At 32.9% G+C, this 72,089-nt stretch overlaps 2 protein-coding genes and 1 pseudogene across 3 annotated transcripts; 1 reads left to right on the top strand and 2 right to left on the bottom strand.

The window, feature by feature from the left end:
- Nucleotides 1-37,283: 37,283 nt before the first annotated feature.
- LOC121242536 (RNA-binding KH domain-containing protein RCF3-like) lies at nt 37,284-47,117 on the top strand. Of its 2 annotated transcripts, none has more exons than XM_041140402.1 (10): nt 37,284-37,421; nt 38,277-38,989; nt 40,249-40,695; nt 40,817-41,071; nt 41,311-41,652; nt 42,248-42,327; nt 42,420-42,531; nt 45,207-45,363; nt 45,534-45,583; nt 46,741-47,117. In XM_041140402.1, exons 2-8 carry the CDS (start codon nt 38,291-38,293, stop codon nt 45,348-45,350), a joined length of 2,079 nt encoding a protein of 692 aa, XP_040996336.1. In that variant the 5' UTR covers nt 37,284-37,421; nt 38,277-38,290; the 3' UTR covers nt 45,351-45,363; nt 45,534-45,583; nt 46,741-47,117. The 2 variants fall into 2 exon arrangements, with proteins under 2 accessions (XP_040996336.1, XP_040996335.1); XM_041140401.1 differs by having other exon boundaries at nt 38,270-38,989.
- An 870-nt stretch (nt 47,118-47,987) lies between these two features.
- On the bottom strand, nt 47,988-54,923 carry LOC121242533 (amino acid permease 6-like). The gene is made up of 7 exons (XM_041140398.1): nt 54,459-54,923; nt 54,099-54,332; nt 53,813-53,906; nt 53,429-53,646; nt 53,163-53,308; nt 49,273-49,500; nt 47,988-48,715 (listed from the first exon to the last, which is right to left on the bottom strand). Exons 1-7 carry the CDS (start codon nt 54,571-54,573, stop codon nt 48,290-48,292), a joined length of 1,461 nt encoding a protein of 486 aa, XP_040996332.1. The 5' UTR covers nt 54,574-54,923; the 3' UTR covers nt 47,988-48,289.
- Nucleotides 54,924-69,971: 15,048 nt separating this feature from the next.
- Nucleotides 69,972-71,181, bottom strand: LOC121242429 (annotated as a pseudogene).
- Between the last annotated feature and the right edge of the window lie 908 nt (nt 71,182-72,089).

Below are 72,089 nucleotides of genomic sequence, written 5' to 3'. Positions count from 1 at the left end.
TCTCCAAGCTTCCTTTTAAGGCACGAAATATGAAATACTGGATAGATTTTTGCTTCGGGGTGTAGATCTAGTTCATATGCAACTAGACCCACTTTCTGAATCACCTTGAAGGGGCCATAATACCTTGGTGCGATCTTCAAGTTTCTTCGCAAGGCCACTGTCATCTGTCGATATGGCCTTAACCTGAGGTAAACCAAGTCTCCGATCTCAAACTCGACTCCTCCTTGTTTTGTCAGCGTAACGCTTCATCTTCGACTGGGCATCTTGCAGGTTCGCTTTGATGAGTTTAGCGATAAACTCGCGGGTTCGGAGCTCTTCGTCGACAGCTTGGACTTTCGTAGTTCCTGGCTCATATGGTAGCAGCCGGGGAGCTTGCTGACCATAAACAGTTTCGAAAGATGTTACTTTTGTGGATGTATGTACTGAGGTATTGTAGGAATACTCAGCAAGAGGTAACCACTTTTTCCAATCCTTTGGCCTGTCACTGCAAAAACATCGTAGGTAACATTCGAGCACCTTGTTCATGGCCTCTGTTTGGCCATCCGTTTGTGGATGATAAGCTGTGCTCAGTAACAAATCGGTTCCACATAATCTAAATAACTCATTCCAAAAATTGCTAGTGAACATAGGATCTCGATCACTAATAATTGTTTGTGGTAGCCCATGTAACTTAAAGATGTTATCCAAGAAAACCCTAGCCACTGTTATAGCTGTGTATGGATGATTAAGAGGCATAAAGTGTGAATACTTACTTAATCTGTCCACCACTACCAGGATCACAGTCTTTCCTCCTGAGAGAGGTATTCCTTCAATAAAATCCATGCTGATGTCTTCCCAATTTTTGCTGGGTATAAGTAAAGGCTGAAGCAACCCCAAGGGGTGGAGGGCTTCAACTTTACTTCTCTGGCACACATCACACTCTCTGATATGCGATCTGACATCATTCCTTAACCCAGGCCAGTGAAATTCTTTTTTTGATTCTGGAGTACGTTTTCAATACTCCTATGTGGCCCCCTAATGGACTGCTATGGAATTGGTGCAGGATCATCTGCTGGAATGGAACCAAGGACTCGAGATGTAGTCTACCCTTGTAAAAGAGTAGCTCATTTCGGAGTTGGTAACGGGAAAGGTCCAGGTCCCCGTGATGGTAGTGGCTTATTAGCTGCTGCAACATGGGGTCCTGTTGGTAAGGCTTTTTCAACTCCTCTATCCATTGAGCTTGCATTATGCTAATTGCTTGATTTTGGAGGATTGGGTTCATTTGGTGGGTCTGTATGAGTTCTGGATTTATGGGATTGTGTTTGGGATCTGGTTGGCTAGTGTTTGAGCTTAGTGTTTGGTCACTGGAGAAATTGGGAGGTTCTGAGTATCGCACTCGGGATAATGCATCTGCTGCTGCATTACTCTTCCCACTTTTATATTCCACTGTGAAAACAAATCCAAGTAATTTAGAGACCCATTTCTGCTGTGATGGGGTGCCTACCCTTTGTTCCAACAGGTATTTTAGTGCTTGTTGGTCAGTGCGTACTTTGAAGGATTGTCCCAATAGGTAGTGCCTCCATTTTCTTACGGCCATCACCAGTGCCAATAATTCTTTTTCATAGGTGGAAAGGTTTAGATTTCTTCCCTTCAGAGCCTGGCTGAAATAAGCTATTGGCTGCCCTTCTTGCATTGAAACGGCTCATAATGCTTCCCCTGATGCATCACATTCAACAACAAAAGTTTTAGTGAAATTAGGTAAGGTGAGCACGGGTGGCTTTACCATTGCCTCATTGAGGTTCTCAAATGCTTTTTATGCTTTGTCATTCCAAGAAAAAGAGTTTTTCCTTAGAAGAAATGTTAATGGGGCTGCTATTGCTCCATTTCCTTTGTCAAATTTCCTATAATATCCCGTGAATCCTAAAAAACCTCTTAGTGCCTTAAGGTTTTTAGGAGTTGGCCAATCTTACATTGCAGCCAACTTTTGAGGATCTGCTTTAACTCCCTCTCTTAAGATAATATGTCCCAAGTATTCCACCTCCGTACTGCAAAAAACACACTTTGACAGTTTTGCATAAAACTAGTTAGCTTGTAATACCTCCAAAACCCGAGTAAGATGTTGTGCATGTTCCTGCATAGACTTGCTATAAATTAAGATATCATTGAAGAACACTATCACAAACTTCCTTAAGTAAGGCCTGAAAACTTCATTCATCACCCCTTGAAATGTAGCTGGTGCGTTAGTAAGCCCGAAAGACATTACCAGGAATTCATAATGACCCTCATGCATACGAAAGGCAGTTTTAGGGATGTCATTAGGATTCATGCGTATCTGATGATATCCTGACCTTAAATCCAATTTAGAGAACACCTCAGCCCCTCCTAACTCGTCAAGTAATTCATCAATGTTGGGAATATGATACTTATCTTTTATGGTTTCCTTGTTGAGTGCACGATAATCTACACACATCCTCCAGCTCCCATCAGCCTTTCTAACCAATAATACAGGAGATGAGTAGGGACTTTGACTGCTTCTTATGCTTCCACTCTTCAGCAGTTCAGCTACCACCTCATCTATTTCTTCTTTTTGATAATAGGGATACCTGTAGGGTCTCACACAAACAGGTTTAGTACCTTCCAGCAATTCAATTTTGTGGTCGCAATTCCTTGGAGGTGGCAACCCAATAGGCTCGGTAAAGACTTCTTTAAAATTCTCCAAAATTTTCTGTACTTCTGCTGGTTGTTTTGCACTGCCTTTATCATGATTACCATCCATGATATGTAACCAAATTCCTCTCACCGCACCTTCTTTCAATTTCCCCTTAGGATCTTCCTCCACAACATTGCTCATTGGTATTTGAATTCCCTGCAGCTGAACAACTTGATTTCCTAATTGAAACTTCATAGATAAATCAGAGAAATTCCATAAAATAGATCCCAGACCACTTAACCAATCAACTCCCAACACTACATCACACCCTCCAAGTGTCAACATATATAAATTAGCCATAAATTCATGATCTTGTACCTTAACAGATACTGTCTTACATTGACCAAGGCAAGGAAGAGTGGCCCCATTGGCCACTTGAACTGTTAAGCGGCTTTCCTCCCTTGACAAATTGGCCTTTCTTGCTACATATGGATCTATAAAGCTATGAGTACTCCCTATATCAATCAAAACCAAAACTTTTTGATGATTAATTTCAGCAAACAACCTCATAGTTTTAGGGGCTACTAAACCAGCTATAGCATGTAGGGAAATTCCCAATAACTCCCCCACTTCTTCCTTCTCAAATTCCTCAACTTGAATCACAGCCAACTGACCTTCTTCTGTTTCCACTTTCTCACTCTCTTATTCCTCAACTCCCATCCCTTCAATAAGGAATATCCTGGGCATACTACACTTATGTCCTGGATGGTATTTTTCATCACAATAATAGCATAGTATCTTCTCTCTTCTTTCTTGCATTTGAATGGGTGTAATTCTTTTAATGGGAAAGTTGGGTTTTTTGGACATGGTGGGTAATGGATTTCTGGAATTTGGGTGGTTTGGTGGAGGTGGTAGTCTTAGTATGGGGGCTGGTGGTGGTAGTTTGAGTTGGGTATTCAAGGTGGGATTAGAGTAAGTCTGGTATTTGTTTGAATGACCTGTGGTACGCCTTACTACTTCTTCTTCTTACAATCTGGCTAATCCGAAGGCTGCTGATAAAGTAGATGGTTTGAACATTGTTACGATAATTCTGAGGTCATCTCTTAATCCACTCAAGAAGGTACTTATTCTAAACTCCTCTGTTACTCCCTTAACTTTGTTAGACAATTCTTCAAACTGAGTTTGGTATGCTTCTACTGCGTGGGTTTGTCGTAACTTAGTGAATTGCCCAACTGGATCCTCATAAGTTGAGGGCCCAAATCTCACCCTTAATGCTATGGTAAACTCATCCCAAGTATTAACTGGGCTGGAATCCATGAGCCATGAAAACCATGAGAGGGCTTTACCCTCCATGTAAAAGAAGGCTATTTGAATCCTTTGATAATTTTGGGTATTATAATAAGAGAAGAATTGTTCTGCCTTTAAAATCCATTCATTAGGTTCAATTCCATCAAACTTTGGAAAGTCTAGTCTAAGAGACCTTGCTTGAATACCCCCACTCTTCTCAAACAAAGGATTGTTACTAACCTGGTGATGCTGGTTGGAAGATCCCTCTCCCGAATTTTGATTGCCAATCATCCCTACAATCTGTTCATAACTTGAAGCCAAGTTATTTAACTGTTGTAGTACCACATCTAACACATCTTTTTGTTTCTCTTGTTCTTCTCGCAGGCGCAGACTCTCCCCTTTCAGAGATGCCATAGCCTCAGCCAATTGTGCTTGCCTAGTTCCCTCAGCCATGTCGCAGGAACGCGGCTCGTGATACCACTTGTTATGCGTTGAAATGCTAGTGTAATAGTAAGATTAGGAAAAGATATTTGATGGTAAATGCGAGGTTACCAGGCCTCTTGCTCAATGTATTTTCTGGATAAATTTTTTTGATGCTCCTTTCATTGAATTCAAAACATAAATAGGCCATGGACAATGACCACTACATAACGTGGGGCATAACCCACTACTTTAGAAACAAATAACTGACCCATGACAATACAGGCAGCTTGGACTAACTACCCACTACGAGCCCACAACGGCCCATTATAACTGACTCAGTAAAACTAGACTTTAAATAAAAACGACATCACTTCATCACTTAAAGATAGACATCGGGTTTTTAGGAGCCATAACCCTAATCTCATAACATTTTGTTTTGGTTTGATATACTCTATTATTATTTTCTTCATTAACTAATCATTTGTGGGACTCTTCTCTTGGCATATAAAATAATGTTTAGTCTAGTTGAATGAGTGGAGTGGGTTATATGTACACAAGCAAGACTGTTAGAAAATTTTAGATTTGTTTTATTCTCTTTCTTATTCTCAGAATCAAAGATCTTTCTTTTTTATATGGTTCTTGAAGAGTTCGCAATTCTGATTTTGTTTAATTGTGTTATGGTTTCATAAACATAGATGCATTGTGACTAATAGTACCCCGCTAAGTGCCCACCGACAGTATTCAATCACAATGGTGCTTGGGTTGAGATCAAAGAGTCGGAAAAGTGTTTCAGTTCAGATTGATTACTTTATCCACGTACAGGAGGTGAAGCCATGGCCACCATCAGAATCTTTGAAATCTTCTCTGTCATTGTTGATTCAGTGAGAAAATGGTGATTAGAATTCAGGGTCCTTTACTTGTGGTGTTGGGGATAGAAGAATTGGAATCAATAAGTCTTTCAGGCTTCTGGTTACTTTATATAGGGAAGTATCCAGAAAAGGCACAACCCATGAAAGATTTTTGAAGAACAACTTAGATTTTTACGTGTATGATACTTGAAAGGAAAATGCGGTCAAAGGTCAACTCTTGGCGATGACTGTGATAACCTTGCAGATTATGGAGGTATCAAAGAAACCATAACCATAAGTGCTCAAGTGAACTGCAAGCAGAGCTTCAAACACTAGATGGACGAGATCTACCACTTGTTCACTCGAAGAGGAGTAGAGATGGACGAGACACCCACATGAATATGACGATGCAAAGATCTTCCAGACCCAAAGACGATGAAGACAACGATCTCTTCTTTCTTCCAAACCAAAAATCGCATACTTTTCTTCCAAATCCAAATACGATATTTTCTTATTCTGAATTTTCTCTCCTTTTCGTTTCGTCTGTATTGTTTTTATCTTTATTTTTTTTATTGATATATCTGTTGACGTGGTTTCCCGATTCCCCCACGGTTTCATGGGGTGGTTGTCTAAAGCAAAACTGTATATATATATATATATATATATATATATATATATTTAAACTATATTTATCTTAGGTCATCATTTAATATTAGGAAAATGATATTGGATATCTGAAAATATCGAAATGAAAAATTTAAGCGGTATGTAGTATACACATTCAACGCGGTTAAAATATTGGATAGTGAGGTATTTAGTGAATGGTAGTGAAAAAATAATGAAAAATATTGAATAATAGTGAATAATAGATAAAAAAATAATAATAAAATAATGAATATTAATGAGTCATTCTCTAACCACCCAAACTAGACCTAAATCTAGATCAAATTGTGATGAGGCATTGTGACCACTGACCTATTAAAGTTGCTCATTTAAGTTTGAAGTTAAAAAAAAAAAAAAAAATCTACATTTTCTTAAACAAATTTGGTGGCAGAATAACTAAAAATATTTTAGTGATAAAATAGCTAAAAAAATTCCTCACCAAGTTTTGGGACTAAAAGAATATACCACCAAAGATTCAAATAAAAGTTCAAATGAATCTATTGTTTCGGTATTATAATTTATTGTGATTAAAAAAGCTTCTTCTTCTTCTTCTTCTTCTTCTTTGTAAAATAACGTAGAGTATGCAAATCGAGTGCAAATATTCTGAAAAATGTCAAATTCATAGATATGAAAAAATTGCAGTTTTTCATGTTGAATATCTAGCGTGACTTTTTTAACAGTTATGTTAATAATTCACGACCTTTAATATTTTACGTGAATAAAATCTAAAAAGAAAACTCATTAAAAGAGTCGAAGAGATATACTAAGAAGAAAAATATATATAATTTTGAGAAACAACAAATTCTATTTATAAGCTGGTATGAAATTTGAATAGTATACTTAGTAAATTATGTATATGGTATAATTTAATTTGAAAAAAATTATAAAATTTGAATTTTACAAATCAAATCTTACCATTTAAATAATACGGACAATGTGCTTTACAAATCAACTTTGTTAACGCCCAAAAATAGTACAGCCCGAAAGGGGAGAAAGATCCATTCCCAGACGCGCTGAGGTGGGCTGAGCCTCGATCGGTGAGGTATGGAGCCCCCGACAGTGATCTGGTGCAGTTGTATGGTATCCGTGCATACGTTCATGACAGTGAATAATATTTAAATGCAAAGAAATTAAGAAAAGATTGTTACATAAATTTTCGTAATTCAGCACTAGGCCGACGTCCACGGGAGTATGGGGAGGGAAGATTCTACTATAATATACTTGTTTATAGTCTCTCAAAGCCTCTCATTTTTTATTATACAATAGAAACTGGAGATCTACTTGCTGGAAAAAATGTTTTCCCGGAACTCTTTGTCTAGAGGATGAAGAAGAAGTTGAAGAAGAGCCTAGCCAAAAAGTCCCTAAAGTCGTATGTGTTCATCCCTTTTATCTGATTCTATTCATGCTTGTGTCTTGGCAGTGGTGAAGAATGTCTGCTTTGCTTGTCTGACCGCCTCTCCCTTTCCTACTTTCTCTTGACACCCCATTCCTCCTGACGCCCTCGTCCCCTTGTCCATTTTTTATTCCCTTTTTCTCTCTCTTCTTTTATCTTCTAGTGATAACCCCCTTAACTAGCTTAGTCTTGAGAATCATTTTTGATCTGATATATTTTACCCCTCACAAACTTGATAATAAAATAATTCTTAAGAAATTGTATCTCTCTTACAAAGAGACTTTCAAAATAACATAGATGTTTAATGTTTCTATCAAAGCCAAATAGACAATTGGGAGTTGACATTGATTATGTTTGTCGTTGATGATGTAAACAATGACATTTAACGGGAAAAAAAGTATCAAATTTATTTTTATTTTCTTAAATATTTTGATAAGAATAATACTATATATTATATTCTTATCTTAGTTTTATCTCATTATGTAATATATATAAGTAATATTTATTATTATTGACTGATAAATAATTATCTAATAATGATCGTTCAATACTGATTAATATGTTATATCTTATATAATGGAATGAAAATAAAATGATAGTGTAATGAATAAAATTTTCCATTTCATAATATGCATGCCACAATTTTATCAAATTTATAAAAATTAATCTTTTTCTTGTAGTAGCTAATACGTGGTGAAGACATGGAATATGGGAAAATAGAGTTTGAGTTTGCGCGGCATTGGCAAAGTGTCGGCTGTGTTAGGGTAATAAGATAATTTAAGATGATGAATAAATAATAGTAAACAAAAAAAAATATTAAATAATAATAAAAAATAATAAAAAGTAATGATAACGTATGTTTAATTAATAAACTCATCTCAATTTAATATTATAATTTTTTTAAATTTTAATATAAAATATAATAAATAATTTGATTTTTTAAATTTTAAAATAATAATAATATTAAAAAATAATATTTTAATAATATTTTAATTTTTTAATTTAACTCAACTTAATTCAGTTCAACATTCAAATTTAAAAATATAAATCAGATCACTTCACTGTCCAATCATAACCTTGTACAGCGATACACAATCCGACGAGATAAGCACTGACGGTTTTTAGGGTTGAAACCAGAGTTTTTCGACGAGATGGACGGCGAGTAGTTTGAGGTGGAGGAGAAGAATTATTAGCTCGGAGGATATTCGATCGGTGAAAACCTAAGATGGATGAGATCAAAGGTTTTGGCTTAAGTGCGTAGGCGAATACGTCGGAGTACTACACCGGGTATATATATAGGAAGTTTTTCGTGGTGTGTCTGTGTCAACCAAGAAAATTTTATTTTATTGTATACATTTTTTAATTAATTAATATGTTTTTGCACCTAATGCATGATTGACATAACAATTCTCCAATTGAATTCAATCCTGTCCTTAAATCGCACGCTCCATACACTAGTTTAGTTATCAAAAAATAAACAAGTAAAATATCAGGTATATTATATCTTTTAAAGAGTAATATTAGATACAATTTTATGATGTGTAACTATAAATTTTGTGTATTTTATTTGAAAAAAGTGACATCCACGAAAAAAAAATTAATTTTTTTCATATATTTTCTCTACATTTTTCAAAATAAGTGCAAGAGATAATCTACCCTTCTTTAAATTTAAATTTAAATTGATATTTATTAATTATTATATTAAATGTCGGGGTTTAATTTATTTATAAGAGTTTTCTCCCAACTATTAAGAAAATTAATTTCAGCTTATTAATTACCTCCCAAACCATTCAGTTTTGGAGTTTTTAAGCTTATTTATTTGTCATAAGGGTGACAATATGTGACATAATTTGTAAATTTAATATGAATACGACACTAAATTAGTGAGGTTGGATCTGATATAAATGAGTTCAGATCAAAATAGATTGACTCGTTAATACACGATTAATAATAACGGTCAACCCACTTAATCTGAAATCAATTCACAATAAGCCGTTTAAATTTTATTTCAAAATTATAACTCTATTATTGTTGGGTTATAATAATAGTATTTCTCAATATACTTATGTTTTTATTATTAGGATTGTAATTATAAACCTATGCTTATATTTGTTATTATTAAGTTTGACGCAAATGCCATTTAGAAGGGCAAAAATAACAAATCATATATTGATTAAGTGAAGGTACGTGGTATAAGATTTTCTTGTAGCATTTCTCTTTATAAAAAGGGTTAACTTATCATGCAGTGAGTCACTTATCGTCTTCTTAAATTATATATAATTAAAATTGAATTATTATATTTTCAAATCGGTAGAATACACTATTTACGTTACTTAAATGATAAGATTTAATTTATAATATTCAAAATTTAAAATTTATATTCTTCACACACTAATTTATGTCATGCAAATACTTTACTATTTGTATTCTCCGCACTGACTTATAAGTAGAATTTTTTATTAAAAAATATGCAATCGACAAAAAATAAAATGTAGCTAATTGTAATGGGTTTATTTGAGAGCTTTATTTAAAAGTAGTGTTATTTGAAGAGCTTTACACCACTCATTATCTATATTATATAATTTAATTGATAAGATTCAAATTTTAAAATATATATTTTAAATAAAATTATGCAACGTAGATTGTACTACTGTGATATTATAAAAACCTTAAAATAGGATTATATATTCTTCTTTTAAAGGTAGACCATGCACGATAGGTCTACGCTCACATCTATCGGATAAACATCAATTCTCTTCTTTACAATATTTTATATTTAAATATAAAGTAATATAAATTAGTAGTGGTACTGTTCACTATATATATATATATATTATTGTTATGTCTGAATGAAAATATTTAATGTGGATATCAACAGACAACTTTTGTTAGTATTCGTGCATATTGGTTCGGGGTAATTGTTTAAACCTTATCCTCCTCGTGTATATATAGTTAATTTAGGAGGATTCATCACTAACTCTCTGCTGCCAAATTGGCCGACCGATTACTTCAAATGCAAGAAATTCTGCGTACGGATAAATATACAGTACTACTGCATAATCAAGCTTTTGCAGGTATGTATATTATAGAAAAATTCTATACAGTACCACACTACCATCCGACTATATAAGATGTATCATATTTATCGATCACTATTGATTGATCATTTATATTTATTATCTAATAGTAATAAATATACCATATCTTATATAATAAGATGAAAGTAAGATAAGAGCGTGATGTATAATATTACTCTATATTATATGTCTAGACTGATCCTCTATATATATATATATATATCCTTCGAAAAAGGATAGAGTATAGTACCATATATAATACCATGGAAAATATGCTACAAAATTATAAGCTGCATAGTTAATTAATTAACATGTATATATGTATCATCATTTGAGATCATAAACATGCATGTATGGTGTGTGTGTATATATATATATATATATATATATATATGTCCAAAATGTGACCTATAGCTGTTTTGTTCAAGATATAAAATGATTTGTATAGTTCTAGGACAAGCAAGTGATCTCTTACATTTAAAAAAAAAAAAATGCAGGTAAATCCGAAACGCACGTAAAAAAGTTACTTTTTAACTGTGTGCTTAATTATTTTTCAAAGAAAGTGTGCGAAACTTACTCTGTAACTATATCTAATATTATTTTTTGTCGAATTGCATGCATGTATCTAGCTAGATATTAGAGAAACATATTCTATGATGATCGTGATTTCATTGAAAGAGTCTTGATTTGGCCGGTTCACTGATTGATAGAAGTTGATAGAACCAACACACACAAACACATGTATATTCAGTCACTGTCCTACCTAAAAACAGCTAGCATAACATTCTGCATGATAAAATGTCGTCAACTCCTGGGGAAATTTTACTGGAAAAGTTATATCTATATTCACATGCAAAGTGTACGTGTTTATATATATATACACGCTCTTTTTGATGGATCACTATGAACAGGGGCGGAACTATGCTGTAGGTAGCCCCTCAAAAATTTTAAAAACTAGTCATATATATTATATAATTATAATTTTAAGTAAATATTCTTAAAATATTTAACATTGCCCCCCAACACTCAAATATACAGTATATCACTCAAATATCTTTAAGTCTATTAACATAATAATCTTAATTTGACATCTCTATCTCTCTTTATTTGCCTTTGGTGTCCATTGTGCGGTTTGTTTAGTTTTTATATCAATGATATCATATAAGTTTTTCTTGTCGTTCTGAGCTTACATATATAGTTACACGATTCTTTTTTTTTTTTGTTCATTTGGGTCATTCTCGACTTCATTAAATTTCTTGCATATCACTTGTACATAATCTTCCTTTACAACCTTTGAGATGTTTTTAACCACATATTAATCAGTTAATTAGCTAGAAGTTTCAAGAGAGTTTATCTAATAGTTAAAACAAATCTGGAAGATTCTTGAATATGAGAGATAGCAAATTAATTATCTAGCTAGATGATTGATGAGACGTTTCTAGAGAGGTAGAGAGTATGTGAAGAATTTATTAGTTATTCACATGCCTTTTTTTTGTTCACTTATTAATAGTAATACAATTATACAATAAAAATCTAACGACTTTTATATTATTAGATATTTTTTTAGGTTTATTCTTAATATATAAATTTTTCTTAAAACTTAGAAAAATATGAGTAAATTGAGAAAAATTATATAATTTTATGACGTATGATTATTTTTTTATAAAGTCACATGCAAAAAATACATATTATTTATGCTGACACATACTGCACACTTTACCGATCGCCCCCTAGACAACAAATCCTAGTTCCGCCCCTAACTATGAATTGTTCTTGTTACTTTCTCGACTCGATCTCTCCCTTTCTTCATCAATACTTTCCATAAATTGTATCTGGGGAAGCTTTAGCTGATGCCAGTAAAGCAATCTAGCTAGCAACGATCTGCTCTACTTTCTTGTGATTATAATACGTACGTACGTACATACATACATATATATATATATATAACATATACATACATATATATATATATATATAATTTGTTCCTGTCCCTGGTGTGGTGCATGTGCTTGCATCATGTATATGATGCTACATTGTTTGGAAGTATACCTTCACCATTATTTGGCAAGTCATATTCACTAGCTAGCTATGTTCTGATTCTTCTGAAATTAGCGTATATATGTCGCATTATAGAAAAAGGCGGAGAAAAAGAAGCTGGTGAAAAGAAGATCAAGACAAAAAACTTAAAAAAAAAAGAAAAGAAGGATAAGCTAGATCAGCCTGTTTTATCTGCAACAATAAAGCCAACTTTGCCACCTGATGAATCCATTAACATGCATGGATCTGCATATATGCATGCATGCATGGCACAGCTGATCGTGTGCCCCATTTTTTTTTTATTGTTTTGTTTTGCTTTTATTTGTTTTACACTACAGAAACATATATTATGTCTAACAAAATTGAAGATCTTACCAATAAAGAAGCACACACTTTCTAGATAAGTTTGATATTCTTTTATAATTTGGTGGATTAGCTAGCTAGCTAGGGTTGGAAATAATTAAACTATTCGGGATGTGGGTGGAGACATATATATATTTAACTTCTCGAGCATATTATATTCCAATTTCCAACAGATATCTGATCTGCCAAAGCCATTTACTTAATTAATCTATTTGTCATTCAAGTGGAAGATATATATAACTGTGGAGTATGTAAATATCGTGTAATCGTTTTGAAAAAAAGTAGAATATGCTATTAAAAAATTAATTTTTTTCCTGTGAGTCACATGTTTTATTCACATTTTCTAAAGTGATTATGTTGAGGTTACATAATTCACGATTGTAAATATCTTTTCTCATACATACATACATACATACATATATATATATATATAGTTTAAAGTGTTGTGCATGACTCAAACGTGTGTTCTTTATTCTACTCAATACTCAAGTACTGGATAAGGCCGCACAAAGATGCATGGCAAAGTTTTCCATTGTTGTCTATCAATATTCTTCGAATCTCTGAAATTTTCTTTTGATAAAGGCAAATTATTCTACACGTTCTCAATAATTAAGCATGCTTGAACGAGAGTAGCAAGTGATTTTTTAGGAAGTAGTATTGGTTGTAATAGTACTTTGCTTTACTACTTTTTCTTTGGATTGAAAAGTGAAAGAAAAATTGCATGAGTGGAGCACAAAGAAAAAACTTTGATCATGCTTTTCACTCGGCCGGCATTCCTCTTTATGATCCATAGCTCTTGCAGCAGGCCGGGTACTGCAGTGGTGTAGTAGTACTACTTTCTACCGATGAGTATGACTCAAGTGAAAACCCACTACTCCTCCACAATGGCATACAGTTGGGATCCAAAAAAAGGAGAGCTTCCCATAGGACTAGAAATGGACAACTTTCCAACCTTTTGGAGTAATTGGTAATGACGAATATGCATTAATGATGGTGATTGAGGGGCCGGTCTGCATCCATCGGCCGTGGATCGATTTTGGTTCTTAGTGCACATGACTGCTCTCAGGTCATAAGGCTTAATGATGTCATGATTGACTACAACAAATTTGAGATTTTGGGATGAAAAAATTTCGTCCTTAAAAGTCATTTCTTGAGACAAAATTTAAATTTCATCCCAAAAAATTAATAACTTTACAAAACCGTTCGAACGTTACAATAACCATTCGAATATAATTTTCTGTGACGAATTAAATCGTCTCAAAAACTTTTTCCCGTTCGAAAATCAAAAAATACGTTCGAACAGTAAAATTTAGCGAAGAATTAATTTATTATGGCGGTTAAATTTCACAAACGTTCGAACGATTATTTGTTGCGTTCGAACGGAAAATATTTGGTGGCAAATCCTGGCGGGAAGGTTTCTAAACTGTTCGAACGGAATATATTTAGTTAGAACATATTCAAGCACCACATTTATACATTCGAAGGTATAATATTAATTTCGGTACGAAACTCAAAATATAAAAAATATATATCATATATGCAAATTTATTAATTAATTTTATGTAATTAATTTAAAAATATTTTAATGATTTCTTTTATGTTAAATAAGATTTTTTAGTTAAATAAATATTATCAACCATACACCACATAATATAAATCAATAATTACTCCAGAAAAGATTTTATATTTAATTTACAAATAAAATAAATTATCAAAACACCATATATATTGTTCATAACTATAATAAAAGAAAATATAAATAAAAAATAGAAACTACTATGATGCGAGGTCTCTACACACATCCTCGACTGCAGCTAATTATGTCTCTACTTGTGTCAGTCAAGTACTGAGCGTGACCTGAGTTACATTATTGGCATTAATCGATGTACGTAACTCATTAATCTTTGTACGTAATCCAGAGACAGCAGCCATAATCTTTGTACGCAACTCAGACATGGCAGTATACACTGCATCAATCACTGCTGATGTGTGTACGCCGAGCTCAACACGCAATATGTCAGCCATCTCCTCGCGAATAGATGTGTGTGATGCCTCAGCCTGTGTAGATGTCTCACCAACCGATACTCCAGTATCTCCCGGCTGTGCATCTCTCTGAATCTCAGCCCTGTCAGGAACAGCCCCACGAAAATGAAATCTCGAGTGTCCCATACTTCGTGACAAGGTGGTGTTGTTGATCGGTGCCATCGGAAATTGGGAACGCTCGGCAGGTTCGGACACGACCCCGGCATGTAGTAAAAAATAAGTGATGAGGATCCCAAATGGCAGTATATCTGTCGTAATGAACCATGCCTCTGATCGGATCCTCTCAAATATATAACCAACAAGGTCGATCGGGATGACACGAGCGACCCGTATCATAAATCTCGCTCGATCCATGCCGACCTCGGTCTTGTGCTGCCGTGGGTCAATATTGTTGGCAATGATCAAATTCATAATCTTGAAGAAAGAAGATAAATCTGCCTGCCTAATACTCTTCGTCCCATCGTACACTGGAGCATCTGGACCAACAATCAAGTCCCTGACCTCATGATCAGCAAGTGTATCGATCTCATCTGTGTAATCTGGTCCCTCGTCCTGAAACATAGCTGCATCACCTGAAGGATCAGACTCTTTAGGTGGCAGGTTTGGATAGGCATCAAGAAGCCTAGGAATACCCAGATATGCAGCGAGTCTATCCGCTGAAAATATAATAGGAGCTCCTCAGACACAGATCCTGTATGCCCCTCCATCGTCTGGGCTGGCAGCACCGAGCTCTTTATAGAACTGAGTAACGATATTAATGAAGGAAACGAGCTCCATTCCTTCTTCTTGCTGATCTAAGATTGGTGTCCAACCACGATCATTGAATACTGATGGGAGGGAATGACTCTCCCATATAAGAGCTACAAAATCAGACAGTTTTACCTGTCGCTCAAGTAAAACAGTTCTCTCTCAAACTGTTTGGATGGAAGGTTCTCCTGATTTACCACGTTTACGGCCCCGATAAGATATTATTATGAACTTGAAATTTTAAAAATAAAATATATATTCAACATTAGTGATAAAATATAATTACGACGAAAAGATTTACAAAATTATCTACTTTAATAAATTAATTGATAGAATAATTCAATAAAACGATTAAAACAATTTAATAATCTAATATAAACAAAATAGTTCGAATTTAATATAAAACGTTCGAACGAATATAATATATGGTCGAATGGAAACTGAACATCGTTCGAACGCTTAATATATGGTTCGAACGTAAAGGTTAAATCGTTCGAACACATTCGAACGGAAACCAGATCTAACTCGGCTATGGCTGAGTCAACTCAGCGGCCATGAAAACACCTAAAATAGCATCGATTCCTTAGTTTCTTCGACAAAATACGTAGTACAATTCATTTCTTTCTACAATAGATTTATGATGTTCTACGGTGACTATTGATGAAAAAATCTAATTTTTAAAAACAAAAACAAATAAATCCATAAAATTATAAAATAAAAGGTAAAATGAGTTTGAAAATGCACACCTTCACTTGGGAGGAAGAGTGTTTGACGTAGGTACTGATTAAGGCGGCAGACGGCGGCGATTGTAGTGCATTCAAACGTTTTCTCGCTTTTTCAAACAGTGGGGACGGCAGCGTGAGAGAAATCTCTACCCACGATAACTTATATGTGCATAACCGTTCGAACGTTAAATATTAGCGTTCAAACGGTAATATAAAAACTAATATTTTACGTTCGAACGGTAATATAAAACCATTCGACCGTGAATATTTCACGTTCGAACGTAATTTGTTTTAAGTTTAGTAAAAATTATATTAAATGTATATTATATTTATAATCCTATAAATTAATATAATATATATACTATTATAGTAGATTATATATACTGTAATATATATGTAATATTATAATATATTATAATATATATTATGATAGTAGAATACTTTAAATGAAAACATAATAACTTATATGTATTTTTTTATAGTATAATAGTAATATATCATAATACTTTACCATCAAAGTGTTATATATGAGATTGTAATATATATATATATATATATGATAGCATATAGAACTATATGGTATGAGTTTATATTTAACTAATATATATCATACTATATATTCTATTATACTTTACTATATAAGTTATATATGGTATTATACAGCATATATATATAGAGTATAGATTACTAATATACTATTATCTTATAAATTTCTTTATAATTTATTATGTGACCTTACTATATTTGAGGCTATATATATGTTCTCCGGATATATTACTAATACATATGATCTAATATTTTTCACTATACTTTAATATAGGATAATATATAATACGATATATATCATATATAGTATAGATTATTATATATCATATCGTAATCATTACTAATATATTTTCCTTTATACTAATTTAGTATAGTATAATATGTATTATAGTATATATTACTAATATATATCATAGTATATATTATTAATAGATATCATCTTATATGTTTATAGTATACTCTAGTATACTATACTATATCAGAAGATATTTAGTATAGATTACTATATATATGAAAGTATATATAACTAATAAATATGATCTTATAGTACTTTTAATTTAATGATGAAAAAAGTTATATTTAAACATAAAGGTGATGTGTTCGAACGGCACTCGTAAACCGTTCGAACACATATTTGGCGTTTGAACGTATAAAATAACATTCGAACGGATTATTGCTATGGTGGGAAAACATCCCGCCAATTAAAGACTGATGGACTACCGTTCGAACGTAATTTGTTATAGTTTGAACGGATTATTGCAATGGTGGGAACATATCCCGCTAATTAAACTATAGTATCATCTAATATGTCTATATATATTAATATTGTTCTTTTATTCAAAGGTATAATGAAAAAAAAAATATTAACAAACATTTACAATACTGTTCGAACAGTTAAAAATAAAAGTTCGAACGGATAATTTTTGAGCGGGAATGTTTCAATAACGTTCGAACATATTATTTATACGTTCGAACGTGAAAATCTAGGAGAGAATTTTCTCCCGCTAAATATTTCCACGTTCGAACGGTTAGTAAATAACCGTTCGAACATGAAATCTTTTGCAAAAACACGACAGAACCTCACAATATTGTCGCTCTCCTCCCATGTGCCCTTCTCAGTGTCGCCCGAAGTTTACCCCATTCGAGTACCAGAGGTATTCTTCCTCAAACTAGCCCCCAAACTCAAAAAAATTTCCATCTCACTCAATTATTCTCGGATTACTACTTGCAGTGGAGCTTATTCGCACGGCATATTACTATCTCCTTCCCTTTTTATCTTCAAAAATTCAGGTATACCTTTTATATTCTCATGCATGGTTTGAACTTAATACTTTGCAATGTTAGAAATTTGTATGCTTTAATATTGTTGTTTGTGTTGCTGTGAGTTTGTGATTAATGGGTTTTTGGCGTTGTTGAAGACGACTGAAAACTGGAATGAATACGTTCGAACGGTTTAGGATTACAGTTCGAACGTATTCATTATGTTCAAACATAGGTTAGAATTGTTCGAACGTAAGCATTACATCAATGTATTTACATTTAGAATATAAATATTTCCGAATAGTTGTAAATTATATGTACTACTAAATCTTTAAATTAAAATACAAATAGTTAAGATTTAATAATACTTAAATACTTAATTCTAAATTAATAAAATGAAGTTTGTAAATTAAAATACTACTAAATCTTTAAATTAAAATACAAATAGTTAAGATTTAATAATACTTAAATACTTAATTCTAAATTAATAAAACTAATATTTAAATTAAAATCTGAAATAAATCTTGAAATAATGCCTACTAGTTATATTTTTGTTGTATTGTTGTATAAATAATATATTGTTATTATTTGACATATGTTAACATATCTTGCATTGTTTGTTCATCAAAATAAACTTTAGACCCGTTCGAGAGTTATCAATCCTAATGAATGCTTGATTGATAACTCTTGAATTGTCCACAGTGGACAGTTTGAGATTGTAAGGCCATTCTCACAAACTATAGAACTATATCTGTTGTCATCCAACATTATGATTTTGGTAGATTCATCCATTATTCTCCGAATATGCAGTTTTGGTGATAGTGCAACGACGTGTTAATCGTCAGTGCACACAACCAAACTAGCATATTTGGAGAACTATGGGGAGATGCTGCCGAAATTTTGTTGGACGTGACAGATAATAGATCATAGGTTGGCGATTATGATCTTACAATCCCGAACGGGATATGACCAACTACCCGGTGAAATGTGGCATACTCATTGATTGGTACATGATACATGGTTGTTTGCTGATGCACATGTGATTGTTTGTAATGAATATAGTCGGCATGGATAAGAGTTGGATGAGAGTTAGCGATCGAATGGGTCAGAATTACAATGTATATGCTGAAGGTGTTAAGAAATTCTTGGAGTTTGCATTGGGTACATGTGATAGTGATGGGCGTATCAGATGCCCATGTAGAGAATGCAGGAATTTGCATTCTCATAAGATAGACTCGGTGAGAGAGCATCTGTTTGTCAAAGATATTGATAAGGGTTATACTGATTGAGTTTTACACAGCGAACCATATTCAATTTCATTTGAGGCTCCATATGAAGAATAAGAGATCAATGAAGATGTACAATCAGAGATTGTTGGTGATGAATACGATGAGGATATGGAGCAAATGTTAGGTGATATCGGTGCGGGAATGTTTATGGATGAAGGTGACACAGACACATCAAGCTCAAATGATGAGGCCATAACACTTTTGCACGCTTGTGGAATGATTCACAACGTGAGCTATATCCAGGATGTAGAAGACACAGTAAGTTGTCATTTACTGTAAGATTACTTAACATAAAATTAATGTGTCGATTATCTATTAAGGCAGTCAATATGTTACTTGAGCTGTTTAAAAAGGCACTGCCGATAGACAATACTTTATCTCGTAACTTCTATGAAGCAAAAAAATTGAAACGAGGACTCGGATTTGATTACAACATAATACATGCATGTAAGAATGACTGCATATTATTTTGGCGAGAGAATGAGCAGTTGAACGAGTGTCCTATATGCCACGAGTCAAGATGGATATCGGACAAGACAAATGTTCCACAAAAGGTCGTACGCCACTTTCCATTGATACTTAGATTACAACGATTATTTATGTCACGCGCAACAACTGTAGACATGACATGGCAGTCATTAGACAGAGTAAGGAACGATGATATTTTATCACATCCTGCTGACTACCAGGTGTGGAAGGAATTTAATCAGGAACACACATGGTTTGCTGAAGAATCGCGTAATGTAAGACTTGGGTTGGCAACAGATGTATTTAATCCGTTTGGAAACATGAGTACTAGTCGTAGTACTTGGCCAGTTGTACTTATGCCGTATAATCTACCACCTGGAAGTGTATGAAAGATCCATATTTCATGATGAGTTTGCTCATCCCAGGTCCGAGGTCACCGGGAAATGATATAGACATACACTTACAACCATTGATTGCAGAATTGAAAGATTTGTAAGAGAATGGGGTTGTCACATTTGATTCGTCAACAGGCAAGTCGTTCAAGATGCATGTTGTAGTGTTATGGACAATAAATGATTTTTCAGCTTATAGAAATTTGTCAGGTTGGAGTACTAAGGGGAAAATGGCATATCCAACTTGTAACAAACATACCAAATCTGAATGGCTTACGTACGGGAGGAAATTATATTTCATGGGTCATCGTCGATTTTTACCTGGTGACCATAGATGGCGTGGAAATTCTAGAATATTTGATGGAACTGTTGAATGGGGCCAACCTCCACCATATTTGTCTGGCGAAGATGTACTTGCACAATTTATAGATCTTGGATGTAATGAATTTGGTATAAAACAACGAAAGAGAAAACGAGCTACGAATGAGTTGAATTGGACAAAGAATAGTATATTTTTCGAACTCCTGTACTGGTCGAAGTTAAAATTGCGACATAGCCTTGATGTTATGCATATTGAAAAAAATATATGCGAATCCATATTGGGAACATTGATGTCAATTAAAGGAAAAACAAAGGATACAATAAACTCAATGAAGGATTTGAAGCGGTTGGGAATAAGACGGGAAATACAATTGCAAGAAAATGGTTCGTCTGTCTACATGCCAATTGGGTGGTATACATTGTCAAGGAATGAAAGGGTTATATTTTGTGAGTGGCTAATGAAGATAAAATTACCAGACGGTTATGCCTCGAATCTAACAAGGTGTGTGAGAACAAATGATTGGAAAATAACTGGATTAAAAAGTCATGATTGTCATGTTTTCTTACATCGTATCTTGCCTATTGGTATTCGTGGCTACTTGACCAGAGATGTGCGTGTAGCTTTGACTGAGTTAGGTACATTTTTTAAAGACTTATGTGCTAGAACGTTGAATGTAGAAGTTTTGGATCGAATGGAACGAGAAATTGCCATAATATTGTGTAAGCTAGAAAGTATTTACCCACCATCATTCTTCGACGTTATGGTTCACCTAACCGTTCATTTGCCACGTGAGACTCGACTTGCAGGACCAGTTCAATATAGATGGATGTATCCCATTAAACGATTTCTTGGAAAGTTGAAACGTACAGTGGATAACAAGGTCCGTCCAGAAGGATCAATTGCAGAAGCATATATTGACGATGAGTGGCATACCTTCTGTTCCAAATATTTCGACGGAGTTGACACTCGGTTTGATCGGCCAGAAAGAAACTTTGACGTTGACCGAGCAAGACAACGGAATGTGTTTTCTGTGTTTTCCCAACAAATTCATCCAATTGGTGCAGTGCGTGGTTATGACTTGTGCGGAAGAGAGTTCGAGAAAGCTCAGTGGTACGTGCTGAACAATTGTCCTGAAATAGAGAACTACTTGAAGTAAGTTTTAATTTTTTCTTAATTTAAATTCCCTCATTTACTTTTAAAAAAGTCTAAGAATATAAAAAATTTGTGGTGATAATCAATTTCAGTGATCATATTAACGTACTCAAGGAACTGAAATAAATGATATAAACCAGAAACATGAAGAGGAGTTTTCGAGATGGTTTGAAGAACGGGTAATGACATTACATATGTGTTACTCAATAACCAATAAAAAAATATTAATTTCAATTTTGATATAGTATATGCTTTACTCAATATGTAGGTTGTACAAATGCATGTGAATAATCCAAATGATATATCGGATGAATTGTATGCATTGGCGCATGGCCCATCGAGACGCGCTGCTCGATATTCTGCATGTATTTCTCGGAAAAGTAAGTATCATACAATGGATCGAGATTGTTATAGGAAAATCCAAAATAGTGGTGTCCTAGTCGAAGGAAGTCATGATGGAGAAAATATTGATTTCTATAGGGTTATTGTCGATATAATTGGAATGAAATATTTGGGAGAGATTGCGGTGTATCTGTTTAAGTGTGATTGGTGGGATTTAAGCAATCCTCGTATTGGAGTCTGTGATAATGAATATTTTTTGAGTGTTAATACATCAAAAAAATGGTATGAAGATGATCCTTTTATTTTAGCTTCTCAAGCATATCAGGTATTCTACTTAAATGACCCGAAGTTAGGAAATCAATGGCGAGTAGTACAAAAATATTCTCCAAGAAATCTATATAATGTTATCCCTCAGGCAGAAGGACAAGATGAAGAAGAATATGACTCATCTACTCAAGAAGCATACCAAGAGAGTCAACCCGCTTTAAATTTGTTTGTAGATTTGAGCCAGTATGAGATGATTCCATTAAATAGAGAAGATATTGAGGCTGAAATTGTTGATGCGACAGTTGAGGAAAATGTTGAATCATCTGAAGTATCTACAGATGATGAGAGCCAATTGTCAAATGAAACTAATACAGATTATGATTGACCAATTATGTGTTAACGTTACACTTGATGACAAATATTTTACTTATTTAATGTATCAGTAGTTTGAAATTATGTCGCCAAAGAGGAAGGAAGTTCGCAACTCATCTCCACCTGTTCCTAGCTCTCCTTCAAATTCACCATCAGAGATTGACTCTACAGAATAAGGTAAAAATCTAATACTCATAAAAGTTATTAATTAAAGTCCTATAATAGATATATAAATGAAATTGATTACAATGTTATTTTTTATAGAATCTACAGTACAATCTCGTCAAGGTCGAGGCACCACTAGATAGGTGACGTTGGAAAAATATCGGAAGGTGGGTAGGATCAAGGTTAACATTCCTGACGAACATACCGAGGGCGAAGGACAACCAGCAGCTTGGCTTGTATCGAATGTGGGTACTCTTACACGAACTTATGTGCCTTTGGCAACGACTTCATGGAAGAAAGTCCCCAAGATGTTAAAGAGCTTATTAAGAAACGTTGTTTGGTAATGTTTAAAACATTGATTTAGTAGAATAAATTTCTATATTTTACTTAAATTTAGAATATTATAAATGATAATGTATTTGTGACTATTTTTTTAAGAATGATTTCGAATTAAATTTTGGTCGGAGAGAGGAGCGTAAAACTGTGGAAGAACTTATGGATAATGCATTTCGCAAATATAAGGCGATGTGTTATGAGCATTATAATAAGTTTGAGAAGAAGGAAGATGTACCAATGTTTTGAATACTGTACCGGATGACGTACCGGTCAAGGCACTGAAACGAAATATTTCGGTACCGATACCGTTTCGTGTACCGTTTCGGGATAGTCGATATATGAATAAATTATATATATAAATATATATAACAATTATATTCTAAAATAATAGTTTATATATGAAAAAATTATATATAAATACATACATATATATAAATTATAAATAGTCTAGTCTAAATTGGGGGTCAAAAAATGAACTTGTAATTTGAAAAAATGGAAAAAAAAAAATGAAGGCCGAAATATCGGCCGGTACAAGCTGAAATTTAGGTCGGTACAGGCCGAAATTTAGGCCGAAACGGCCGGTATTTAAGCCGGTACGAAATACAAGTAGTATCTGTACCGGCCTAGTGGCCGGTACGGAAAATATCGGCCATACCGGCCAGTACAAAACGACTTTTAAAACTTTGAGATGTACGCCAACATCCTTTTCAAGATGTCCGACCTTCTGAGTGGGAAAAACTTTGTGACATGTTTGAGAATCCATTATATCAGGTATAATTAAATTTAATTATTTTACTTGTCCTATTTGTCATTTCGCTTCATAATATTTTCAATTTCTTTGCAGGAGCGAAGTTCTATAAACAAAACAAATAGATCAAAATTGAATATTAATCATCATGCAGGCTCAAGATCTTTCCATCGCTTTTCTAAGAAATTGATATTACTATTTTTTTTATTGGATATAGTTAATTATTTGGATAAATCATAATGACTTTATATCTTAACACATTTATTGTAGCAAGATTCAGATACTAATTATGATATGACAAAATTATATATTGTATCGCACACTGATTGTAATGGAGAGTGGACTCATCCTGATGCCTGTAAAAATTATGTAAGTATTATAACATGTTTTAATTAAATATATTAGAATATTTATGACGATATTAATTCTTTATCTTATATATGTCTAGGATAAAATAGTTGCCCTACGTGCTGAATCTGTATCAGATCAAAATTCATCAACAAGTGATAATTGATATTTTTACATAAGTCCTGGGTCAACGTTCAGGATATTTGAGGGGTTTGGGTCGCTGTGTAAAGCCTGGTCCCTCTTCCTCTTCTTCTGAGAATGCATTTATGACTTCTATAGGGCTAGAGAATGCGAATTCCAGAAACGAAGAATTGACTGCAAGGCAGCATGAGTTAGATGCTCAATTGACAAAACAAGCAGATATGGAGATGCGCCTCAAACAACATGAAGAACAACAAGAAGAGTTCAGAAGACAGATGCAACTCCAAATGCAGCAGCTTATGTAACAGTACAAGCCTCCAAACAACTATTGGCTTTTTACATACAGATTTTGAGATTATCTATTTATGTACGAACAATGCTCGTCTCGACTGTTATTTATTTAGTTTGCGCTTATTATAACACTTTTGTGAGTGTTAAACAGTTTCTAATATATTTTTTCAAATATTATGAATATCTATTTGGTTTTCTATTATTGATTTAAATTGAAGAGATTTCGTTTGTACGAACATAAAACGTTCGAACTCTATGTTCGAACGACAATAGCGTTCGAACGTTAACATAATGTTCGAACGAAATTTATGTTCGTAGAGTTTGAACGATCACATAACGTTCGAACGTCATTTATTTCAGTCGTCTTCGAACATAACCTATACCGTTCGAACCCATATACCGTTCGACCTGACCATTTAACGTTCGAACACAAAGATAAATTCATACCGTTCAAACGACTTCATGTTTGTTCGAACATATTTCGCAATCGTTCAAACACGTCACTACTGTTTGAACTTAAAATTGTTTCCGTTCGAATGATATTCTGGGATGAATTTCAACCGTGACAAAAAGAAATTACCGTTCGAACGGTTTCTTTCAATTTCGTCTCAAAAGATATTTTTTGGGACAAAATTGTGATTTTCGTCCCAAAATACCTTTTGGCACAGTGATGTTGAAACGACCTTGGAACGAATTTTTTTCGTCCCAAAAACTTTTTTGGGATGAAATTGGAGTCTTTTGGGATGAAAATTTTTGTCCCAAAAGATCCTTTCTGTTGTAGTGATTAATCTTATTTTTCAAGAAACATGGAAACATAATAAACCAAAACCTCTCAGCGAGTCAAAACTACCAGCTAAATACATATATGTGGACGACATTCACATTGGCAAATTGATCAGTGTTTGTTCTTTGTTTTTTCTCCTCATGATCATCTTCTTGTGAACCCTGGTACTGTTGTTTTTGCAGAACCATGCACCTAAGTAACTAGCGCTTGTGTTGCTGGACTTCCACTATCATTAAGAAATAAATAAAAAATCTCATACGTACGTACGTATATGGTCATGTAATGTATAAAGCTCATGAAATAATAGCTAAACAACAAGGCCGTCCGGTACTCATGTTAGCCTACCAGCTACCTCTTCACTCGGCTTTTCCAAGTAATGCCAATTTGTACTTGGGAGGACAAGCCAATGTAAATACAGTACTCTATATTTTTTATTGTACACTGTGACAAATTAACTTCCCCAGCAATATGTTTGGTGAGTCAATCTCTCTCTCCGTTAATTCCCACCTCCCATGTTATCAAACACATTGATCCAAGAATTGCCACGTCAATTATCTTATGGACTGAACACTCAGATCCGAGTTACCCAACACGTGTATCATTTAAATGGGAAGAGAGAGTCCGTTTAGATGTAAAAATATTTTTAATTTATTTTATTTTATTATTATAATTTTTTTAAATTTTCATATAAAATATAATAAATAATTTAACTTTTTCAAATTTTAAAATAATAATAATATTAAAAAATAATATTTTATTCAACTCATTTAAAACTATCTCATATCATCTCACTATCCAAACGAACTCTTAGAGTGTCACTAATTGATCTATGATGAAACAAAATTTCTTTCATCCTAAAAAGTCACTTTGAGACTATCTTATATCATCTCAACTCATTTTATTGCTTATTTGTGACTAGTTAGTTTCATCAAAATGACTATTAAAATTAGTTGCGAATAGTCTTTTGGTTGCAATAAATTAGTCTCAAAAATCTATTTTTCTTGTAATTAAAGTTCGTTTGAGAAAGTCCCCACAATTTGATTATCATTCGAACAAGAGATGTGACATTCGAACGAAAGAATTTGGGACGATAATATATCATCCCCAAATTGATTTACTGTAACGCCCCGATCCCGCAGAGATCAAAGAGTTACTCCCTGTAACTTAAAACTCACAATTCCTCAATACATTTACAGACTCCAAAAATATAAAATAATCTGAATACTACAAAAAATCTCTTAATAAATCCGCCGATTCTCAGAAATCCTCTATGAGTAATCCACTATGCTTAAATAATCATCTCACCGATGCTCCATAATCCTGATCCTTAGCTGAATTATTTAAAATCATCTGAAAAATATATGCAGATAAGGGGTGAGTTATCAACAACTCAGTAAGCAGATGGCAAATATTAGTGTGTAAACATGAATATTTTCACAGAGTTCAGAATGCAGAAACAAAACATTTCAGTATCAATATGAAAATCTCATAAAATATATATAATCAGAAAATCAGAGTGACTTTTCAAACATTTTATATTCAGAAACCAACTTTTCATATTCAAAGACTCATTTGGTACAACATGACTGAATTTCTTCATCTTATCATAACATATCAGAACATCATATCATAACAGAGACCATGTTTAACCCCCGTGGTAGGTTGTGCATCATGCGGAAAGCCAAGCAGAACATAAATCACCATGTTATCAAAGTAATTAAACTCAGAACAGAAAACCACTATTATATCTCGAGGTGGGCCAGAGGTCACTATTGTATCTCGTGACAGGGCCAGAGATCACTATTATCTCCCGTGACTGAGTCAGAGGTCACTATTGTATCCCGTGTCAGGACCAGACATCAGAGCAAAACAGAATCAGAATCACCATATCAGAATCAGAATCAGAATCAGAACAAAATCAGAAGGTAATGCCAAAGGTTTTTCAGAAATCACATCATATCAGAGTATAGAACATCTTCAGAACAAAACAGAATCAGATTACAAAATATAATTTACACAAAATTTCATGTTCGCTCTTTTTTTTTCAAAGTTTAGAAACAAAATGTCAAAAATAAGCTCATGTCTACACCAGTCATGCCAGAAAAATACCTTATTCTTATAAAGAATTTTCATGCATATGCAGAACAAATATCCGAGGTTGTTTTCAGATTTCTTTTCATAACACAACATGCACATTTTCTAAAAAGGACCTCAGTTCATTTTATTTTATGCAAAGTCTAGCATATGAACTCCGCTTACCTGGACTTCTTAACTTGTCAAAATTTTGCTCAAATCAATGTCGAGTCAACTATAAATCATCACCTATAAAATAATCATGTAATTCCATAAATTTCTAATCAATCACAAATTTACACCATTTAAGCCTAAGCTTTTACTATATCTATTTTAATTCTTCAATACCTAAAAATTCCATAACCTTAAAATATCATCATTCTCTAAATTTCCTTGATATCAATCAACATTTAAGATAAGTACTAGCGAAAATTTCATTAAATAATAAATAAAAAAAGCTTTAATCATAATTTAAATGTTCAAAATAAAATTACACTATAAAAAATAATTTGCTACCAATAGTACAAAATAAACATCCTATTTATTTCTGTAAAAATTTCTTATACTTCCCACAAAGACCATGTAAAAATAGATTTAATATAAATGTAATACCAAATTGAAACCATCCAATAATAAGGGTAATATTGTAATTTCATATCCAAAAATATGAAAAACTAACTTTACGTAAATTCTTGAGAAAACGTTGAATGAGTTTACGGTGTAACAGTCGGCGAGGCGGGGCGCGAGATACTCACCAAGAAGAGAACGAGAGACGCAACGACAATGTTGGGCGGAGGTCGAAGGTGGTCCACACGGTAGCAGAGCACTGAGATTAAGAGAGAGAGGGAGAGAGAGATGAGAGAGAGAGAGAGACGGAGAGTGAGAGAGCGAGAGAAAAAAAAAAGCATGTGAGGGACTCATCGTGAGGGCAGTGACGAAACGGAAACAAGGTGGCTGGGAGCGGCGACAGTGTCATCTTTTACAGCTGAGGCAAACGGCATGGGCGGTGGCTTAAGGGCTGTGGGTTGGTTGAGTCAAGATTACTCTGTTTCGGGTATTAAAAACAGGGGTCATTCAGTGGTAGTGAAGCAGCGTCTTCCGTCGTGCAGGGGGCTTGCCGTGTGGGTTGTGGGGTGAAAGAACTTCGGTGGTGGTTGTGAGGTTTGGGCAGGGAGGCTCTGTGTGGTGGACCTACGTGTGATTGGCTTTCATGGAGTGGCTCTCGGTGGGTGGGTCTCTTGCCTTGATCTTAGTACTCGTGGTCGAGTTTGACCTGTGCTGGCTGTGGGTGGTGCACTGCAGAAGTGCACGGTGCGGGGTGGAGGTCGATGTAGTTGTTGATGGCAGTGTGGAGTGCAGCTATGCATGGGTTGCTGCAGCACCTTCTTTAGAGAGAAAAACATGTATTTATAGAGTTGATTAAAACCCTAGATGCGAAGATCACGTACATGCATGAGATATGGAAGTGAAAACTACTTCTTGGTTGCGTCGGCTTGGGCTTACTGGTCCATTCCATGTATTTTGGCTCATGGGTAAGGTACGATAAATGGGTTGGGACCCAAAAGAAATTAAAAGACACTTAAACAAGCCCAGTTCGAAAAATAGAAAAGTCCAACAAAAGAAAAAGGCACAATAAAATAAATAAAGGCTAATTAAAAACACTACAACTCAATATTAATAAAATAAAATAATTAAAGTCCAAGAATAAAATTATTCATTAAAGCAAAGAGCAAATTTAAATGTAAACACTGATTAATATCAAGAAAGCACATCAAAGTAAATTTCACAACTTAAGAATTATAAAATAAATCCAACGAGAAATCTGATAAATTTAAGATAGGAGAACCAATATTTAAATTAATTAAAAATAATAATCTTTCACAAAAAATAAATACACTAAAAATACGGGGTATTACATTTACTGTTCAAAATGATGGAACACCGTTTGAACTTACATAAATTTCTATTCGAATGTATAATTGTAGTTCAAATGGACATTTTGGTTAGAGAATTATATATAGTTTGGGGTGAAGTATTGGACACTGTTGTAACTGAAATTTTTTCATTCGAACGTAAACAATGTTGGTCAAACGAAAACATTTTGTTCAAACTCACAATTCCCATTTGAACTTACGGCGTTTTAGTTTCTTTAAATATAAAAACAAATCATGTGTAAACATTTTTACATGATGCCCATTGTGTAAAATCATTAACTAGATAAAAAAACTATATTAAAATATTTAACATGTCACAAAACAAAAGTTATTGTCTAGTAATTAATTAGAGTGCTAACAATCGGCTCTATCTCCTTCAGGGTTCGCGTGCTAAAGAAAATTCACATTCGAATGGACAAGTCAGGGTTCGAATGCTTAAATCATATATCTGAACCTCTTATCCTCCTCGCCTCCTCCATTTTTAGAACATAAATACTGGAGAGAGAGAGAGAGAGAGAGAGAGAGAGAGAGAGAGAGAGAGAGAGAGAGAGAGAGAGAGAGAGAGAGAGAGATTCCAACGCCGCCCTTTGGATAGCAAATAGAGAGGGCTAAAGAGAGAGTGTGATATAGAGAAACATCAAGAGGGAGAGAGGCATGGTCTCTCTTAGAGAGAGAGAGAGAGACCGAGCGAGAGAGAGATATTAAGTTGTTCTACAACTTTTTGTTGGACATTCTCCAAAGAACCATCGTGCGATAGATCTAGATAGAGGTAAAAGCTTCTCTCTCACTTCTTCTATTTATTGTTGGTTTAATATGTAAATTTATGTGATATATGCTTGTAATAATTTGTTGGGTTTACTTTATTTGATTCTTTTAGAGTGAGAGTGAGATTTGCTTGGGAAAAAGATGGATATATAGGGAGAGAGAGAGTTCAATGACCTACTAGAGAGAGTAAGGGGTGAGAGAGAGAGATCTTAGGTGTGTGTTTGAATATCTTGTGCGTGTTTGTTGGGAATTAACGGATGTTGTGGATATACACTATAAATTGTGGATTTATTACTTTGTATTTAATATTGCATATTGGGATTTAATCTATGTTGGGATTAAATAATGGATGTTGAAATTAACAAGCATGTTGGGCTTTATAGTATATAATGTTGCCACTATATATGTCACTTGAGGTTTATTATATTATTTGTTAGAATAATTAAGTGTGTAAAGAACAAAAAATGTATATTTAGAATTCCACATCACATTAAAGTTAAAAAGAGAACATTAATTATAATTAGTCTGGTGATTAAAATACTAGTTATATCTCGCACAATTAGAATAAAATTAAAAAAAAAAAAAAAACAAATGTGGATGCCACGATAATAGTACTAAAAATTAATATTTTTATGATTATAACTAGAATACTATCTATAATTAACAAGACAAACAATACTAGTTAGAATAGTCAAGGAAATATAAATGTTATAAAAATTATAATTAGGCAATTGTCAACATAGTATAAGTGTTACTCTATCATATGATGCAATTGTACCAACTTCCTAATTTTCTCATAATTTAGAATATTAGTTAGTTATAATTAGTTAATCAAATAAATACTAGTTATACTTAGTCAAGGAAGTAATAACTAGTTACAAAAATTATAATTAGAATAAAATCAAAAGGATGCAATTGTTAGTCCATGATAAAAATAAATAAATACTGTAAAATACTATTTTGATCACTATAATTAAATTACTAGTTCTAATTAGTTAATAACATCAATTCACTAGTTTTAATTACTCGAGCAATTAGAAAATAATTGAAATAAGATATAAACAACACAAATATTAGTCAATAATAAAAAAAACCTTAGTCAGTTAAGTGTTATGTAATATGAGTTTGAATTTGCACTTAATTCAAATATTCTCAGTGATAGAGTTTTTATCATTTTCAGCACATATAAATTGTCTCTAATCAACAACATTGGTGTCTAGGGAATGGTCTAACAAGATAGTCAGATTCATCGTCTGCATGCATAATGATGTCAGATGAAAGTTCGACTCTATATGAGTTCAATTATAACTCTACAACGACTATCATCTTCCCTCATAATTCACTTAAAAGAATCAAACTAAACAATTATTTGCCAAGACTTTCGATCACGTTTAGAGGTTGGAGAGACTGTGTAATGCAGTAACAATGACAGCCCGATCAAATCTTCATGATAATTCTCCATTTATTTTCTACAAGATGGGAAGTTTATATAGACTTATTATCATCCGTGTTACAAGCTTGTATAGACCTATCATCAACCATTTTGTAAGCTTGTAACACGGATGATAATAGATCTATACAAGCTTACGATCTTGCAGAGAATAGATAGAGAATTATCTTGAAGAAGTAATGGGGTTTTCATTATTATTTCACTCCCCAGTCTTTTTGACTTTGATAAGTGAAGTAACAATGAAAGCCAGACATTTCTCAAGATCATTCCCCGTACCTCTGTAAGATTGGAAACTTATATAAACTTATTATTATCAGTCTTACAAGGTTACAAGACGACTAATAATAAGTCTATACCGACTTTCTGTCTTGCACAGGTTGTATCGTATGATGATTTTGAAGAAATGTCTTACTTTCATTGTTACTTTACTCCACAATCTCTCGGACCTAGACAAGTGAAGTAACAATGAAAACTACACATTTCTTTAGGATAATTCTCGATTCATTCTCAACAAGACTTGAATCTTGTATAAATTAATTATTATGTCTTACTCCATTATAAGATGACTAATAATAAGTCTATACCGGCTTCCTGTCTTGTAGACGTTCGAACGGAGAATTATCTTGAAGAAATATGTAGTTTTCATTATTATTTTATTACACAGTCTCTCAGATCTCAACAAATGTAGTAACAATGAGTGAAAAATATTTAAAATTCAAGAAGTGATGGCTTGTCAATTTTGGCATATGAATGTTTAGATCGATTTTTTAAATTTTTCAGGAAGAAATAGAAACATTATTTAAGAATAAATAAAATCTCACTAAACACAATTTTTTTCATTATATTGAAGAGCTGGTATACCAAGTAATGCATTATTCCATTATATTAATTCTATTTATTTTCCTTATTTGTTATACCATCAATCTAATTTTTCTTCTTATTGTAGGAGTCTTGTCAACAAAATAAATAGATAAAGTTTGAAGATCCACCATGGAGATGCGATTACAAATTCAATGCAAAGAAATGCAGATGATGTTCCAACATTTTATACCCTCAGATCCATTCCACATATTTTGTAATTTTTTTAATATTTTGTGCCATGATCCTAACTTAGAGTTTGATCCTAACTTAGAGTTTGATTGTAGTCTCATAAAATTTTCATGAAAAATTGTTAGATTATATATTATGTTTGAATTTCACGTTTACTACCTACTATTTGAACGAAACTTCATTTGTTCAAACATGTACAATATTTTATGTTTGAAACGACCTGATCGCTATTCGAATGGTATAACTTTAATATAGGATGTTCGAACAGTTACGATATTAGTTAGAACTAGAAGTCGCCATGCCTTTCGAACGTGTATATTTTTTATTTGGATGAACCCACTTCTATTCGAACGTAAATATTTTGACTAAAATGAAGTTTGAATTGTAACATAAATTGTTCGAATCACATACGACTCAATATTTGAATGGATCAAATCCATCTTTGAATTCTCATTCAAAGGGGTATAACAAAGCATTCAAATGATAATCACTCTTATTTGAACAGCAATAGTGTTACCCGATTATGTTCGAACGAAAAGGCAATACAACCGAACCATTTACGGTCACATCGTCTGAACGATTATAACCTTTATTTGAATGCCCTTCGAATTAGGAACTTTCTTATTCAAACAATTCGAATTACTACTTGAACTATAACTACACACCTTCGAACCATATACGATCTCGACATTGGAGCGAAAGTTAATCTTATTCAAACAGGCATGTCTTCAATATTTGAACAACCTCACATATTCTTTGAACACTTTTCAACCCATTCGAACGTGACTAAAATGTTAGAATACTAGCCTCATATCGTAATAGTAACAATATTCTATGTTCGAATGAAAGTTGGTCGTTTGAATGCTTTTTAGGGACGAAATGCTTTTGTCTCGTAACATTTTGCCCCTCAAATGAATTTTGAAGGGGTCGGAAAATTTTTATCCCAAAAGATATTTTCTAGGACGAAATTTTTTTTTTCATCCCAAAATGTCTTTTGTGACAAACCTTTTAGAACGAATTAGGGACAGTTTTTTCGTCTGGGGCGAAATCCCACTCTTCTTGAATGAAATCTCGAACGAGGGTTTCGATTATAGTGTATAGAGTTAGAATTTAAACTCAATATCTCTTATCTGATATCAAATGAAATTACTACTTGTTCTAAAAGTCCACCCAATTTTAAAAGTCCCAACGCCCACGCATATCCAAATGGTCTATTCATGATGAGATCCCAATATCCCAAATGGACCAAATAATGCAAACGTCATAGAGCAATTCCTCGCAAACGTGTGATGGAGAAATTGGACAAATGGGTCACATTGAGACGAGTAAGCAGAAGATTATTAAACAGTGACATAGACCCAGTTAGAAATATTGATCGTCGAGGGGCCTCCTTTTTCTTTTTTCCATGGACTTTTAATTAATGCAAAAATGACATGGAGGCACGTCTCTAGCATGCAGCTAGTGTGTGTGTGGTCCATTCTTACACCTCTCCATCGACATTAATGTGTATATTAACCTGATCTATCTCTGCTTGATTCCTCCTCCGCCTCTCATTGTCTCCAAGATTTTTTCTGAAAATTATGTTCTTCCAATGGCTGTGAGTTGAGCTTGGTATCTAAGAAAGTGACGCATCCATATCAGATATATATATATATATATATATATATATATATATATTCCACAACTCGACCCACCATCATGTGATTTAGTCCATATATTTCTGCCCCTAAACATATATATATATATATGTGTGTGTGTGTGTGTGTATGTTACATGTGCTTATTTTGTTCTTGTGTTGCGAAGCGGGGCCAGACTCCAAAGGGTAACATCCAGTACATGACTACATACTTTCCATTATTAATTCCCAAGTTAAATTATTCTTGTTTGACTTTAGGTTAATGCACCGTTGCTTTTGAGCCGTATATAGTTTTTTAATAAGAGTGACGAAATTTCTAATTTTATTGGCAACTCTTTCTCTTACGATGGAGGAATACATTTTACAAAACGGAAGGAATATTAGGGGTTGCATAAATCTCCGAAACCAAAGCCCCCTTAAAAACTATATATTCTAGGAAATTAATCCGTTTAGATACATAAATACTTTCAATTCATCTTATCTCAGCTCAACATTACATGTTTTCAAATTTTTATATAAAATATAATAAATAATTCAACCTTTTCAAATTCTAAAACAATAATAATATTAAAAATAATATTCTAACAATATTTTATTCAATTCATCCAAAACCATCTCATCTCATCTCGTCTCACTATTCAAATGAGATTTAGAAAGAAGCATTGATACTAACAACTCCTAAATTTGCTAAAATATCATTCAAGCAGACATGATTTTTTAATTAATATATTCTTGCAATTGATCTTTTCTTCTTGGGCGGGAGGAACAACAGGCAGTAAGAAGAGAATTGTTTATGGTGAAAATAATATTTAGCCAATCCCAGATTTGGCCAGTTTATAAATCTTGAGCTAAATTTACTATTCATTTTTTGAGTCTATTATAGTGAATTTTTATGCAACCTAACTAAACTTTAATCGAAATTTAGTTAAATTGAGTCCACGACTAGTGCTCTAACAACTCCTAAATTTGTTAAAATATCAGCCAAGTAGACATGATTTTTTAATTAATATATTCTTGTGATCGATCTAAAAGTGAAACAAAATGTCGAAGTAAAAGCTACCAAACATGATTTTTTTTCAAATAATCATTTAAGCAATACAAATTAAAAATCATATAAATTAAATTGGATAGCTCAAAAAATAAACAAAACGAAGCTAGTTTATTTTGGGTTTCAGGGAATAAAATCAACAAAAACTCTCATATATTTCTTCAGATTTATTTATTTTTTTAAAAATGGAGAAGGCCAGGTTGGAATTTTTTTTTATAAGATCTTGGGAGGCCAATAAAAGTATTTTCATGTTTTAAGAAAAAAAAAAATCCAAAACTTTTAAGGGAAGTCTCATTTGCTTTCAAAACCGTTCTTATCTCATCTAGTTATTACAACTTTATCAAATTCTTACATCAAATAAAATAAATAATTTAACTTTTTCAAATCTCAAAATAAAAATAATATTAAAAAATATTATAATAATATTTTATTCAATTTTTAACTTTTATCTCAACTCATCTCACTTCATCTGTGAAAACAAACGAGACCTAATGAACTAACAAGTTTTAGCTCTTGAGATTTTTTTTTTTTTTTTTTAATGATTGACATTTAACAGAAGAAGAACCTGCAACTATATGTTCTTGGTTGGCTTCTCCTGCAATTTTTATTTTATTATAGTTCATTTTTGGTGAGAGAAAGAAAGATAAATGGCTCTCATATGAATACTTGTATGGATTAATATAGACCAGACTCCAAAGGCAGAGCTCAATTCAATCCTTTGAAATTAAAGCCCGGCCCGTCTGGCTTAACCTTGCTCAGATCAACTTTCGTCTCCTGCTCGGCAACCCCAGCCATCTAAGTAGTGTTTGCAGAGCAATATCCATGGTATTGCCCAAAAACAAGCCCAGCCATCAGGGCCGCCACCCTTGCGAGCCTCCCATTGCAGCATCACCTCCGTGGCCGCCAGTTTCTAATGACCATCAAAACATTTAAAACCTAGCAAGAACTCCAAATAAAAAATTAAGTTTCGTCGGAGGAATACATGTATTCAACTTACTTAGCAAAAGAATGTTTTTTTTGTTGGGTAAAATGAAAGAGAAATAATATTTGTAATTTTAGAATGTGTAAATTTTGTATATTCTCTCTCTAAAAAAAGTGATTAAATGTGTGACTTATATATGAAAAAATTATTTTTTTAATAATCGATCGTCCTTTTGAAAAAAGGAGTGCACTATGTACCTAGGATTATATCTGGTATTACTCTAAACAAAATAGTGTAGTCATTTAGGCTTTTGTTTATATTTAATTACATGAGCTCTTCTACTAATCATTCATATATCACATACCAGACTTGTTCTTTTATTTATTTTTTGTTTTATTCTTACTAAATTAAAGAAATTCTTCTACGCAGCATTCATACATCACATATTTGATAAGAAAAAAATTAAAAAAAAATCATATTTAGTGTGTAGTATAAAGATGATGAATAGAATTTTTTTAATTACATTAATACGCAAATAATACAATGCAATTCATTGTTCTTTTAATCTTAAAACTTTTAACATGAATTGTAACACTTACTAATTAAAAATTATTTATTAATTTATGCTAATCTTCTAATAATGTGATATTATATTAAAACAACGAAAAAATATGAATAAAAAGATAATAAATAGTCATATTTATAAGGAGATTAAACATTAAAATTATATGATAAGAGTGTTTGGATCGAGAATGATAGTTATGCAAAATTAATTTTTATTTTTAATAGTGTCATATTTATATTTAAGATTATAAAATGTGTTGTAAGTGTATTATTATTTTATATAGATTTTCTTTAAACTGAAAATACTATTTGAAAAAAATAAGAACCGGGTCGAACTTGTCCGACCCGTATATCGATAAAATAACCTTAACACGTTAGGGATTTTCATTTCCCTGCCTTTTCTTCGTTGTGCAGAGCTATTCAATTTCCAAGCGACCAAAGAAGAAGACGCAGCCCAGAAGTTCCATCCACAAATACGAGAAACGGATTCTGTTTGATTCCTCGGAATCACATATACTCCTGTGAGTGACTTAGTTTTCTAGCTCCGGATATTGTCGTTCTTTTCCATTTTCTCTCTCTGTGTCTGTTCAAGTAGAAGTTCGTATCGGTTCTGTTGCTGATAAATAGAGAGAGAAAGAGGAGGAAATGGGGTTTTGAATGTATTGGATAATGCTGTCTTGGTTTGGGTAATAGTGGGAAGCTGACCCCACTGAAGCCTATGTCGAGGTTTATATCTCCTTGTGCTTCATTGATAGTTATAATAATCATAGTGATATCATTTTCTTGTGGAATGAGATTTCCACATTTTCCTCTATTTTCTTGGCAACCATACAGAGGTTTCGTGATTGTCTACTCATTCCTTTTTTTCCTAAGCAATTTACGAATTCTTTTTAATTGTTTTTGTCATTGCTTTCTTTATTTCATCTTCTTCCTAAGCTATTATCCGTTTCTGTTTAAAATGTGAGCAATAGTTAGAAAGTAAGCGTCGTAACTTAATTTATACAAGTAATTAACTAATTAGATTGTGAGATATACTGATAATTTTATTAGATTAAGTGTTTGGACATATCTTTGTAGGTTCATTTTGGGTATGCTGGCTCTTTTTCCGTACATTTCCCAAACGGGAAATAGTTTTCGTGTATTCCTATTCAGATGGCTGGTGAAATAATATTTTTCATTTAGAAGTAACATATTGCTGATTGATATATGGACTTCACGTTTTTTACTTATAATATATATATCTATATGGACTTCACGATATCTGCTTTGGAAAATCAATGTTTCTCGACTTTTTTTTTTGTTGGTTATCCTTTTATTTTTCTTTTCATTTGTTTTTCCGTTTATATTATTGATTGGCTACAAATTGCAGCGAACAGGTTTGATAGTAGATATGTCTGTTCCATTGACACCTTCTAAAAGACCGCATGATCGGAACCTTGCAGAGCCGAATGGAAAAGGAAAGTGGCAGAAGGTACAGAATCAACCCGTGAAATCCTATCTTGGAAGTGCTGTCTTCCGTTTGTTATGTCCTGCTTTCAAAACCGGTGGCGTTATTGGAAAGGGGGGCACCATCATATCTGAAATTCGACAACAAACTGGGGCAAAGGTCAGAGTTGAGGATACTGTACCTGGTTGTGATGAGAGGGTAGTTTTTATCTCAGGTTCTGATAAAGAGACTGAGGTGGCTACTGACCTGAGCCAGGAGGATGGTGGTGAAGAGACAAACAAGGATAAAGAGAAAAATGATGAGATGGAACAGAGTCAGAACAATGAAGATAAAGAGTCTGATACTGTGGGAGATTCTAAATCTGATAAGGGAACTTCATCCGTGCAAAAGGCCCTTTTACTTGTTTTTGAGAGAATAATAGAAGGAGAAACAGAGGCAGGTGGAGGGGAGGAAGACACTCAAGACAGCAGTAAGTCTTCAATTGTTTTGAGGTTACTCGTGTTTTCCAGTCAAGTAGGCTGCCTTTTGGGAAAGGGTGGCAGTGTAATCAAGCAGATGTCATCTGAAAGCGGGGCACAAATACGGATCCTTCCCAGAGACAAACTTCCTCTGTGTGCATCAGTTACTGATGAATTAGTTCAGGTAGTTTTGGATAACATTATTGTTATTTAGTATATTTTTTTTGGGCTATGCCTAATTACTTGTTCTACTAAAATTTTATTTTACTTATTAAAAATAAATTTAGTATATTTTAATGGGTGACCAGGGGTATTTAACTTTCTCATCTACATTTTATAAGTTTAGTTAATTCTACTTTTAATTGGTTTTTTGCTATTTGCTTTTATGATTGGTAGTTTTCTGCTATTTGTCAATTCAACTTTATATTATTATGCTGCCTCTGGGCTTTTACCTGAAGTTGGTGAGGTTTTCATGATGCCCTACAGTTTTTTTTTATCGTTTTGTTTAGTTGACAGAACGGACATGTTAGGCCTTTAAGCTCCATTGGTGATTTACTGTAATATATATCTTCTTGAAGCCCTAGTTTTGCCTAAAATTTGACAAACTCAAATAAATAGTGGAGAGCTGACAATCTTGTTCAGAAAATCTTTTGGCCTTTGGGAGGTTAAGCAGTAATATAAATCCAATATGTAATACTATCTGTCCTGTTAAATCCTTGGTTATTTTTTGCTGACTGCAGGCGCTTTTTGGCTGTAGCTGAAGAGTTTGCAGCTTTATTTGCATTTGTCTGCTTGAAAAGCATATCCAACTTTATCAGTACCAAAAATAACAGCTATGATTTCCAGATTACATATATTCTTATATTGGAAATACTTTAGCCACAAAGGGATTATACAATAATAAACCCACAAACTGACGTGGCTTGATGTGGTACGTCAGATTGTAAAGTTACTTTTATTGTTGAGTAGATATAATGAATCCCATAAAGCCAATTCAGTTTGTGAGTTTACTTTTGTGTAATTTCTTTGTGTCAATAGTTGTTCTCTTCTTAAATGTGGGAAGGGGACATATCTCATGGCCAGATCTATATGGTAAACCAACAGGAAGGACAGCCTTGAAATAAAAACTGAAAATCACATTCTTTAAGAAGTAGTTGTCAACTCTGTAGATTTGTTCTAATTGTTCAGTCATCCCTTTATGAGTAGCAAACCATCATTGACACCTTGCATCTTCATTACTTTTTTGTCTAATTCCTAAATACTGCTTAGTGAATTTGAAGGACTTCTAGAAATCCAAGTTTAACAGTAGCAGCCATGGATACTGCCTTGGTTCTTGGAAATAAGTCCACATTTGGGATTTATTTCTAGGCAATTTTGTCTTGTTTGAATGTAATTGATGCTTGAGATCTTATTTGTCCCATGTATTCTCTAAACTCATTGCAGATAAGTGGGGAAGCTGATGCAGTTAGGAAAGCTCTTCAATCTGTTTCTCAGCAGCTTTTGGAGAATCCGCCTAAGGATCATGACCCTTCCCCTGTCAGCTCTTCAGGGCCTCCAGCACATTCATTTGGCCATCAACCTCCAAGGCCTGATGTACATCCACCACCTAACCGATCTTTTGCTTCTGGACCACGCGATGTTTCTGACTATCATTCTGCTGTTCCCCCTCTGTTTGCTAAATATCATGAAAGTGGTATCCCTGGTCGAATGAAACCTTCACAGGATATGCTAACCTTCCGATTAATGTGCCATAATGAAAGAGTAGGAGGCGTGATTGGAAAGGGAGGAGCAATCATAAAGACACTTAAGCAGGAGACAGGGTGTGAGATCAAAGTAATGGAAGCTGTGTCTGATTCAGAGGATCGTGTTATTGTCATATCTGGTCCAGTGGTATGGTTAAGCCTGATAATATATCATAACATTTTATATCTTTATTTCCTCTTGCTGAATCTTTCCTCTTATCACTTCATGGACAAAGTTTTAGCAGTGCTGACCACAGAAACTATTGCAGCACCCGGATGATAGGATATCTGCCGTGCAAGATGCTGTTCTTCGAGTTCAGACAAGAATAGTGAGGGCTATTCCGGATGATAAGGATCAGGGTGTTTTGGCGAGGCTTCTTGTTTCCTCAAATCAAATTGGCTGTCTCCTTGGCAAGGGTGGTTCCATCATTGCCGAAATGAGGAAGTTATCCCGGGCACATATTCGCATATTGGGGAAGGAACAGATTCCGAAGTGTGCCTCAGAAGATGAAGAAGTAGTTCAGGTGTGTTTGTGTGTATTCCATTGAGCGAGGTTGGACCCTTGAAAACCTATCAAGATGTTTTGTTATGGCACATCATTCATTTGAAATTTATCATAATTTGTTTTTTGACGTATGATCAATTACACGGAGATGTTGATAAAGTATTTAAACTTTCCAAAGGGCATTCTAAGAACCTATTGTTTTTCTGGTTATTTTTGCGCTTATCATGGTCATTGCTCATGCTGTTTTTGCTTTGACAGATAAATGGAGAATTTGAAGCAGTTCAAGAGGCTCTTTTGCAAATAACAACTAGGTTGCGCCATCATTTTTTTCGTGATGCCTTTCCATCTATTAATTATTCTTCAAATCCTGCATTTGTGGATCAAGTATCTCCTTTCCCTTCATATATGGGAAGGAGGGAACTCTCGCCTCCAGGAATGTATTCTAATCTAGGCCCATCATTCCACAAGTTTGATGCTGTTGGTGGTGCACCTCCACATGGTGGTTTTCATCTCCATGATGATCGTTCTCCCTTCATGCACAATATGCATCGGCTTGGTGGCCCCCCTTATATATCTGAACGAACGCCATGGGGTCCTCAGGTATTGAACTACTATGATAGTGTTTTTTTTGAAAGAATTGCTTACAAGTTTTTTCTGGCTGTAAATTTGAATTTTTTTTTTTTTTTGTTGTGATAAGTAAATTTCTATAACTCGCTTCTGGTACTGTTTCTTAAAGTTCGGCAGCATAAGCTTTTACACTTCTTGCGTATGAAGCGAAGCACTATGCTTTAGTTAAAAGAGCAATAGATACTAAAGAATCTTGCCACCCGTGTACTAACCAACCAACCAAAACAAAAAGCAGCTCTATTCTAACGATCCAAGGAAATCAAAAGCCACATCTGTGCTTACACCCCAAAAGGATTAGTCAATGTTACAATTGGAGCATGCATAGGTGATGCTTTTGTATATGTCCCATGTTCTAGGACTCTTGCCTATTCTTATGATTAATAGAATTTTATTTACTGATAAAAAAAATGTTATAATTGGAGTACTTTGGAATCATTATAAAGGGTTTGAACTTCTCATTCCCAAACAATGTAGGATCTCCTTCACCCCCTTTCTTTACACAATCACATAGTCTGAGACTTCTATGTAAGTTGATAATTCCTTATTCTATTCCTTAACTGGCTTGTAGGGACTAATTGAAGGTGGTGGCCCCATGGGCTTTCCAGAATTTGCTGGAGGCCCCCAAAAAAGATTTATGGGTTTTGGCGGGTATGTACATTGTACCCTTTTTTCCGATTTGTTTTAATTACTGTCTTAGATTTTAGTTTTTGGTTTCTTATTGCATTTGTTTATCAATTTAGAGGAAGCCAACCAGCTATTATAACAAGCACAACTCTTGAAGTTGTTGTTCCTAGTTCTCTTGTTCCAACAATTTATGGAGAAGACGGTGAATGTTTGAGGCAAATTCGTCAGGTCCATTCTTTTGTCTGATGATTATTTCTAGATTAGATTTATGTGATCAAACTTTATGCTTCTTGGTGACACATTTTTTTTTATATATAAGTAAGAGCTAAATTTTATTGATACGAATGAAATAGGCATAGCCCGTGTACACAAGAAGTATACAAAAGAACACCTAAATACATTCTAGGATCGATAGATTAAAGACAGGAAAACGTGAGCATTGTTTCCATTAAGCACAATGGCTGAAAACCAAAGCAATAAAGTGTGTATAAAAAAATTCTGAAGCTTTGTCGTTGTGCGTTCTCTATCTGCAAAGCATCGCTCATTCCTTTTTGACCAAATACACCACATAATGTACAACGGAATCATCTTCCACACTACTGCCACTTGAGGACAGCCTTGAATCTCCTTCCCAAAAGCCAAGAGATCAACCACTCTCAATGGCATTAACCACGCGACATCAACTCTTCTAAAGATCTTATTCCACAACATCCCTGTCACCTTACAATGCAATAATAGATGATCCACTGATTCTCCCTGCTTTTTAGACAAATAACACCAATCCATCCCAATGAGCCCCTTCTTCCTCAAATTGTCCGTAGATCCTCTCAAGAGTAGCAGGCCATACAAAGAAAGCTACTTTAGAAGGCACTTGGGACCTCCAAATATTCTTCCAAGGGAAGGGAACACTACCTTGTGGTGCCAATATTTTATAATACGCCTGACTGTACACTTCTTGCTGCCATTGGATCTCCACTGCATCCTATCCCCCTGTGCTATAGTGTTTCCCATGGAGTATATCAACCTGAAAAATTCTGAACAGTGTGCAAATTTCTAATCATGAATATCCCTGTTAAATAGGACATTCCAATGGTGAGAACAATGGGGAAATACCGGCAAATCCACCACAGTAGCCTCCATGTTAGCTGCAATACGATAGAGAGCTGGAAATACCCCATCAAGAGCGTGATCTCCACACCAAACGTCATGCCAAAACTTGATTCTAGTATCCTCTCTAGCCACAAAACGGATATGATTTTCGAAACTCTGCTATCCTCTCCTATTAAATTTCCATAAGCCCACGCCATACCCCCTCCCTTCTCTCTCTCATTAGAACACTAGCCCCCCAAGCACTTCTGTATCTAAAGTCAATAATTTCCTTCCACAGCGAATTCCCCTCCAAGTGGTACCTCCATAACCATTTCCCTAACAAAACTTTATTGAAAATCCTCAAGATGCACTCCCTGGCCACCATTAGTAATTGGGGAACAAACTTTATTCTAGTTAACAAGATGAAATTTTGTTTCCTCCCCCACTCCCCCCACATAAAAGCCCGAAAGAATTTCTCAATTCTATTCACCACCCCTGCATGCAAAGGAAATAGAGATAAAAAATAGGTGGGGAGGTTAGTTAATGAGCTCTTAATCAATGTGAGTCGGCCCCCTTTTGATAAATACAACTGTTTCCAACCGGTCAACCTTTCATCTACATTCTCCACAACCACATCCCACATAGCTCTAACCTTGAAAGTCGCCCCCAACGGAGGCCCAAATATTTCATAGGCAAATAAGACACTTTACAATCTAGAGGGCTCACCAGGTTGTTGGTGAAACACATTTATGATGTAGAATTCCCTTTATGCAGGTGAGTAGGAACCCCGCTAAGGGTGCAAATCAGTCGGTCCGGTGATGGACCATCATTTTCTAGGACCGAACACCCATAGGGACTGGACCGGACCGGACCGGACCCGAGTGGTAGCTATCGGTTCGTTCGGTCTGGTCTAATTATTTTTTTATTTTTATTTTTTTAAATCAATTAATAAAAAAATTTATTTAAAATACTAAATTAAAATTAAGTGACCTATTAATGTGGATTATGTAACTAACTCAATAAAAAAACATTTTATATGGTCAATGATAATAAATTAGATGAAAATTACATTATTAATTTATATAATTACTATATAATTAGCTAAGTTAATTGATATTATATATTAGTTAATTTATAGAATATTAACAAGTGTTAATAACATATTTAAAATTTTATATTGTTAATGGTGATAGGTTAGATGAAAATTACATAATAAATTGTACAATTATTATATAAATAATATATATAAAATATATTTTTTATTTTTATTTTTCATTCGGTCTGGTCCGGTCCGGATCGGACGGAAACTTTTCAGTCATCTAAAACATGGACCGAGACCGACCAATCTCAGTCTCGATCCAGATTGAAACGACTGGTCTGGTCTGGACCGACCGTTTATCACCCCCAAACCCCCGCTAATATGTACGGAAAAAATCATGTCATTTAGCATGTTCTATTAATTTTGGATGTATTTTGTGTCCCAATTGTACCAATCCACTAGCCGTGATTAATTTACTTGCCTTTAAACAACTTGCACACACATGATGTAACAGGGTAATGATTATGATACACTTACAACTATTTTACAACCCATTTTATAATCAACCAATGCAATCATGCCACTTCACTAAAAATGAATTTCAATTTTACAAAACTGTCCTTCATTTCATATAGAGTTGTAAGATAGTTGTAAAATAGTTTTTTTTTATATAAGTAAGATAGTTGTAAAATAGTTGTAAGTTGATCATTTTCCTAACAATAATAGTTGTCTATTAATAGCTTTATCATATTCAATATGGCCATCACTGTTTCAGATCTCTGATGCCAAAATCACAATTACGGATCCAAAGCATGGAGCAGTGGAAACCATGATTATAATCTCTGGAACACCCGAACAAACCCATGCAGCACAGAGTCTTATTCAAGCATTTGTAATGAGTGAGACTGAGACCAGTTGATCTCTTCATTCAGGTAGGAATGCTGATGAGCATAGATGAGCTATCCATATGCTCATCAGCAGACTATGTAGCACATATGATGTAAAAGCACTTTTTAAAATTTCTTCTGCTTTTTTATAATTCGCTGAAAAGCTCTGATGCATGGCAGTTAACATATGTTAATTCAACATGATGGTAATGCAGTTAGAGGATCTTGAAGATTGGAGTAGCCAGAGTTCTAATATAGCTGTTCTGTGAGTATACTGAAACTTCGATGAACTTAACAAGAAACATATGAATCTTTGCAGACCCATTACTCTCTGTTGAAATCATGCTTTTTTAATCTCACCTTAAGGTATTTACTTATGTGAAAAGCATACCTTCTCTATCTCACTGGAAGATATAATGAGCCATTTGAATTGTACCTTTGATGTCCATGCTAGTTGGGTATATCCTTTTGTGCACTTACTTGTGTACTAAGGTTGTCCTCTGTGCTTCTAATAATGTTGCATTTCTTTTATATATGTGTGTGTGTGTGTGTGTGTGTATAACGAATAGTCTAGATGAAGCAAATGCTTTTTATTGTGTATTTGCTGTTGTAAGTTAGGCAACTGTGTGCCATGCGCATTTGTAATATTGGCAACACAATTTTTCCTACGTATTTCAGATAAATTCTTCACTGGGATGTTAATTATATTATCTTTTAAGGTTCCTGATGCAATTTGGTAAAATTAAAAATCGTATAATTTGTTTAAATGATATTTGTTTTACTCTTTTTCCCCCTAACGCAGTTGCAGTCCTTAATGGTTATTACTGAAAAACAAAGGCCCTTCTCTCTCTCTCTCTCTCATGAAGGCTATTTTTTTTTTTTGTTTATATGTAGTCGTGCAGTTACATTTGGTTGTGCAGAGCATGCAACTAGGGCTGCCCTGTATTTTGTGAGAATGTTTTGTATGTTTAATTTGTTTGTATAATAGTTTTCCATATACAATGACAATTAAAAACATCTATTCATGAATTTGCTATCGGTAGTGGCAGAAAATCTGTATCAACTCTATTTTTGGTGATATTTTTTATTATAAACAGAATTGGAGGGGGTAATCTTTATTACTGATGATGGGTTCTTCTCTGTTTTGGATGTACGCGATTGTCAAACCTAGTAAATTCTTGTGGGCTTCCTGTCTTTTATTCTTAATACGTGATTTTCATAATAGGTTAACTTTGCCAATTATAAAAATCTATAGAATTTCTAATGCTCACATTCAATTTGTTCATAATTTTCTTTTGGAGTCGCCGATCATTAAAAAAATTCTCTTTTGGGTTTTCCTCATTCCTTCCATTTGTATCCCTTCTCTTCACGCTCATGGTATTTCGATGACTGTAGTTAGTGAAAAGCTGCTTCTACATGCAGGTACATGGTACCTTTTATTTGATTTTTTCTTTTATGATTCCGGATGGATGATGGATCCATTACAATATGGTTGCTGATTGCAAATATATGTGCTGGGGAACCATTTAGGTCATGATTATCTTGCAAATGTAAAAGCAAACATGCAGCAGCAAAGTGAACATGTAATCTTCGGAAGATACGGTACTCCTTTTTGCAAGTGAAGATATGCTAGTTTGTAGCAAAATTCTTCCGCTTTTGGAATGTATTATTCTTGAACTGCATGAAGTTTTCTCTCTCGATGGTGTGGATTAGTAGATTCATGTGAACTCTGATGAGTTATGTAGGCTAGTTTCTAGTGGAATCGATGATTATTAATCTTTTCATCGTTTATGATTGCACTGAGGGTTATGATATCTCTCTTGAAAATCAACCTAAATCGTTTGCTTGTTGTCTACACTCCTAACCGAAAGCAGCGGCAACGTGGTGACGGTGTTTCAGATTGGGGGTCGAGTACTCGAGTCTCCTTGGGTGTGTGAATAAATTTATTAAGATAGCAATGTTCTTACAGGCACAAAAATTCATGTACATGTTTTACAATATTAAAAGAAAAATACCCACTTCACCTCTTGAGTAAAATGCTAGCCTGGGCTCGATTGTAGCTGAGCACACAAAAATTACCATTTAAAGAAGAGCAATGCTAAACAATCTCTCCGCACCATATTTTTAAAATTTTTTTAATATATATATCTTTTTTTTTTTGTTTATTCTTTTTAAACTAATTCAATTTTTCTATTTATTATTCATATATTAAATATTTGATAAAATAAAATAAAATTAAAAATTAAAAAAAGTGTGGTGTGTGGAGGTTGTGTGAATAGTAGAAGGTTGTGTAGATTTTTTCTTTAAAGAAAGTGTTAAACCTGGTTTCAAATTGCTGCATACCTTATCTTAAGAGTAATGTTTGGCACAAGTCCAAAATAGACAAGCTTCACAAATCTTTTGTAAAAAAAGTGGGTCTCACAAATAAAGAATAGTTTTTTTTCACACTTTTTTAAGGTGGTCTATTTTTTTACAAGGGCTTGCATCGGGCTTGGATAAATCATTTCTCTTATCTTAATGATGTATTTAGATCCGGTTTGAATAATGAGTTGAGATGAAATATGAAGAAAGTTGAATAAATATTATTAAAATATAATATTTTAATATAATTTTTATTTTGAGATTTGAAAAAATTGTATTTTGTTTTGAAATTTAATAAAATTATAATAATTAGATGAGATGAAGTGATTTTACTAAACAAACCAAACTTTAGTTGTACACTTGTAGGCCTGTGTTACAGGCAGCAATCATTGCTTTTTATGTGAAGATACAAGTAGGCTTGTAACATCCTTTTGTTTTTGCTAAAAAAGAAAAAAGAAGCCCCAATCCAATCCAGTATAGTACCTTGGAGCAGTTTGATATATGGAGCACAGAGTCATATAAGGTACAGACTAGCTGCTAATTCTGATTGAAGTTGGAAAATTATATATGGTTATAAATATTGCTTGGAATCAGGATCTTGGAACAGAATCTATTGCTGAGATTGGAAGGGTTTGTACTTCTTGAGATCCTGAGCCAGCCCCTGAACAGATCCAGCAGCAGCAACAATTGATACTATCAAACAAGCCCAGCTCAATATCTTCAGCCACATCCAAGTGAAGGAAAACTTCTGCAATTTGGACTGAGCAATGTACATCTCAATGGGGAAATACACTGTCAATGGCCAAAAGGAGGCTGCTCCAAGCAGACCCAAGAAGTCATTGAAGAATGGAAATGTCATGGCTATCACTGCTGTGACTATAACATATGCTGTTCTCCACACCAGCCTGAAGGAGTTGACAAAATATGCACCACAGAATGGAATTTCGATTGCATACTCACTGGTTATGAACTTGTTTTCAGGCCACTGTTTGTGGCTCCACCTCTCTACGAACCCAAATATGGGCTGACAGAAAACCTGTGCATGAATATGGTTTTGAGAGTGCGAGAAATAGACCTCAAACTATCAAACAACATAAATTATTGAGTTCTTTTACTCATCATTCCTACATCATACTTATTAAGGGAAAAACATATAAAAAGAAAAAAAAAATAAAAGCAGAGATATGGTGCAGGGATGAAGAGTAAAATTTTTCTAAATTATTTAAGTTATTGGAAAATAATACGGGATAAAAAAAGTTATTGTTAATTATTTGAAAAATGCATAACCAATAATATATATATATATATATATATATTAGTAGTCCAATTAGGTCTTGAAAAGGAACAATATATATATATATATATATATTGTTCCTTTTCAAGACCTAATTGGACTACTAATATATATATAGGGGGTCCATTCCACTATCTATGTGGTCTATTAAGGAGGTCAGTCCTTTCACTGTATATGTGGACTATTGAATTAGCTTGGTCCCTCCAACTGAATGGATGGATATATATAAAAAAATAATAATAATAATAAATGGGTTAAAAAAAGTATTAATTAATGATGTGTGAATAAATTAAGGTTACCTGGTAAGCACCAATGAGATGGACAGCAATGCAAACATTAGCCAAGTCGATTAGCCAAAAAGGTTCGTAGAATCCAAAGCCAGTGAGGAAATTCCCAGGTGCATCATTTCCAAATGCTGCATAACCAACGCACCCACATAGGACATAGAACACTGTGGTGGTTGATACACCAACACAAGTTGCCCTCTTCATGGCTTTGTTCTCTGGTGGGCTTGATCTCAGTGTGTCCTGTAAGTTTTTTGGGTTTCAATCGTAAGTTGAAAATACAACTTTTTGAAGAAAATTTCTATTTGTGAGCTTATTTGTCGAGAATTAAACAAGTAAAAACCTACGAGATCAACTAGCTAGTATAATGAAAAATATTCAAGTCAGAAATATTTTGATAAGTGCTACAGTTATAAAGGGATTTTACAAAAGTAAAACCACAAACTGATGATATATATGGCTTCATATGATCCGTTAAATTTATTTTATAATAAAAAGTAATTTTATAATCTAATGTACTATATCAAACCATACCAGTTTCTAAATTTACTTTTGTGTGATTTTTAATTTAAGCATGACCTGAAAAGAACTATAATGATTCTTAACAATTATGTCAATAGTTATCAATAATTTAGAGAGATATAATCTAACTTTTGAAACCTAGCTTTAACATTTAAAGTACTCACTAAATTTAAAAAGAAAAAAAGAAGTTAATTGGATTAGAGAATATATAGAAAAGATTTTCATTTTGTCGAACAGTAGCATGCACTGAAGATATATAATTTGTGGTTGTTTATGGTTGGTAGGGCTAAAGTTGAAAGGCTTTAAGAAGTGATAAACCATACACTATATCACAAAGGATGTGACAATTATAATTACATATATATATATTCATGAAAAACGAACATTAATTAGTCATGTTGATCGAACAGGAGATTAATTAAAAACTGAAAAGGCACTACAAAAAGGGATGGAGGAGAAGGAAAGATATTGAGAGATAGAGACATAAAGTTCTATTTCTGGTTCACCCATCAATGGTCCACTGGGAATCTTTGCCTCTTTTCAAGTTATCACCTTTTCTTTTCTACAAATAATCCCAAGCCATTAAAAAAAAACATTCTTTTTCTGAGAATATATTTACCCATCAAAGCAGACACATGGAATCTTCATATCTATCTCATGCCTAAGATAATAATTATTGCTTATATTATTGCCTAACACTCAAGCATAAACTTTGAAAACCTTTTAAAAATATATAAATTTTGCATACATACGCGTTACAAGAAAATTACTTATTTGTATATAGTTAGTTTTTTTTTGAAAAAATGACTATTTTCGCTTAAAAGTAATATGCTTTCGTCGTAAATAGTCATTATCGTTGTAAATAATTTATCACAAATACTTATTTTTCTTGTAATTATATATACGTAAACTAGGGTTCTGAAATCTCAAGACTTGTATAATTATAATCTTGAATAATACTACTCTTTTATCTTGAATTTATTATTAATTGATATGATATTATATAATTTAAGTATTTAGTTCAAAAGAAAAAATAAGTCTAATATGTAAAACCAGATCATGTTGTACGCAAGTTTTTCTTCTTCTTCTTCTTCTTTTTTTTTTTTTTTTTTGTTTTGTTTTTTTTTTTTTGGGATGCATGCGTCATCTCTAAAGTCTAGCTAAAGTCCTTATCACAACATTTAAGACAAAACAAAAAGTCGCTATCAATTGACAATGCGAGTGGACCCAGATCACCTAGAAAGGAATAAGCAACTTGGCCACCTTTCTGCAGCCCTCCAAGTTTAATACATATCCCGACTCCCCAATTTCTAAAATCTTTCATAAATCATGCTCACCTTAAATATATGATTAGATTTATTCATTCAATGTGTTTGAATTTTAAAATAATTGATTTTTCATGTATTGTGTTTATCTATCTTTCTCTTAATTAACTTACTATTTAGGACAAGTTATTTATGATAAATATGACTATTTATGACAAGAATAGACTCATTTTTATAAAAAATAACTGATAGTAAATAAATAATTTTCTTGCAGTGAATTTGTTTCTTAATTGATCAACACATGGCTCCACAAAATTCGTGATTTAATAATAGTGTTAATAATAATGTAATAAAAAAGACACATGCACTATATATATATATATAAATATATATATATATATATATATATATTTATAAGATGACTTGTGTGAACCATGTTTTTGTTGTTTAAATTTGTTTTTGGTTTTTGAATTACGAAACTTAATTTTATTTTTCTATATGTTGTTTAAAAAAAAATCTTTTCAGGGTATTTATATTCATAAAAGATCAGTTCCTCTTTATTTTAGCAAGAGGAGAGAATGAATTAATCGAAAAAAAAAAAGAAAGAAAGAGAGAAAGAGGAGAGAATGAAAGAGCAAAACTTAATGCAACTTTTAACCAAGTTAAAACAATTTATATTCATGGACAGAAACTTTAACAAAGTAGATCGAAAAAGTTTTTCTACAACGTTATAAAGATCATGATCAGTACTACTCTTACGTTATATTTTAGAGGAATACTATACATCAGTCACTATTTATTTTCACCTTTCACACTTATAATTTTTTTTTTTATAGGATGTGAAAGTGTTTTACATAAAATGTGGGATGTGGGATAGTAAATAGTAGTTTATAAGAAGAATAATTCAATAATTATTTATTTATAATAAATTAGGAAATTATCTAAAAAAACTTCTTTTTTAATTAAGTACTGTCGTCTTTGTTATTGGATGCCTTCTTCAAAAAGGCCGCTTCTCATGAGTCACTTTTTGTTAATTTCTTGTTTATAAGGTATAAGCAGTTGTGACGATCATGCATGTGAAACCTTAATTATAAATGCTTGGTAGCATGCATATTATATATATATATATATGTATGTATATATATGCATGACTTCCCTATGCCTGCGGACATTTATTCAGGCCAGCACGCATTTCAATTTCCAAGCATGAATCACATTATAATAATATGCTAAAGATTTTCATGTTTCCGACATATAAGATATATTATCTATGTTAATTTCCGACATGTGCATGTTTGTCTAGCTGGAGCTCGCATGCATGATCGCGATGCCAGAGATGCACGCAGTACCTGATTAGGGCTGACAATAATTTACTATGTCTGTAGAATACGTACAGCTAGATGCAGCAATAATTCCAATATATATATATAATATATATATAAAATCTATTCATCATCTCAATTCTTATCATTCTCTCGTCATTTTATGATGTGGCATTAGATAATAAATTTACAAATAAAATAATAAATAATTTTCAATCACTTAGGGGTGGTTTGTATTCGGAAGTCATTTCAAGTCATCTCACTACTAGTTATTACTATTCATCAACTTTAACTCACAAATTTTACTACTATTCACAACTCATCTTATTACTATTCACAACTCATCTCAACTCATCTCAACTCATCTTCGAATCCAAACGACACCTTAATGTCACATCATAAGATGATAAAAAAATTATAAAAATTAAGATGATGAATAACATTACTCATATATATATATTTATATGCTTGGATCATGTACACCCATTCAAATTTACTCCTAAATCATCAATACTATTCAGATTATTACTTACAAATCACTTTTACTTGCTACTGATCATCATCTTATAATTGGTACTTATAAATCACTCTCTAACTTTTACGGCACGTTGACGTGACGTCTTACTTTCTGATACGGTTTCTCGTAAAAAATTATTCACTTATGCCATAAAAATTCTGAAGAATCATACCTTATGATCATACATGCATACATATATACATATATATATATATATGAAGATGATCATACATGCATGCATGCTTCATTTCATGAAATATAGCATTCACGAGTACTTGCCTGTATCTCGATGAGAACGGTGGAGTAAGCATATGCGAAAGCTATGTCACCGATGGCTTGGAAGGTCCTCCAAACTTTCTCTTGTCCTGATGACACGTCAACCCCAACCGTGACTCCTGTTAAGGTTGTCCGGACATGTTCCCCACCTATATATATATATATATATATATATATAGTTTCAATTATATACGGATCACCCTCTTATATGTCAGGAGATAGTTTAGTGTTGAGTAATTAATATATGGTGAGAGATTTTTTTTTTTTACCAGATGCAGCTTTTGCAACGGAGAGGCCAAGGCCTATGGAGGAATAGGCGAAGGACATTATGGCTGCAAGGATTGAGAGCCATGAGAGCTTGTGAAAGTTTGGTATTTGGCTGAGCACTATTTGTATGCAGGCAAAGATGATCATGAAAGGGTAGTTTGATGTATGGCACTTCACATCGTGCCCATTTTTGTGAAAACAATTCGACCTCCTGACAGCCCTGATATTCATTCCAACACAGAAGGAGATTATTTATATATATATATATATATATATATATATATATATAAGCAGCTTATCCGCTCTCTCTCTCTCTCTCTCTCTCTCTATATATATATATATATATATATAATACAGAGTTAAGTCATGTGTTGATCAAAACTTACACCATGCTGATAGATGCAGTGATCGTGTAACCGATGGTAACCCCTATAAGATTAACATACTGAGCCAACCCGCACAGCTGAACCTTTCTACCTCCTGCCAGAACAAAAGCCAAACCCATAAATTAATAATATTACATATATAGGCTTTTCGCTAGTTTGGCAAGTGACTTTTTGCTTTGAGCGATGTGTTCTTTGGAACACTCACTTTCAATTTAAAATTAATGTTTAGTCTTAGTCAGAAGAAGTAAAGATTGTTGGTGGTGATTATCAAATAATAGAGTTTTACCTAAATTTGCTCTCACAACATCCATGTAGGTGTAGTTTCTCTTTCCGGTGACGGGGTCCGGAGACCTGTAACAGTCGGCCAGAAGGGTGGAAGTGAAATAGGTGATGAAGGAGAAAGTCATGAGAACAGCCGGTCCGGCAACCCAACCCAATTGTGCTATTGCCCATGCCAAAGATAGCACTCCCGACCCAATTACAGCAGTAATGATATGGGCACTTGCGGTGAGCCATGTCCCTTTTATCACAAAACAGACCCAAATTATGTCAGGAAAGGGAAAAAGAAAAGAGAGTATTCGAGACTGTAAACGATAAAAAGCTCATGTACTTGTAATTAATATAAGCTATATATTCAAATACGTACCAGTTCTTTTGGCTCGGCCATCATCGTCAAGGTTCTTCCGAATATCACCGTTGTCATGATATGATTCTGGCTCATGTTCTATGAACATGCTGTTCTTCTGCATCTCCCTAGCCATGATCTATCTTTATCTCTGATCTTTGTGATAGAGTGCGTGCGTGTGTGTGTGTTTTGAGGCTTGAGCTTATACTTTGGTTGTGGAAACGAGTACGTTTAACGACTATAGAACATTTGCATGAGAAAAACAGTCAAATGGCAGTCGCAGAGAGAACTAGCTAGCTAGCTAGAGAGACTGAATTGTATAAGTATCAGTGTACTCTAGTAGATCGAGTAGGTTAGGTAAGGGTTCGGTTTCTGCTATCTGAGCTTTATAATGGGACTAAACAATACGAAAGAGATTAAAAAAATGGAGAAAAACAGCAGTAATGGAGGGTTTTTGACTTGGAGAATAGCTTTGTTGGAAGTGGAATTCTAGACAGAAACTTGAACCATCAATGGTGGTGAGTTCTGGTCTGCTCGGGCCCCCACCCCCTTCCAAAGGGTCCCCCACACTTGTGTTCCAGGGTTTGGTCCATACACTTGGAGAATTTTAATGGTACCCAATATTGATTATTAATCTTGAAAGTAGGGACAGAAATCATCTAATTAAATGTGCAGCTGTCTGTGGTGATCCCTTGCATGTATGCACAGTACTTTCTCATGGGCGGCTCCTTTTTGGTCTTGGGTAGGTCTCAAAATCTCAACCAGTCAACTCTCATGCATGCTTTGAATTGATATACATAATTAGCATGTAACATTGTTATAATTAATATGGCTAATTTTTGGACCTACAATATTAATTTGTCTTAATAGTCAATTTCTATAAAATTTAGGCCTAGTTTGAGTGCTAAGATTAATGGTATATATTCTCACAATATTTCATTACTATTCATTATTTTATTATTACTACTTAATTTTTACTAATATTCAATATTCTATCATTAAATTTTTATTACTTTTTCACTACTATTTATAGAATACTTAAGAATAACTCACTACACAAACGTAACATTAATTGAAGAGAGATGAATACAATATAAATAAAAACCTAGACATGCATTCCTATCAAATAGAGTAATTAATGCCAGATATATACAAGTTTAAAATATGCAAGTCTTGCGCGATCCTTCATATAAAAAAAAAAAAAAAAAATCCTATTGGAAAGAGTAGTACTTTTTTTACACTTTCTCGTAGCAGAGTCTCCGGCTCTTTTATAAAGAAATTACGCACGATTTGTATAATTAGGTAGTACAAATTAATACATGTAAACATTAATATCATGCATGCTAATTGCATGCCTGCCTAGAATGTTGTTGAGATATTGCATGCATGTTATTATTTATTATAATTTCCTTAGAATATTATATGGAATCAACATGATGAATTAATTCTTGTCCAACCAAATTAGCAAGAGGTTAGAGATATATAGATCATAGCTAGCTAGCCAGCCAGATAGCGTTATTTAATTAACATGAATATCATGATCCAGGCCAGGCGGGAAAATGACAGCCTAGCTGATCATCGTCACATGCATTAATAATTAATTCTAACCGCTAATTTATGCTGAGTTGCGATCACTACTGATCACTTCTCTTGACCTATATATATATCGTTTAGCGATCAGAAATTCTATCAAAGATGTCAATTAACATATATCACAGATGTCAATTAATTGACATCTGTCTACTACGCCATATGTCTCGATCGAATCGTAGCCGCGGCCTCCTCATCATCGATTCATGATCAGTACTACTGATATCATTTGAAGTTTATATATATATAATAGTTAATATATATGGTATATTTATGAAGAAAAGTGCTATAAATACAAAATTATTTATCAAAAATAAATTTATAAACTGATCTATGACTTGATATGATACGTTAGATCTGTTTTACAATAAAATAAACTTTATAATTTAATGTATTACATCAAATCATATAATTTATAAATTTATTTTTGTGAAGAATTAATTCAACCTAACACATGGCTTCGGCCTCATGTGTGGGTTGGCTTCATTTTTTTTTTCTGTACCCAATTAATTAATTATTGGAATGATGCAAAGCTCTATATTATATATATATACGGATCATGTACTGCATTTGGCCAAAACTATATTATTGAGTCAAAATCAATAGTACTACTTTTGACATTGTTAATATTGTATACTGGTTTATATATATTATCTTATATTAATTAACACAAGTACTAGTGCTGGCCGGGGATAGTCAAGCAGCATGCAGCAGCTCTCAGCTTTTGACTATATATTAAATTGGGTGAGATTGCCTTTTTATTAATTCCATCATGCATGACATCATGAGGACGCAGCGGCCAGTACCATATTATATATCAGAACCGTGCATGGTACTACTGCTAGCTACACTACTTCACACAACTTGCATGTGGTCTACTGTGCATGTCCTTTCTGCAGAATTATACTTGAAATTACCCCATGCAGCAGCTTGCTTCTCATGTTAGATCCAGCTTTCTGACCCGTACGTTCATAGCTAGCTTGACACAGCTAAGTGTGAAGATCATTCATATGATGATCATGATATCCATCAGGATGCATGCATGGGTTTTAAAACCCATGCAAAAGATCGGTCCGGTGAATCATGTGGTCCGGACCGGAATATCTATCTAAACTAAGCTCCCATTAATAACGGTGGGAATGCTAGCTAGCTAGTTGTGTGATCCTTGTCGTGTTCCGGCTCTGTTTACTTATAAAAATGCTGTCGATTCTACGATGTCATTAATTTTTGCAACTGATCTTTGATTGCAAGGATCATTGGACGCACATAATTGGAGACATTTTTTAATTAAGAGAGAGGAATATGTAAGCATGAGAATAGAGCTGCCTCATGCATGCTAAAAAAGGAGGACTGCAGATTAGATATATCTATGATATTTTTGTATGAAAAACGATACACAAAGTTGAGATCGATCGAGAGATCGAGAAGCTAATTAAGCTAGGAGACACGGCAATGGGGGGTCCTGGCTCTTAAACGGGTGATGCCTCTGACTGCAACATCTGAGGCCACGGCTCACGAGTTCACCTCGAGCCCCATGCGTGCAGCGTTAATCTTAGCGCCCTCCATGTCCAAACAAAACCAATTATTATAAGCAGTATATATATATGCATGCATGGGACAAAGTCGTTCATTTTTTTCTTCTGCAGTACTGGACTGTTACCTTTTTCATAATTTTCTTCTCCCAGGGACCACGTTTGTTGCTACGTGCCAATCCAGTTTCTGGATGTTTTGCCTGTGTTTTCATCTGCTTTATGTCACCCTTTATATATATTCCATTCTAATCGTTTTTCACGTACGTAGTCGTAAAGAACGTCAACCGCGTCAATGGATATGCATGAATTAAGCCAATAATTAATATATATAAAATAGAAAAATTCTTTAAACTATATTACTATTCTATTTTCATATATTTATCATCATTGATAATAAATCTGTCACATCTTATATAGTAAGATAAAAATAGAATGGAAGTGTGGTGTATAGCATTATTCTATCATTACTCATTATCTTCTACATGTATCGGCAATGAAATCGACCTTGACATGTACGTAAATGATTAAAATGTAATTAAAATAATTATATATATATCTATATACATGTCCTTTGTTTGTGGTCAGTTACATGATATCAAAATATTATTTCTTATTAAATGAGTTAATTATTGCTACAAATAATTATTCTGATAGCAGATAGATGAAAATATTTTTATTTTAATCATTTACAATATAAAATTGTTTTCTTTTTTAAATTATTTAAAGGCATAGCTGCATGCAGTTTCATAAAGGTTTTTTGGAATTTGCCAAGACATGAAAAAGCTTGATCTATAGAGATCATAAAAGATGGTGACGGGAGATTAATATAAAAGCCAATCTAAAATCTTGGGAATCGGCTTGGAATTATGCTGAAGTAGTCAATGTAAAGATAAAGAACATATATTCCTTTTTCCTTGTCGATTTCAACTTTAGGCATCTTCACTTTCCCTCCACCTTATAAAATATTATTAGCTTCTTCTTCTTTGTAAAGAAGAAACTTTGGAGTTTTACTGTCGGTTGGGCGTCAACATGACCGTTTAGTACTTTAAGGTTATGTTTTGATGTCAATATCTTCTCACCATCTTAAACCGATTATTGATAGGATATATTATTTTTTCAACTCTCTATAAAAAGTTAAACTCATCTTAATCTATTTCATATATTTAAACACATATCTCAACTTATTTATATTCAAATGCATCTCAATGAGATCTATAAAACACTTATATTCATAGATCGACTCAAATCATCTAAGATCATATCAACATCCAAACATAGCCTAAGCAATTCAAATCCTAATTTTGATCATGGGTTTGAGATGCCATTTTTGACTTCAATGTTCGAGATCATGCAGTTTGTAGACCTCACGTTTAGATGTATCTTTCACTACAAGAAAGATGTTTATTTGTGACTAGTTATTTGTTATGAAATTGAACTTGCATTTTCTACTAAAAAAAATCGATCTATACTTGTCGTAAATAATTATTCTCGTCACAAATATTCATTTTTCTTGTAGTGTTTTCAAACGTTAAATATAATACATACTCTAGAAAATACTATATATGTATATATGCATAAAAGTTGTATGTATATATATATATATATATTTATATATAGAATCAACATACGAATAAAACACAATACTCTAGACATACTATATATTATAGAGTACGTTTTTTCAAGCTAGGAACTCCCAAATGATACATATAAGCTTATCGACATGTATAAAGACCATATTAAGGTCCCGTTTGGATAGTGAGATGAGATGAGATGATTTTAGATGAAAAATAAAAATTGAAAGTTGAATAAAATATTATTATAATATTATTTTTAAATATTACTATTATTTTAAGATTTGAAAAAATTAAATTGTTTATTATATTTTATGTAGAAACTTAAAAAATTGTAATAATGAAATAAAACTGTTTTTGTATTCAAATAGAGTCTAAGAACAAATTGTTGGAGATAATATCAAATTTTCATAATTATCAAATCATAATCATGATTTGATATCATCTTGTTTTTAAGATATTTACCTTAATTATCTGTAATTTCTTATAAATATGGATATATGCCTTGTATTTAATTAAACTTGAGAAATTATATTGAAATGAGATATTTACAAGGCATAGATTCTTATTTATAGGAAAATATCTTACTTATTATGAAAATTAAATAAAGATAATATAAAATAAAAGTGATTTGATTATAATTATAAAAATTAAATGAAATTCTTGATTTGATATTATTTTCAATATAAATATATATATGATATGATAAAAAGACATCATATGATTCCATATTGATCGAGCTTGCTTAAATTGTAAATTAAGACAGGGTACTCATGATCTTCCAAATTAAAGGCGATCTTGTAAATTAAGATAAAGGAGTACTAGGTTGCCCCTGCAAAGAAAAGAGCAACAAATATGGTAACGGTCAGTTTCAACAACTACCAACGATGTTGTTACTACAACATAACTAACTAAAGTTATCCGCCGCTAGATTTCCCAATATTGCAGGCCAGTACGACATCCATCGTACATATGATGAGCATCCTCGATCTGGTCAATTTTACTTTTTCTTGTTTTTTTGAATGTTTGAAAAAGTTGCCAATAATAAATTGTATACGTGTTTTTTTTAACATTAAAAAAAATCAAAATGCACTAAAGACAGATTTGGAAGCCAGCATGACTCTAATTTGATGAATAAATTATGAAAAATTCTTCAATTCAAAAAAATATCTAAAAAATCAAAACTTTTTTTGGAAGTTATTTTCTCTCCCTCTCCTTTTCAATTCAGATTTTTTTTTTTTAAAAACAGAACAATTGCCATTTATTTAAAAAAAATCATAATTATTCAAAAAAAATGCACAAAAGGCCAGAAAAATAATTGGATCAAACCATATTGGACTAAAACCAAGTGGGGTTGGGCTGGCTTTGGTCGTAAACGTACAAACTGATTGAAGCCAGGCCTGAAAGCCCTCTGATAGACTCTGACGGATCGTTAATTTTGAGCACCTAACCTAAACGCATGTTACGCATTGATGCTGAAACAGGCCTTGTCGTTAGGGACAACATCACACAAGTCAACATTAGAAAATACAAATAAAAAGGAAAAAGGAAAAAAGAATGCGTATATTTCTACCGAATAATTCTACGTATAATCGTGAAATGTATAAACGTCGCGTAATCGTTTTGAAATAAGAGTAAGGTCTACTATTAAAACATTAAATTTTTTCATATAGATGTTATATTTTATTCACTTTTTTCGCACAATTCATAATTACAAATATCTTTTCTCTGTGGAGGCAGATTTCCAGTTTTTTCAACCGAAACTCAATTTGCACACAAATGTCTAATATATATATTGAAGAAACCCTACCCACCATGAGTTTGTGCACGGTGAATTAATGCATATTCTAAAGACGTGTTAGGTGTTTCTTGAGGTGTGTATAAGGGCACTTGTTTGCAGGATTCTGATTGTGTCCATCTGCAATTGTTATGCACATGCATCTTTTATAATGAAAAACCTACAAGATCAACTAGCTAGCATAATGAAAATATTCAAAACAGAAATATTTTGATATGTGCTATAGTCATAAAAAGATTCAACAAAAATAAACCACAAACTGATCATATATATGGCTTCATATGATAAGTTAAATTCACTTTATAATAAAAGTAATTATATAATCTAATCTATCACATCAAACCATGTCAGTTTATGAGTTTATTTTTGTGTAGTTTTTAATTTGAGTGTGACTTGAAAAGAACTATAATGATTCTTAACAATTATGTGAATAGTTATCAATAATTTAGAGAGATATAATCTAACTTTTGAAACCTAGCTTTAACATTTAAAGTACTCACTAAATTTAAAAAGAAAAAAGAAGTTAATTGGATTAGAGAATATATAGAAAAGATTTTCATTTTATCGAACAGTAGCATGCACTGAAGATATATAATTTATGGTTGTTTATGGTTGGTAGGGCTAAAGTTAAAGGCTTAAGAAGTGATCAACCATACACCATATCAAAAAAGGATGTCACAATTATAATTACATATATATATATATACACACACTAGGTGAAAGCAACGTGCAAAGCACGTTTGCCTAATTTAATTATACGATTATTTTTTAGAATTAGTATTGTTTTTATTAAGAATTTTTTTTTGATTAATAATGTAATGCTTTTTGAAAAAAAAATTATAATTTCTAACATCAAAAATATGACAGTTAATCATAATTAAGTAGATGATAAATAATTACACGCTTTCATTTCTTTTTCTTAAGTAGATGAGAATTACAAGATAAATTGTTGTTTAATCTTGGTTTCTCCATGCCATTTATTTACTACATATTAAAACCAGAATATTTACAAAATTAATCCTTAAAATTTCTCAGAGTATATGTTTCAACACGAAAAGAGTAGATGGAATTAAAATTATATCGGATTCTCACAATAATGGCATGTGAGAAGTGAGGAAAAGAAAAGATATAAAATTATATCAAAGTGAAAATATAAGTCACTCCTATCTTTACAAGGCCATCACCTCTCCTTCACTTTCTTGCCCAATGCTAAAACACTATAAGCATAACTTTCAACAAAATATAGGCCACCTCTCAGGTTCTTTTCTCTGTTGCTTTCAAAGGTCAATAACATCAGGTGTCTCAACACAGATAAAAGGAAAGCAAAATCAGAAAATAGAAATAAAAAATAAAATTTAAAGATAGACCAATTTCAGAAAGGATTTACATATACTCCAATTTGTATGTACAAAGCATAAACAAAACAGAAAAACTAATGAAATAAAAGCATTTTTAAAAAAAAAACTACCAGAACGAGGAAATAATAATAAAAAAAAAGAGAGAGAAAGAAAAGGTGTGTGTGTGTGTGAGAGGGAGAGAGAGATAGAGATTTAATGTGCAATTTACCCCCACTTTTACGATCTAACTGTTAAGATCGTTCCACATCACTTATTTTTCTTCCGTCGATGATTTGAATTGCGGTGGTTTAAGGGCACCACTGAAAAGAGCTTAAGAAAAATGGTTCAATGCTCTGTGAGAAGGAGAGCGAGGCGTTTTTCTTATTTTTAAGAAAAATAATAAGAAACCATTAAAATTGGAAGAAAGCTGTGAGAAGGGGTTCCATTCCATCGTTCAAGAAAAAATAATACCTAATAAATCTAAACTTTTTTTGGAAGTTATTTTTTCTCCCTCTCCTTTTCAATTTAGAATTGTTTTTGGAATAGAACAATTGCCATTTATTTAAAAAAAATCATAATTATTCAAAAAAATGCACAAAAGGCCAGAAAAACAATTGGATCAAACCATATTGGGCTGAAACCAAGTGGGGTTGGGCTGGCTTTGGTCGTATACATACAACCTGATTGAAGCCCGGCCTAAAAGCCCTCTGACAAACTCTGACGAACCGTTAATTTTGAGCGCCTAACCTAAACGCACGTTACACACCAATGCTGAAACATGTCTTGTCGTTAGGGACAACATCGTAAAAGTTAACATTAGAAAATAAAAATGAAAAGGTAAAAAGAAGGCGTTTATTTGTACGGAATAATTCTACATATAATGATTGAAGAGCGAAAATGCCACGTAATTATTTTGAAAAAAAGAGTGAGATTTATTATTAAAAAATTAATTTTTTTCATATGAATTCCATATTTTATTTATTTATTTATTGCACAATTCATAATTACAAATATCTTTTCTCATTTGTACTACCGATACCATACAACTCCGAGATCTCCTTGTTTCCTCCACAACCTGAGCCCTTTCCAGAGCTACGAATGAAACCTAGCGCAAGAAGGCCTATGGCTCCCCAGAAATTGCAGATATCTATGGGGTATTATGCTCCCTTTATTGTACGGTCGATGCTGTTTGCTCTTTCTTGTGATTCTCTTGTTTCTTTGTCAGTCTACTTTCGCTGTAGTTTACGATCAAGGATATCGTTTTTTATTATATGCTTTTCTAGTGAAACGAAATGCTGTCAAAATGGGGAAAAAAATCAGAATGTGTAATTGGGTTGAGATTTGTTGCTGATGGTCGAGGTGTATTCTCTGTGGAGACAGATTTCCAATTTTTTCAACAGAAACTCAATTTGCACACAAATGTCTAATATATATATATTGAAGAAACCCTACCCACCATGAGTTTGTGCACGATGAATTAATGCATATTCTAAAGAAGCGTTAGGTGTTTCTTGAGGTGCGTATAAGGGCACCTGTTTGTAGGATTCTGATTGTGTCCATCTGCAATTGTTATGCATATGCATCTTTTATAATGAAAAACCTACAAGATCAACTAGCTAGCATAATGAAAAATATTCAAAACATAAATATTTTGATAAGTGCTACAGTCTTAAAGAGATTCCACAAAAATAAAATCACAAACTGATCATATATATGGTTTCATATGATACGTTAAATCTAATTTATAATTAAAGTAATTTTATAATCTAATCTACCACATCAAGCTATGTCAGTTTATGAGTTTACTTTTATGTGATTTTTAATTTGAGTGTGACCTAAAAAGAACTATAATAATTCTTAACAATTATGTGAATAGTTATCAATAATTTAGAGAGATATAATCTAAATTTTGAAACCTAGCTTTAACATTTAAAGTACTCACTAAATTTAAAAAGAAAAAAGAAGTTAATTGGATTAGAGAATATATAGAAAGATTTTCATTTTGTCAAACAGTAGCATGCACTGAAGATATATAATTTGTAGTTGTTTATGGTTGGTAGGGCTAAAGTTGAAAGGCTTTAAGAAGTGATAAACCATACACTATATCAAAAAAGGATGTGACAATTATAATTACATATATACATACACGCTAGGTGAAAGCAACGTGCAAAGCATGTTTGACTAATTTAATTATACGATTATTTTTTAGAATTAGTATTGTTTTTATTAGGAAATTTTTTTTTGATTAATAATGTAATGCTTTTTGAAAAAAAAAATATAATTTCTAACATAAAAAATTTGACAATTAATCATAATTAAGTAGATGATAAATAATTATACGCTTTCATTTTTTTTTCCCTTAAGTAGATGAGAATTACAAGATAAATTGTTGTTTTATCTTAGTTTCTCCATGCCATTTATTTATTACATATTGAAACCATAATAGTTACAAAATATAATCCTTAAAATTTCTCAGAGTATATGTTTCAACACGAAAAGAGTAGATGTAATTAAAATTATGCCGGATTCTCACAATAATGGCATGTGAGAAGTGGGAAAAATAAAAGTTGTAAAATTATATCTAAGTGAAAATATAAGTCACTCATATGCCCTCACCTCTCCTTCACTTTCCTGCCTAATGCTAAAAGACTATAAGCATAACTTTCAACAAAATATAGGTTATCTCTCAGGTTCCTTTCTCTGCTATTTTCGAAGGTCAATAACATCAGGTGTCTCAACACAAATAAAAGGAAAGCAAAAACAAAAAATAGAAACAAAAAATAAAATTTAAAGATTGACCAACTTCAAAAAAGATTTACATCTACTCCGATTTGTACGTACAAAGCATAAACAAAATAGAAAACTAATGAAATAAAAACATTTAAAAAAAAACTACTAGAACAAGGAAAACGTAGAAAAAAAAGGAAGAAAAGGTGAGAGAGAGAGATTTAGGCTACGTTTGGATAGTGAGAATACCTGAGAAGTGTTGAGAATGTTTGTGAATAGTAGTAAAAAAGTAATGAAAAAGTAATAATAAAATATTAAAAAGTAGGTGAAAAGTAATTAATAGTAGAAAAGTAGGTAAAAAGTAATAATAAAGTAAAGAATAGTAGTAAGAGTACCTCAAGTACTCTCACTTGCCAAACACCCCCTTATTTTTATGATCTAACTGTTAAGATCGTTCCACATCACTTATTTTTCTTCCTTCGACGATTTGAATCGCAGTGGTTTAAGGGCACCACTGAAAAGAGCTTTAAGAAAAATAGTTCAATGCTCTGTGAGAAGGAGAGTTGGCGTTTTTCTTATTTTTAAGAAAAATAATAAGAAACCATTAAAATTGGAAGAAAGCTGTGAGAAGGGGTTCCATTCCATCGTTCAAATCGTCGATGGCTCCGTCGAGTCTCTATTGCGGACAATGAAGATGATATCTGAGCTCTTGAGAGAGAAGTAGGAGAAGATTGGAGAGAGATGAAGAGCCATATAACTCGGTCGAATCTGGCCGAGCAGTTGAGAGAGTACCAGCTTCAATCCAAGCACAACTGGGCCTTCGTCTCATTCGTCTCCTCTACTTCTAATCTTCCTTCTTCAAGGTATGTCAAATCTCTTTATATTTTTTGTCAAAAGTTTTGTAATTTTATTTTCATTAGTTTTACTTACTCACTGATACATGCAACACCATCTCCACTCATAATGTGGCACGCACTGTTTTCCAATGTTATTATAATGAATACAAATAGACACAAACAATAAAAATAACGGTAACATTACTGTAGTTCCATTAAGACTAGAATTTCTGTTTGATAACCTCTTATATAAGAAAGATAGATATATATTCATGAAAAAGAACATTAATTAGTCATGTTGATCGAACAGGAGATTAATTAGAAACTGAAAAAGCACTACAAAAAGGGATGGAGGAGAAGGAAAGATATTGAGAGAGAGAGACATAAAGTTGTATTTCTGGTTCACCCATCAATGGTCGACTGGGAATCTTTGCCTCTTTTCAAGTTATCACCTTTTCTACAAATAATCCCAAGCCGTTAAAAAAAAAACATTCTTTTTCTGAGAATATATTTACCCATCAAAGCAAACACAATTCATGGAATCTTCCTATCTATCTCATGCCTAAGACAATGATTATTGCTTATATTATTGCCTAACAGTCAATCATAAGCTTTGAAAACCTTTGAAAAATATATAAATTTTGCATACGTATACGCTATAAGAAAACTGTTTATTTTTAGTCAGTTATTTTCTACAAAAAATGACTATTTTCTCTCAAAAGTAGTATGTTTTCATCATAAATAGTCATTATTGTCGTAAATAATCCATCACAAATACTTATTTTTCTTGTAGTTATATATACGTAGACTAGGGTTTTGAAATCTCAAGACTCGTATAATTATAATCTTGAATAATACTACTCTTTTATCTTGAATTTATTATTAATTGATATGATATTATATAATTTAAGTATTTAGTTCAAAAGAAAAAAATAACTCTAATATTATTGCCGAACACTCGAGCATAAACTTTGAAAAATATATAAATTTTGCATACGTACGTGCTACAAGAAAATGATTTATTTGCGGTTAATTATTTTTTATGAAAATAACTATTTTTCTTAAAAGTAGTCTTTTTTATCATAAATAATCATTATTATCGTAAATAATCCATCACAAATACTTATTTTTCTTGTAATTATATATACGTAGACTAGGGTTTTGAAATCTCAAGACTCGTATAATTATAATCTTGAATAATACTACTCTTTTATCTTGAATTTATTATTAATTGATATGATATTATATAATTTAAGTATTTAGTTCAAAAGAAAAAAATAACTCTAATATGAAAAAACCAGATCATGCTGTACGTCAAGTTTATCTTCTTCTTTTTTGGAGGGGGATGCATGCGTCATCTCTGAAGTCTAGTTAAAGTCCTTATCATAATATTTAAGAGTACTTTCATTGGATTATCCAAATTTAAAGGATATTTTTTATGAATATAAGATAAATTTGACTTTTAGCTATTCCATTCACATAAATTTCTACATTGAAATAGTTATTTTTCATTAGATAATAATAAAATAATATAAGATGAATTTGATTTTGATTATTCACATCAAATCTCCACATTAGATTATACTATATAATTAATAACTAATAATTTCAAAAATATTTAATTTTTTAATTATTAATTTATTTTATTTTATCATATTTTACTATTCTACCTATTATAAATTAATTAATAATCATATTCTTATTAAATTAATATATCACTTACTCAAATTAATATACCAATTGTGATAAAATATGTGATAGAAAGAAAATGAGAGAAAAATAATTAATAAAATATGTATTTGATGTATGTACAGTAATTTTCAAATTTAGAAAAACTTTTGAAAGTCACTGTAACTAAATTTCAAATATTTGAAATTTAGCTAATCCATTATGAGCATATTTTGCTCTCTAATAGCTAAATACTCAATGGATTTAACTTTTAGCTAATCCAATGAGAGTGCTCTATGACAAAGAAAAATGCGCATGTTTTGGACTCTCGTATTTTTTGCCCGATTGGGTTTTAATTATTTATATTTTTTAGTTTTTTTGATTTAGTGATTAAGAAAATATTGTTTAATAATATTGTGAATTTTTTTCTTTTTTTTTAAATATTTAAAAGTGTTAAAAAAATGATGTGAAAAAAAACCAAAAATTCTTTAAAATTCTTTTTTTTTTCAAATAATTTTTTTAACACTTTTAAATATTTTTTAAAAAAAGAAAAAAATTTACAATATTATTAAAAGATATTTTTTTAATCACTAAATAAAAAAAAATACTAATAAAAATAATAAACACAATGGGGCAAAAAAATGGGGAGCCCAAAACGGGCTCACTAGCATCTCTCTAAGGCAACAAAAAGCTCCTATCAATTGAGAGTGTACTGCGAGTGGACCCAAATCACCTCGAAAGGAATAAGCAACTTGCCCGCCTGTCTGCAGGTCTCCAAGTTTAATAAATATCCCGATCGACTCCTCAATTCCTAAAAACTTCCATAAATCATGCTCAATATAATATGATTAGATCTATTCATTCAATGTGTTTGAATTTTAAAATAATTGATTACATGTTTACTGCTTAATTTAACATTTATGACAAATTATTTACGATAAAATTATTATTTATGACGAGAATAGATTCATTTTCATAGAAAATAACTGGCAGTAAATAAACAATTTTTTTGTAGTGAATTTGTTTCTTAATTGATCAAGACATGGCTCCACAAAATTCGTGATTTAATAATAGTGTTAATAATAATGTGATAAAAAGATACATGCACTATATATATATATATATATATATATATATATAATATGACTTGTGTGAACCATATAATTTTTATTGTTTAAATTTGTTTTTGGTTTCTGAATTATGGAACTTAATTTTATTTTTCTATATATTATTTCACTCTATTAAAAAATATTTTCAGGGTATTTATATTCATAAAAGATCACTTCCTCTTTATTTTAGCAAGAAAAGAGAGAATGAATTAATCGAAAAAAAAAAGGAAAGAAAGAAAGAGGAGAGAATGAAATAACAAAACTTAAAAGCAACTTTTAACGAAGTTAAAACAATTTACATTCATGGACAGAAACTTTAACAAAGTAGATCGAAAAAGTTTTTCTACGACGTTATAACGATCATGATCAGTATTACGCTTACAGTGTATTTCAAAGGAATGCTATATATTAGTCACTATTCATTCTCATACTCTAAACTTATATTTTTTTATTTTTTTTTATATGGTGTGATTGTGTTTTTTATACAATGTGGTGTGTGGAATAGTAAATAGTAGTTGATGAGAAAAAATTTTCATTCAATAATTATTTATTTCTAATAAATTTGGAAATTATCTAAAAAAAACTTCTTTTTTAAGTACTGTCGTCTTTGTTATTGGATGCCTTCTTCCAAAATTCCAAAAGGCTTCCCATCCCTAAAAAATAAAAAATAAAAAAAAAAGGCTTCTCAATAATGGTCACCTTTCGTTAATTTCTTGTTTAGGTATAAGCAGTTTATGTGATCAGTGATCATCTGCATGCATGCATGTGAAACCTTAATTATAAAAGCTTGGTAGCATGCATATTATATATATATATATATATATATATATATATATGACTTCCCTATGCCTGCCGACATTTATTCAGGCACGTACGCATTCCAATTTCCAAGCATGAATCACATTATTATAATAATATGCTAAAGATTTTCATGTTTCCGACATATAAGATATATTATCTATGTTAATTTCCGACATGTGCATGCTTGCCTAGCTGGGGCTCGCATGTTTGATCGCCATGCCAGAGATGCACGTACCAGATTATGGCTGACAATAACTTACTATGTCTGTACGTGAATACATGAGATGCAGCAACAATTCCAATAAAATTAAATAAACTTTACTGCTAAATCATCAATACCATTCAGATTATTGATCATCATCTTATTGGTACTTACAAATCACTTTCTAACTCTTACAGCACGTCGATGTGACGTCTTACTTTCACGGTTTCTCGTCAAAAATTGTTTTCACTTGCGCCTTAAAATTCTGAAAAATCATACCTTATATCTGATCATACATACATATAATATATGTGTATGAAGATGATCATACATGCATGCATGCTTCATTTCAATATACAGCATTCACGAGTACTTGCCTGCATGTATCTCGATGAGGACGGTGGAGTAAGCATTAGCGAAAGTGAAAGCAATGTCACCGATGGCTTGGAAGGTCCTCCAAACTTTCTCTTGTCCTGATGACACGTCAACTCCAACCGTGACTCCTGTTAAAGTTGTCCGGACATGTTCCCCACCTGTATTATATATAGTTTCAATTATTATATACGGATCACCCTCTTAGTAAGGAGATATATTTAGTGTTGAGTAATTAATATATGGTGATCAGAGATTTTTTTTTTTACCAGATGCAGCTTTTGCAACGGAGAGGCCGAGGGTGAACCGTATAAGATTAAGAGCCATGAGAGCTTGTGAAATTTTGGTATTTGGCCGAGCACTATTTGTATGCAGTGATCTTGTAACCGATGGTACGTAACCCCTATAAGATTAACATACTGAGCCAACCCGCACAGCTGAACTTTTCTACCTCCTGCCAGAACAAAAGCCAAACTCATAAATTAATAATATTACATGGTAGGCTTTTCGCTTAGGCAAGTGACTTTCTGCTTTAAGCGATGTGTTCTTGGAACACTCACTTTCAATTTAAAATGAATGGTTAGTCTTATTCAGAAGAAGTAAATGGACATGATGAGGCAGAAGATTGTTGGTGGTGATTATCAAAAAATAGAGGTTTACCTAAATTTGCTCTCACAACATCCATGTAGGTGTAGTTTCTCTTTCCGGTGACGGGGTCCGGAGACCTGTAACAGTCGGCCAGAAGGGTGGAAGTGAGATAGGTGAACAAGGAGAAAGTCATGAGAACAGCCGGTCCGGCAACCCAACCCAACTGCGCTATTGCCCATGCCAAAGATAGCACTCCCGACCCAATTACAGCAGTAATGATATGGGCACTTGCGGTGAGCCATGTCCCTTTTATCACAAAACAGACCCAAATTATATATGTCAGGAAAGGGAAAAAGAAAAGAGAGTATATATTCGAGACTGTAAACGATAAAAAGCTGTACTTGTAATTAATATAAGCTATATATTCAAATACGTACCAGTTCTTTTGGCTCGGCCATCATCGTCAAGGTTCTTCCGAATATCACCGTTGTCATGATATAATTCTGGGTCATGTTCTATGAACATGCTGTTCTTCTGCATCTCCCTAGCCATGATCTATCTCTATCTCTGATCTTTGTGATAGAGTGCGTGCGTGCGTGTGTTTGAGCTGGCTTGAGCTATATACTTTGGTTGTGGAAACGACGTTTAACGACTGTAGAACATACTTTGCATGAGAAAAACAGCCCGGGATCGATATATATTTGAATGGGAAAAAAGTGACGGGGGATCAAATGATTCTGAGACGTACCAAAGTCAAATGGCAGTCGCAGATAGAGAGAGCTAGCTAGCTAGAGAGACTGAATTGTATAAGTATCAGTGCAGTACTCTAGAAGATCAGTAGGTTAGGTAAGGGTTCGGTTTCTGCTATCTGAGCTTTATAATGGGAGTAAACAATACGAAAGAGACTAAAAAAATAGGAGAAAGCAGCAGTAATGGAGCGTTTTTGACTTGGAGAATAGCTTTGCTGGAAGTGGAATTCTGGACAGAAACTTGAACCATCGATGGTGGTGAGTTCTGGTCTCTGCTCGGGCCCCCACCTCCTTCCCCAGGGGTGTGTTCTAGGGTTTGGTCCATACACTAGGAGAATTTTAACAATTCTGCTACAAACAACCGCAGTTGGGATACCTTGGAGAATTGGCTGGCCATGTCATCCAATATATTAATAAAAAATAAAACTAAATAAAAACAAAAGCAGACGGAAAATAGAAAAATCACTCCAGCCGAAGAAATCTACTCCACTTACTACTGTTATCATAGCTGCTCAGCTTCACTCCACACCCTCTTTTTCTCTCCGCTCTGTTTTTGCTGGTGAATAGTATATCAAGAGAAGTCTACCCAGAAAACCATCTTGGAAGAAGGGATGAAAATGGGTGTTTTTGTTTGGGTCATCTCTCCGATTTATGCGAATACCCTTTTGAGCCCTAGCTCTTGCTCTCAATCAAGATGGTAAAGCCACATTGCATTTCATCTTCTTTTTCCTTGGAGTTTTTGGTTCGTGATAAATTGTCGGGGAGCCCATTG

This window comes from Juglans microcarpa x Juglans regia, chromosome 8D, assembly GCF_004785595.1.
Source record: "Juglans microcarpa x Juglans regia isolate MS1-56 chromosome 8D, Jm3101_v1.0, whole genome shotgun sequence".
NCBI lineage: Eukaryota > Viridiplantae > Streptophyta > Magnoliopsida > Fagales > Juglandaceae > Juglans > Juglans microcarpa x Juglans regia.
Note: the sequence above shows the minus strand (reverse complement) of the source record. Positions and strands in the feature narration are given on the sequence as shown.

Excerpts from the sequence above, each read along its gene's own strand:
- LOC121242536 (XM_041140402.1), top strand. The coding sequence starts at position 38,291 with ATGTCTGTTCCATTGACACCTTCTAAAAGACCGCATGATCGGAACCTT. Across the intron at positions 40,696-40,816 it reads TTGTCATATCTGGTCCAGTG|CACCCGGATGATAGGATATC; the intron begins GTATGGTTAAGC and ends AAACTATTGCAG. Across the intron at positions 41,653-42,247 it reads GAACGCCATGGGGTCCTCAG|GGACTAATTGAAGGTGGTGG; the intron begins GTATTGAACTAC and ends ACTGGCTTGTAG.
- LOC121242533 (XM_041140398.1), bottom strand. The coding sequence starts at position 54,573 with ATGGCTAGGGAGATGCAGAAGAACAGCATGTTCATAGAACATGAGCCA. Across the intron at positions 53,309-53,428 it reads CGTTGCAAAAGCTGCATCTG|GTGGGGAACATGTCCGGACA; the intron begins GTAAAAAAAAAA and ends ATATATATATAG. Across the intron at positions 49,501-53,162 it reads CCGTTCTCATCGAGATACAG|GACACACTGAGATCAAGCCC; the intron begins GCAAGTACTCGT and ends AAAAACTTACAG.